The sequence below is a fragment of the Lissotriton vulgaris genome, chromosome 6 (assembly GCF_964263255.1).
Source record: "Lissotriton vulgaris chromosome 6, aLisVul1.2, whole genome shotgun sequence".
In the NCBI taxonomy this organism is placed as follows: domain Eukaryota; kingdom Metazoa; phylum Chordata; class Amphibia; order Caudata; family Salamandridae; genus Lissotriton; species Lissotriton vulgaris.
The window spans coordinates 553,755,889-553,827,977 of record NC_141694.1 but is presented as its reverse complement, the minus strand read 5'-3'; the positions used below and the strand labels follow the sequence as shown (position 1 = coordinate 553,827,977).

Here is a 72,089-nt window from a genome sequence, read left to right as displayed (position 1 = left end):
TTCTAACTAAGCCTACCCCGGTGTACCTGACCTAAGCCTAATACATGGGAAGGGATGAGTTAGTAGCAGTTTAAGTTAAGTTGGTTAGGATAGTTTTGCCAAGAATCTGCATCAAGAATTCTCCTAAGGGTTTAGTCAGCTCCGTACCTTGGTGATAGAATGTGGGAGGTCTGGTATCTCTTTCCTCAGGACTCGATATCCCAGCAACCCGCAAGGGTAGGCTGGAAACACCGGAGCTGGATTTTCTCGGCTGGAGAAAAAGACAGCGTCTCTCTCAGTGCGTCAAACAGGAGGGGCGGCTTCCGTGGGCTTCTCGCATCAGCTGGGCTCTCGGGCAAGTAGATGGCCGCTCTGCTCCAAACCACCGTGTGTTTGCTTAAGGCAACTGTTGGTATGTTATACCTGGAAGGTGCCGGGTTTGACGTAAGGTTGGACATAAGACGTCACTAAGAACTAACAGTTCTTTCTGGACTTCAGGAGTTCTTGTTCAAATCAAAACAAAAGCAGGGGGGATTTCCCGGGCTGCTGGAGGCTTGGTTTGTTTAAAGAACGCGTTGTGCTTTCTAGGAGTCGATGGGAGTAGCCGTGCTGTGCTTTGGACTGCATGGGCTATTACTGAATATGGATCTGATTCTTATGCCTTTATCAGGATATTATTGATTATAACCTCACAAGGGCATAAATCGGGAATATCGAATTAGGGTCCTAGATATAAACACGACAAAAGAACATCATTAGTGTAAGTTTCAGCCCTCTTCTGAAATGGAAATGTTTTGACACTCTACCCCTAATTTATTATGGAGGGTCGATGGGCAGGAATGGAAGAATCCGGAACTTAAACTCTCAGCCCAGATCATTACAAAAATCTGCACAACAAGGGGTTTCCAGTTCTCAGTATCTCTAGTTTTATGCAAATAATAGTGTCATTATAGAAAGCAAAAGTCATTAGTATTAAGGAATTAGCACAAAACCATAATCAAATTAATGCAAAATGTTGTGTTCTTTCAAGAAATTAAGTAGCCACAACACACATGGTAAATATTCAAATTAATGCTATGTAGACCTCAATTGAAAAAGGACCATGAGCAATTAGACCTCTCAGAGCAAGAAGCAGGAAAGTCTGAAAGTTTAAGAAGATGTTGTCTCATCTTCTAATAAAACATAATTTATAATGTTCTGGACGAAGCAAACACAAAAAATCACAAATTCATATCATGATATTATGTACAAAAGAAGCACTACAAATATTATTTGTGCAACAAACCAATCATCTATTAAATTCAAAACAACATACTTGCACAGTATTTTCATAGGCTATACATTGCATTTATATAGCTTGATTTACAAATGTAATAAAAAATCTAAGAGCTTTGCTGTTCGCTCAAAGCAAACACGTCCTGCCTCACCAGAAGACTGCCCAGAACGTTACGAAAAGAATTGGCTGTGGGGTTTTTAATGGATGCATCCCTTTAGTCCACTTTCCTGAAGGTGAAAATGAAGGGCCTTTCGATTCAATGTAATTTTATGAATGCTTCCTCCTTCCATGGCGAGTTTCACTGGAGCTGGCCGTCAGTTGTCCTAAAGAGTGAACAAAATGAAACGAATTACGGACACGCCTTTGTTAGGTTATGTTAATACATTTTATAAAGCGCACAGCTGCCCCAGCGAAGGGGCGTCCCGGAGATGGCCGCGGAGAGGGCAAAAACAACACATAACAATCTGAAAGGTAAGATCTTATATTTCATCATCACCACAGAAAGCTCCTTTTCAGAGTCTGCAGTTCTATTCCTGGAATGTCAGAAGCTTGCAGTATATAGTAAGGGGATTATTTATGAAAAAGCCACGCAGCCAGCAAGTCAACTTGATGCGCTGCACTGTGTGACAGGGAAATGGCAGGAATGCGCTGTCTTTAAGGTAATTCCTGCCTTTTCTTCTGTGTGGTGGCAGCACCCTTTTGGCAGCCTAGTGCCAAAGCAGGCACATGTGCAAGGGTTCCTGCCTACATGCTGGATTGTTTTTTTGCAGGAAGGGAAACCTTCCTACACAAAAACAATCCTGAGAGGCAGAGTTCTCTTTCTATGTATGAAGCGCACATAGAAAGAGGAAGTAACGAGGAGAAATAAAGATATTTTTTTTAGTTACAGCTCTCCTGGGATGGAGTATTTTTTTGGCGCATTACCAAATCTAGGAATGTGTCTAAAACCATGGGAGTTGTGTGGGAACACCCTCGCAATGCCCATGCAACGCTTTCCAAGGGCAGAGCAAGGCAACACAGTGATTTGCACTGCGTTGCCTTACTCCAATTTTATGGGGCCACTCACAGCCATGCAAGGTAGTCTTGCATATGTTCATAAATCACATGTAAGGTTTGTGTCACTCTTACGCCACACTGCGTGGTGCAAGACCAAAGCAAACCAGAATGTAAATAGGCCCCTAAATGATTTGGATAAGCACACACTTTTATTTTTATCTACAAAATAATGTGTTTGCTTGATTTTTTTTAAATTACCTCCTATTAAATCTAGTAACAAAAATGCATTTTAGGATACAGGGTCACTATTTTTATGGCTCTCAGAACAGGCGTCTTCATTCAAAATTCTAAATAATAAACATGTATATGCACCCAGTACCTACCAGAAAAAGTCTATCTATCATCTCATGCAACATCTTTATGCACTAAAATTGGGCATTACTAAAATCTATTTATTGTTACAGAACATTATGATGTTAATCTCCCATATAGTTCCCTTGAGAATGATAAACTATTGCAATAGAATAGTAACAGGACTATTCCAGAATATTCTGTCCTGATTCAAAGTAGGGAGTTGCTGCTATAGATGCCTGACGTACTTTTTCTATTTTTGCAGATTTAGATAGCAAAGCTTTTGGAGCGTTTTACATGAGTACCAGTTACGTTGCACATGGACATATATATTTTTTTTTTTTTTGGTAGTTATGGGGAGATCAAGTGATTGGCCCAGAATCACCAGATGTAGAATCGGCCCAGAGGCACGAACCTTGGTTTCCCAGCTTTAAAGTCGGCAGCGATAGCAGTGAGACCACATGCTCTCACCAAAAGTTCCACCTTTGAACTCCAAGCAGCAAAGGGGCGATTCACAAGAGGAGTCCATATTAACTCTATTGGTTACTTAAAATATAACTCTATTGGTTACTTAAAATATAACTCTATTTGTTACTTCAAATATCACGAAGCAGCAGCAGATTAATCGTTTGTTTCATAAGCCTTTTCTCTCACATTAATGACATTACATTTTAGATTTCTTGACAGCGAACTAATGTCTCAGGTCAAGGGTACAACAACAGAAATTACAAAAGGCCAGATCTTGGCATTTGGCGTCTTAGCGGGGAAACCAAAATAAAAAGGATTTGATGGGTCAGTCCGCTGTGGAGGATGTAATTAGTGGTAGTACCTCAACTGACTGACCTCTTTGCTAACTTATTCTTTGGGGATAGCTCAGATACTGAGCTCTGTGAATGTATTACTTCCTATTTATTAAAATGCCAGAGGCAAAATCAATTCTATTGAATTATTTTTCTGCTTAAGCTTGGTTCTTTCGAATTTTAAATTGCTCTTTACGATTTATAACTGTGCAAAACTGGAAGCAACAGTTTAAACCAGGCCGCAGTGCATTGAGAATCAGAATGCGAGTTTAAATCATATTTGCAAGGGGAAGTCCTCTAGAAAGCTCCGGACTTGTAAATAGGCTGCACAGTAGGGCTCTAGGGATGAAAGACATTCTGTTCCAGTTGCAGTCTGCTACAGTATGTGAAAGGATTATATATTTCCTCTATGTCTTCCTTGCAATTACGAAAAGAGAGGTAAGGAGGATAAGGGGGCACTATGTAATACATTCATCCGTTCTTCCACAGATACAAAACGGATTAGTTATACAGTCATACCCGTCCATGAAAGGGCATTAATTGTGAAAAAGCTGACTTCTCTTACATTGAACGAGATTTGATTGCATATGTGTGAATGAAGAACACGCCCTCAATCTTTCCAGCGCAAGAGGATAATATGGAGCTCCAATGCGCAACTGTGTACCTATAGCTCTTGTCAAGGTTGATCCCCTGTTCTGGGTTTCATGTTTGCATCCTTTAACAAATGCTGTTTTGCAGCTAATGACCCTAAATCTTAGCAGGGCTCTGTATTACACAGTTACATTACACTCTAAAACTGTCTGTGGTAGTTACTGGCTTATAACTTTGTTAGGTACAGGGGCCAAATGTTAAGCTCCCCTACTTGAGATTTTCAAACATGGAATATGGAGACAAATTACCCCCCATCATTTCAAACAGGTTTCCATCCAGCAAGTGCCATAGTAAACAATAGAGCTGCTCTGTCTATTCTGGTTCATCACTTCATACCTCCCAAATACAGAGCTCTATGTGTGTTGTGTAGGTTTCAAAATTACCAAAGACAAAGCTAATGACAAATTAGAGATTTGAGGCCTACCAACGTTGCAGCTTAAAGCATCAAATTCAAGGCAATGGAAACAGAACTTAAGAGATATCAATCCCATCTCCTTGGTAAACCATTGTGATTCCGCTCTGAACCTTATGACAGACATAACTGATGTACATCACCTAACAACCTTCTACAATGACACGTTACTCGAAATTCTTGGCGCCACAGCACCCATACAGGAAAAGAATGTCTCCTTTAAGATTTCCAAGCCTTGGTTCAATGATGGCCTGAACTTGGAGCGTAGACAACTAAGAGATGCTGAACGTCTTTGGAAATCGGCTCCTAACACTGTCGACCTTGAGCAATTTAGAAGATTAAGGAATTCTTACAATAGTAAGATTCTTAAGGCAAAGGCAGACCTTTTCAGAACTCAGCTGAATCAAGCTGTCAACCGGCCAAAAATACTCTTTGAAATCGTCAAGCAACAATCATGTAATACAACTAACTTTATTAAGTTAAAATGACCAGGCAACTCCTACATGTGACGTGCTTGCCAATTTCTTCAAGGAAAGGACTTGGACCATTGAGCTAGACATCCAAGCTAGGATGGCACTCCCTCGACCTACGTTCCAAGACCATAAATCAGGCGCTTTATTCGAAGTACAAACTAATATTCCAAGAGAAGTCTAAAAAAAAACAACACCTCTTGGCACTCCTTCCCGACAATCTCGCTACAAGCTATTGACAACACTCTTCAAGCAACCAACCCCTTCAATCATTTCGCGGACCCCATGCCTCCTGACCTGTTCAAGATTTTAAAAACATCTATCCTACCATTATGGGCACAAATTGTAAACGCCTCTCTGAGTCAAGGTCTCATTCCGGACTGTCTAAAAATAGGGCAGGTCACCCCTATTCTCAAGAAAGCTGTTGCCTCTCTATCTGATCTTAACAACTACCGTCCTATAACCAACATCCCCACGTTGGCAAAACTATTGAAGAAATGTGTACGAATTCAATTATGCAACCACATTGCAACCACATTGAGAACTATAACCATTTAGACTGTCACCAATCGGGCTACCGCCGAGGACACAGCACAGAATCTGCACTCACACACATTATGGATGATATACTAAAAATGCTTGACCGCAATAAATCATGCCTATTGATACTTCTTGATCTGCCCTCCGCATTTGATACGGTCAAGCATGACAACCTTCTGTCCCTACTGAAAAGAAGAATGGGCCTCTCGGGCAAGGCTGCAATGGTTCTCCGCCTTCTTGAATAACAGATCACAAAGAATTAAGATGAAGAATTTACTCTCTCAACCCTCCATGGTTAAACATGGTGTGCCTCAGGTTTCTGCCCTTTCACCCATCTCTTCAACCTCCTAATGGAGCCTTTGGCGAATGCACTGAAATCAGAGAACATTCTAAAACACCTGTACGCTGATGACACCCAGTTGTATCTAAAAATCACCTCGCCTGATGACTTAATTGCCCGCAACACTATTTTACTGAACACTCAAAGTTGGCTCACTAACAACCATCTGATGTTGAATACCAAAAAAAAGGAATTCATTCTCTTCTCACCTCCAAACCACACTCCAAAGCTAGACCTCTGGTTAAAACACTTAACCTCCTTTGACTGTGTCCCCCTCATCATTGACTCAGCAAAATCCCTAGGTATCTCCATTTACAAACATTTGAATATGCAGTCGCACATCTCTATGGCCACCAAGGCAGCTAATCACAAGATGAGCATATTAAGGAAACTCAAACCCTTCCTTCCTCAGGCAGATCTAAAAATTGCAGTTCAAGCCATAGTACTGCCAAGATAAGACCATGGAAGCACCACCCTCTGTGGTCTCCCTAAATACAAGTTGGCCCCACTGAGAGCAGCATTGAATGCGGCAGCTAGATTGGTATCTGGAACCAAAAGAAACAGACACATATCATTAACCTTGAAAGCACGGAATTGGTTACCTTACGAGGCAAGAAAACACCTTAAAGTAGCCTGCATGACACACAAAGCAATTCACAACAATACACCCAGTTACTTGGCGCTAAAGCTTGAAAAGTCTGGAGGATGCAGACAACTACGAAGTGTGAGAACTTTCCTTCTGAAACCTCAATCCTTCCTAAGAAGAGAACAGGCTGTAGAGCTTTCTCAGGGATTGCACCAAAGATCTGGAACTCTTTACCTCCTCTAGTGTGTGGTATCACTTCCTTTACTGCATTCAAAAAGGAATTAAAAACACTATTAATGAACAAATTCATCCCTCATTTAAGTTTTAATTATAGGAGGTCGCTGAGGCATCTTTAAGATCCTTTTACCACTATCTAAGTCTACCGTATGTACGAATTATATCACAGCCCTTTCCGCTCTATAACTGTATGTTAACTAATGCTTAGTTGGGTTTGGGTCCGCCTGGTCATCTATACATTTTGCACTTCAACTTTGAATTGTTTGAAGTTATAATATGTATGTTTGTTAACACAACCGCCTAACGTTCATTAACTGTCTATTGTACAACGTCCTACAGAATCTGGGTCCTCTATGTTTGTTTTGTATATATTCTATATTGCTATTGCATAATTTGACAAATTTGATTGTTTGTATACCACCTCAACCATGTATGTTATTTTATTGTAAAGGGCTCTGATACCCCCGTGTGCCATGTTTGTGGTGTATAAAACTTTTATAAATAACAAAAGCAAATGAAGTCATTAGACAGTGACACTTGATACAAGGTCAAATTAGGTGATAGCTATAATCTGACATTAGGAATTACACCTATGGTTTGCCCCATTGCTCTTGAACTAATATCTGCTAAACATAGTATCTACCTTAAAAAACCTGTTGGATGGAATGGTTGATGAAATCTCAGCCACGGGCAAATGCTCAGGCTGCATCCCAATACATTGTGTCCGCCCATTAAGCAATCTCAGTTCAGACCAAGCTATATAATAATAATAATAATAATAATAATAATAATAATAATAATAAAAATAAAAATAAAAATAATAATAATAATAATAATAATAATAATAATAATAATATCACTTATAAAGCGTCTGGTTACAATAACTGGTGTGTCCCCACGCTGGGACCACTTTTCCAGACCAAATAAAAGAGAGAAAAAAGATAAATGCCATTCAGTCTTGACCTTGCTCCATATGGGAACAATACAGCCCGGTCTGGCAGGCCAGGTCCTCCCTCAACTAGAAAACATGCAACCCAAGCCTGGCCTTGCCCCTTTAGGGTTATTCAGACAGGTATAGCTTTGGTCCAGTGGCACAGTAAGCCCAGGAACCGCATCAGGGCATGCCCGGTGCACTTAGGCCATCAAAGGCAAACACAACAAGGTGATGGATGGAATGCTGAATTAATCTCAGCCACTGGCAATTGTTCAGGCTGCTTCCAAATCCATTGATTTTCACCCACCATGCCACCTCAGTTTGGACCCAGCCATATACAAATCAGTCTTGACCCTGCTCCTTATGAGAACAGGACAACCCAAAAGGCCAGGCCAAGTCCTCCCTGAAGTAGAACACATGCAACCCGGGACTGTTTTCGCCCTAATTAGGGTTCTTCAGCCAGGCATAGCTTGGTTCCTTGAAAAATTGAAGACATGTCCACTAAAGCTTCAGGATATATAGGAAACAATGTCCCACTGGGTATCAATGTCAAGGACAGTTTGAAAATTGCATACAATACGTATTACAAGGAAGGAAACACAAGGAGTCTCAGTACATTTGTGAAAAGGTTATTAATCACCAATTTGTTGGAAATGGGAAGCACAGTTAAAAAGCAGCACTGTACATGAAAGACATTCATGGAGCAACCCAAATAACACTTGGTGACAAGGTGATGACAAAGTGAAAGTGACGACGCAAGTGAACGTGGTGAACAGCGTGATCGGCGCAAAGTGATTAGGAACAATCAGAAACAGGCTTCACATTGAATATACATGATTAAAATGTTGCAATTTGGCACAGTTATGAGCCTATAGATAGTGCGCCAAGAAATCGCGCTTTGTTTGTCGACGGCGTTTCGATCCTCTGCGATTTGGGATCCTCTTTAGGACAGGGTTGACGATGATTTGGAGTGCTGCATGGGGAAACAGTTAAATTAGGAGATCGGGCATGGAAAAGCGTCTCCACCTTTGAACCAGACAGCAACAAAATAAGTGCCATCATCAAAAAGAACTGGGCAGTGCTAAGATCTAAAAAGAAATTCCAGGATCCACCTCTCTTTTCGTACCAACGAGGCAAAAACATTGCTAATCATTTGGTACACGCCATTACGTGGCCAGAAACCACCAAAGACAAAAATACCATCACATCTGCTTGGGGCCTGGCACCAATTCGTGGACACTTCAAATGCCAAGGATGCAGTGTATGTGAACTCACTAACAACACCAAAGAGTTTATATATAATGGGAGAAGACATGAACTAACTTGTCATACCAATTGCAAAACTACCAACGTGATTTATGCCATTCGCTGCCCTTGCGATCTACTCTACATTGGCCAGACTACCCAAATGGTGAAACAGTGCATCATTCAGCACAAAAGCCGAATCAATTGCCAGGTTCTTTCAGCTCCCCTCGTAACGCACTTTATTGAAAAAGGCCATCGAGACATTGACCTACAGTGGAAGGTAATTGAACATCTCAGACTCCCGACCAGACAACATAAGCTTACGGCAACATAAGCTTACGCCTAAACCGAGCTGAATGTAAATGGATCTCACTTGCAGACTCTGTAAATAGGGGCCTCAACACCTTTGATGAATGGAGTAGCACGGTCATCACTTGAATCACCATTCAGACTTCCTGATCCTGACCTATGCCCATTCATCAGTTTATCTGTAACTACCAGTTTAATTTTTTGGCCTTATTAAGACACCAACTGACCCCCTGTGCGGTTTTTCTTGCAATTACTCATGCCTCACTGCGCCTTCAACCCTTGATGTGAATGTCTATGCATTGTTAACTAACTGTGACCTTGATTGCTCAAAATACGTGTACTTGTTACTTCTCCTTTAATCATGAGTCCACAGCGCAGCGTTCCGTCCCCTTCCCCCACCCACCCTACGTCCCCTTCCACTCCTTCACGTTAATAGAATCAGCCCATGGGCGTTGCCCGCACTACCGTTCCCCTCCCCTTCCCCGTTCTCACGCCCTCCCGTACCCCGTGGCCCCGCCCCTCCCAATGGTTACTTCCTGGTTTACTTTGACAACCTCATTCAACCCGTGTTCCTTCGCGGGAACCCATCGCCACGGATTTATTCGGCTCCAGCGCCAGATTAACTCAGGTATACTACCTACTCCCCAACGATTCACCGACATATCGGAGGCACCTCACCAGTCCTCTTATGCCCGATATCTCTCTCCACGTCCTAATCTTGACTTTATTTCTAGGCGCCCGACCGGCTCAACACATTGAGACCTGGAACCCCCGGCCAAGATCACTGCTTCACCTCTGATCGCCTGGGCTTACAATCATTGGACGACTGACCCCCCCGCACTGTCAGCGCTCATTTACTTCAGGTACGCTACTGCTAGCCCTTACCTCCCTTGTCCTCATCCTCCACCTTAGCCCAACCTCCCTTCCGCACCAAGAGTAATTGCATGCGCCCTACCACCGCCAACACTGATAGGCCTTTTATTAATCTGGCTCTTTCATTCTCCGTGAATTGCCCTACCACCCGGCTCACACCCGTGCCCCTTAATTAGGCCACCGCTTTTCCATGCCCGATCTCCTAATTTAACTGTTTCCCCATGCAGCACTCCAAATCATCGTCAACCCTGTCCTGAAGAGGATCCCAAATCGCAGAGGATCGAAACGCCGTCGACAAACACAGCGCGATTTCTTGGCGCACTACTATAGGCTCATAACTGTGCCAAATTGGAACATTTTAATTATGTATATTCAATGTGAAGCCTGTTTCTGATTGTTCCTAATCACTTTGCGCCGACCACGCTGTTCACCACGTTCACTTGCGTCGTCACTTTCACTTTGTCATCACCTTGTCACCAAGTGTTATTTGGGTTGCTCCATGAATGTCTTTCATGTACAGTGCTGCTTTTTAACTGTGCTTCCCATTTCCAACAAATTGGTGATTAATAACCTTTTCACAAATGTACTGAGACTCCTTGTGTTTCCTTCCTTGTAATACGTATTGTATGCAATTTTCAAACTGTCCTTGACATTGATACCCAGTGGGACATTGTTTCCTATATATCCTCTATACCCAGTCCCAGTTTGGTTTATGGGTTTCACTCCTGTTCTCTTTCACTCACTAAAGCTTCAGGGCGCACTTACTTTTATTCTATACTATGCCAAATATAATGTCTGTCTTGAATTTAGAAAAATTGGATTATAGCACACTTTGACTGCTTTGGCTAAATACTACAAGAAGAATCATCTGAATAACAATATTGCAAAGTCGAGCCAGGTGGTTTTCCTCAGGAGTTATTGCAAGTTATTATGTCTGGGTGTCGGAAGATGCCAAAATAGTACATGAGGCTGGGTAGAAATATTAGGTGTAACGTTTTGAGAAAGCAGTAATCATCTGAGTTATTTATCACCCTAAATTATAATGCATCAGCTTAACCATCGCATTAGCTCAATTATCTACTTATCTCACAGGTCAATTTCCTTTTTTTAAAGTTTTACAAAGCTTTATAGAAGAAAATTGAACAAAAGGCAATTACATCAGATAAAAGTAGACATCTGAAGATCAATCCAAACAAATAATGAATATGCAATATGTAATAATAAAACATTCTAATAACAGAAGGAAGATAATCAACTAATAACATTTTTATAAAATAAACATATCTTATAATAATAGATTATGAACATAATAAACTTGAATTGAAATACATAACTGTGATGCTAAAACAAGTGCATTTTAATTATTTTATTAGACTGAAGGAGAAGAACAGTAGAGAAAGAAATGGGAATAAAGAGACAAAGCAGAGACGGGGAAGAAAGAAGGAGAAGAGAAGTTATAATGTAATGTTAAGGTTAAACAGCTGAGCAATTAACAACTATGTGGTACTATAAATGGATAATAAATAAACAATACTAAACATTAAGGAGGGTCATAGTTACGAACCATAGATACAGTTCAAGTTGTACATCTAGATAAAAATGAAGTAAGGGGTGATCATATTAAATCTTTTTTAATCTTGATGGAAGAGAAGTAGCATGGGCTTGATCCAAACAATGATGATGACACAACAGATTCCACCATGCCATATAAGAAATTGTAGATGTATCTTTCCAATTAGTGGTGATTATTTGAAATGCTGAAGCAAACATCAAGTCAACAAATTTCCTAACCATGCGCTGAGAAATCTAAAGGGAGGAAGCAACCTCCCAAAAATGTGTATGACATCAAAACGGAAACATTTAGATAAAATTGTATTCAATTTATCCCATATATGTGAGCAAAGCTTTCTAACAAGAGGGCATTCAAAAAACCTGTAGAAGTTCACCATTATCATGAGCACAGGACCAACAATTAGTAGTAGGGAAGAGTTTAAATTTATATAAGCTCATGGGGGTGATATATAATCTGTTGTAAAAATAATATAATGTTTTTTTGTGCTTGCTGAACAAGACGAGGTATGAATCTTGGCCCATATTGATTTCCAAGTGTGTGCTGAAAATTCCTGATGTAGTTCTGATTCCCATAAGAGCTCTGTTTTAGACTTTGTAGTTAATTTAGAGGAACTGAGCAATAATTTGTATAGGTTGGAGGCCATCGATTGTGAGGAAAAGTCTATCAGGAAAGGAGGAGGCTGCAAGTCTGGAGCTATATCAGGTTGTTGAGATATGCAGAGGAGAAGAAGAGGTTTAAGGTGCTGAAAATAAGAAGCATATTTGGTAGATATGCAATATTTTTCCTGGATCTCAGAGAAATCTAGTGGAGAACCCTTAGAGATTAACGGTCCGATGACTATAATACCCTTGTTAATCCACTCTTTCAACCCAGGAACTCTGGGGCATATTATCAAGGGGGTTTATCTCCGCTTTTTTGGCTTTAAAAGCCAAGAAAGCGGAGATAAAATTATCTCCCTATTACCAAGCTGTCGCTAACACCAGTTAGCGACAGCTAATAGGAGATAGCGACCATCTTGGGCCCCGCTTTGCATTTCAGTGATATTTATCACTAATGACATGCAAAGTGGGCGTGCCAAGATGTTAGCGACTGGAAACAGTCTCTAACATCGCTATCTCCTATTACCAACGTTTGGAGATATTTGCGCTAAGTGTGAATATCTCCAAAAGCTAACACCTGCCCTGAGCAGTTCTTAGCCATGTTATCCAATGGGAGGTGGATAACATGGCTAAGAGCATTTGCTCGTTAATGCATGAATATCGCTGACTTTTCAGCGATATTCATGCATTGCGGCCGTTTTTTATCGCATTTGCGATAAACCTTGATAATAGCAAGGTTTATCTGCGATAAAAATCGCCGATGTGCGGCGATAATTTTTGTCTCTAAACAAGTTAGAGACAAAAATTATCGCTTCTATTATTTAAGTTAATGTTTGTGTTATATCAAATGGGGGTTTATAAAATATTTTCAGAGATGGAATTGGAAGAGGTGACTAAAGGTTTGATAATAGCTATAGAATGGGCAAGTATTGGGGAAATAAAACCTTTTGGGGGTTGGGTGATATGGATTGCATCCCTGAAAGCAAAGGGTAAACATTGTGCATGTTCTGTTTCCCCCCAAACTGTTGATGAGTCTGCATGAGCTTCAGAAAGGGAAACTCAAATATCTTTCAATGTGAAGGCTGAATGATATGTTCTAAGGTTAGGAAAATTAACCCCAACAGAATCTTTAGGTTGCCGAAGGCGGGCAAAGCAATTCGAGATTTACGTTTGTTCCATAAAAATTGGGTCAAAAAAGATTAATGGTTTTAAAGAAAGTATGAAGAAGAGATATTGGAAGCATTGACAAATAGAAATTAACAATAGGGAACAACATCATTTTAATTATAGCCAGCCTACCTCACCAGGAAAAAAATAGAGGGGACCAACATTCTATTAGTGCATTACCTTTCATCATAATCTCATTAAGGTTAATCTTAATTATTTCCTTAATATTATTAGAGTAGAGGATACCTAGACATTTAGGGCCAGATGTAGGTGGCCAAATGCCGAGCGATAACGCAGAAATTAGCACTTACATTTAAGGAATTGGAAATACCGATTCCTTAAATGCAATGTAAGTAGCACTAAAAAAGTGCACTTCAGCCTTAAGGAATCGCTTATCACCACCAACTTCAAGTTGGTGGTAAGTAGCGATTTCCTTTAAAAAAGCACTTTTTTGCCATGTGGCACACATCCATGACCTTAGGGCATGAATGTGTACCACATGTGCTCACATGTACATTTCAGAGGTGCAAAAGGGTGTCCTTTGGACACCCTGGCACCCTTGAAATAGCTCCCGCTATTTGCGATTCTGTAATACCAAATAGTGAATGGCCTCCTAACCCATAGGAATGAATGGCTAGGTATTCCTTAATAACAAATCTCAATTACCGATTCGTTATTAAGCAATATTAAGGAATCGCTAATATTTTCCTACCTACATTCAATTTAGCGAGTCCTTAATAGCGATTCGGTAAAAATCTCTATTAAGGACTCGCGAAATAGAATTTACCTACATCTGGCCCCCAATTCCTTTTGAGTTCCATTTGTAACCAGAGTCTTTGAACATATCAGGAAGACAGTATTTATTTAGTGGCAAGACTTCTGACTTATCTATATTCAGTTTATAACCTGAAACAACAGGGTATGTGTTTAATAGTGAAAACTCTGTTAGGGATGTAGTGGGATTTGATATATATAGTCAAATATCATCCACATATGCTGTGTATTTATATATTCAGATTTTTTAAATTAAAACCTGGAAATGTAGGAGATCGGCGAATTGTTTCCAGTGATAAAATGAATAAAAGGGGAGACAAAGGGCAGCCCTGCCTAGTACCTCTATGAAGGGGGAAGTAGTAGGATTGTTTATCATTGACTCAAATAGAGGTAGAAGGTTCAGTGTATAATAGCTTAATGTATTGGATAAAATGAGGACTAAAACTGTGCGGTTTCAGTGCACCAAACATACATTTCCAATTCACTCGATCTAAAGCCTTCTTGGCATTGAGCGTTATGGCGGCTTAGAGAGAGTTAAGTTTAGCGGCTAACTGAATGATAATAAGGAAAGTTCTAGAGTTGTCTGAAATAGATCTTCCCTTTACAAAACCTGACTGATGCATATCAACTAAATCAGGGATAACAGAATTAATACGGAGAACTAGTAATTTAGCACAAATCTTATAATCCGAATTAATCAATTAGATAGGCCTATAATTGCTACATTGAGACAGATCTTTATCTTTCTCAGGGAGTAAGCAGAGCATGGCTGAGTAAAAAGAGCCTTCGGTCCATCCTGTGTTAAGAAAATGATTAACAAGAAGTAATAACTTGGGAATTAAAATCTGTGTAAAATGTAAAAAAAAGCATACAGTAAAGCCATCAGGCCCAGGAGTTTTATCTTTGGGGAGTTCATTTATGGCATTTAATAGTGCTTGTTCAGACTGAGGAGTTTCCAGGGAAGATAAGTCTACATTACTATCTGGGTTTTTAGGGATTGATTGAAAAAAGTATCTAATTGTTCAGTAGAGGGGACTAATTTAGGGGTATATAAATTGGAATAATATTCATAAAAGCATTCAATAATTTTAGAGTCACTAACATGCCGGACCCGAGTTGAAATTGTTATGGCCACGATCTTAGATTTCTGTTTTTACATTTTAAGGTAATTTGTAAGAATTTCCCAGCTCTGTTCCGACCCCTATACATTTGTGCATTTAAACGAAGTAGGGTATCACAAGCATTGTCCCAGGATTGTTTTCTGTATTGCAACTTGGCCTTAATGAGTTTGGATAACATATCATTACCATAGGAAGAGAAGTATTTATGCTCTAAAATCTTAATCAGCTTTAACAGTTCCATAGAATCCCTAAGAACTCTTTTCTTTTTTCTAGATACAAAACCCATTATAAAACCTCTTGCGATTGTTTAAAGGCATCCCAGAAAATATTCATTTGTGTATCTGAGGGAAGATTGATTATAAGAAATTCTTGTAGGAAAACTGAATTGTTGATCCAATAGAAGGGAGTTCTTAAATCTCCATCTACAAATGCGGGAAATGGGTCTGGGATAGTGAAGATCTACAATAACGGGAGCGTGATCCAAGATGAGAATTGAACCTATTTCTGCATGAGTTAAAAATTGAAGTGTATGCTGGGTAAAAAATACATAATCTATTCTGGAATGGGAACTATGGACGAGAGAGAAAAAAGTGAAATCCAAAACAGCAGGGTGTGATGCTCTCCAAACATCATCCAACCCTCTAACAGATATGGCTTTCTGAAAGACTCTTTGCATTTTGGTGGACACAAATTTGGTTTGAGTTCTGCGGTCTAAAAAGGGGTCCATAAGTTGATTTCAATCTCTACCAACTATAAGGTTTTCTGGTACATGGGAGGATAACATAGAAGAAAAATCATTCCAAAAGAATAGATCCACTCCATTTGGACCATATACATTACAAATCATAAATTGTGTATTATTTTCCTTACTTCTAAAAAAGCCACCTTCCACCATCATCTTTAAATTTGTTTAACAATTGAATATTTAATGACTTATGAAACAATATAAGGACACCATTTATTTTATGTACAGAGGGAGAGCTAAAAACTCTCCTTACCCATTGTCTTTTAATATATGTTAAGTCTTGTTCTTTATGATGAGTTTCTTGTAATAAAACAATTTGACTGTTCAATTTTGATAAGTGAAAGAAATTTTGCTTTTTAACTGGGTTACGAAGACCTTTGACATTCCATGACACAATACGTAAGTTAGTCATGAAGAAAAACCTAAAAGAATTTCCAGGTCAAAAATGTAAAACATTTTAACAAGACATAAATGAAACCTAAAATAAGTAAAGGACTTATTGTACCAAAACAAAAATGGTAGAAAGTAATGCAAATCCAAAAATACATAAATGCTGATTAACAAGGAAGTGATATAAAATTAGAGGAGTTCAGAAAACGTGAGGTAAAAGCAAACAAAATAGTCAAAATGTTTTCCAAAACCGAGCAGGCCAGGTAGAAAATAGTAGAGAACCTCAAGAACAAATTTGTAAATAGAAAAGGTTGCTGTAATATACTGAAGAAAAAAGAGGAAAGAAAATAGAAGAAGAAATAAGGTAAAAAGTGGGAAAGGGACAGGAGGAAAAAAGGAGTACATAATCTCCTCTGCTGAAATTTATATGCAAAGACGTGACAAAAAGCCAGAAGGCTTTAGCCATATCAATCACAAACAGAAAAGACAATAATGTTGAAAGGGGGGAATGAGAAGGACAGACACCACTCCATCGAGGAACACCGAGAAAAAATAGTTGTAATATCAACAATTAATGGAACAACAATATTAAAGAAAAGGGAACAGAACCAATACAGCGCAAAGTGACTTGCCATACATTGGGGAGACAATGCAACTGAGCGGACCACAGACAACGAAACAGATAAACGATAGGAACAAAAACAGCAATGTCAAACAAGATACGAATAGGAACCTGTGAAATAAAAGAGAGAGAGCAATTAGGTTTTACTAAGTTCCATATCTTCTACTTTGTGCATATGTATAAACTTCTTGAGCCCTACAAGATCTTCGAAGGTTCTGTCTTTATATGCTACTTTGAATAAATACAGATGGATAAGGCCGCAACGAACATTCATAGATAGAAGTGCAGATCTGAGGTCTAGAAACTCTTTTCAGCAAATTGCTGTGGGTTTTGAAACTTCTTGGCTGAAGAAAATGTTGTGACCAGACCAAAGCATCTGTTTCCAATGTATCGCTGCTGTAAGGGTCGCCATTACATCAGAGTACAAAAGCACGTAGGCAATGATTCCTTGTGGACTGTTTGAAGCAGCTGCATTGAGAGGACCTATCCTGTGGGCTCTCTGGATATTAAGATCAACAGATTTTGATAGTCCAAGTATTTGTGTAATATGAGCCTTCAGAAAAGAAATCATGTCAGTGCCTTCAGAACCTTCCGGAATACTATACATTTTCAGGTTGTTATGTATGTTTCAATTTTCCAAATCCTCAGAAGATTTTTTCAGTTGAGTGACCTCTTTAGATAAAATATCCACTCTATTGACAACATCCTGCGCATCACTAATACTTTGTTCAACGTCTGTAAGTCTTAAGTCCAGTCTAGACCATTTCTCTTCAATTCTCTGAAGCGTCGACGTGGTATCCATCATGAATGGATGAATGTTTCTTAGTTCATCCATAATATACTCCTAGATCAAAGGTAGGGGTGAGTTTTTTGGGGACGTAGGATCTTTTTTAACCCTTTTATTAGTGTTGCCGACAGATTATTTGCGTCCATTAGCATTAGAACGGGAAGACCCTTGGGATTTATTTGAATGCACCGAATCCATGTTCAATGCAGACAGAGGTGATTCTATGTATTATTTAAGGATCACTTAGATAAAAATGCGACTGTATGATCCACAAAGGACAAAACAATCCAGAGAAAACTATTGGGAGGAGGAGTTGCCACCAAAGTGAACCAATATTCTCTCACAAAACTGAATAGACTTATCTGAATGCATATGAAAAATGCCCTAAAATGTAAGACGAGTTAGGGCTAAGTAGCTAATCTTCTAATTCAGCAGTAATGAGCCCTATTACTGAGGAGGCACTATGGCGCATTGATTCCTGAGGTAATAGCAAGTACCAGGCTCACAAAATGGCAGCCGGAAAATAAAACATTCCGAGAGCGGAAGAATAAAAGCAACAAGCTGGCAGTTAGACTTAATAAGGGCCTAATAAATGCCTCTCTACTCCCGGGGCCCTCCAACAACCTTATAATGTGACAATATTTATAGAAGTACTGCACACTCCTTGTAGAGACATTTACTACATGTTCTTGCTTAACCCCTTCCATGCGGCCGCGATTCCCCTGGTGTGCTGTAAACAACACGAACAGGGGCGGGCCGTGACGAACCCCAGCCGTCATCAGCACACGAGCACCGTAGTGCATGACGGCTGGGGTTCGTCATCAGCATGGAAGGGGTTAAAAAACATCCAATAAGCAAAAGTCTCTCAATAAAGGGTAAGTTCTGTAAATAATCCCATCATTTTTCAAATTTGATTTCCTGGCTGCCAAGAAGGTATTGCAGGCGTGCTGCCACCTGAAGTAATTGTGATCGCCGAACTCACTAAATGGCGTTTTTGACACGGAGCACCCTGGGAACAGGGGGAGAAAACCCTCCAAGACCAGCAGTCCCTTAGTGCAGCAGAGGGCTCTAAGGAGCTGCTATCTTGTCTTGCCACATTCTGCAATCCCCCCTCACAGGTACATTTCATTTCTGAAACCTTTTTTCGTGAAGTTGCTCTATTAATCTTTCTTCTTGCTTTAGATTAAAGAATGGAAACTTGTTCTGGGGCTTTTAAAATATGGCTCATTACTATCTGTTTTGGAATGTGCCTCGCTCTGGGCTGGTGTCCACAGTGGTTTGCTTTAGAAGACAAGGGTCCTTAGCTTATCAAAATTTAAAAACGTGAATGAAATATAGGCCATGATAGGAAGATATTTGTCCTCTGTCCAGACGGACAGGGTATTTATTAAACAAATTAAATTTACAATTGTTTAAATGGTTTTATGGCACAGTCCCGTACCTTTCTCATGAAGGACACACGACACGTAAGGGAGAATGAGAAGAAAGATTAGAAAATTCACAGGCAAAGAAAGAGCAGTGCTGGCCACTTTTGATTTTTAAATTAGAATGTATGCCAGACAGCGCTAGACACAACGAAAGTAAAACACAATGGTAAGGTTGTGAAAGCACTATATCAGTCACAATGGTAAGGTTGTGAAAGCACTATATCAGTCGACGTTTCAATCCTTATGCTCTAATTATACAGGATCATCATCAGGACTAAAATTGACAACATTTGCCTGCCTGAAATTGTAATACAACCGCCTTGCTCCGGTTGGTTGATACGCCCGCCTTTTAATGTGGCAGCACGAGAGAGGGACTATACCTTGGTACAAAGTCTAAAGTTAAACGGTGTGGAACTGCGGGGTCAGATCAGATCAGATTTCAAGCGGGTTTCAGCGCCTTGTCAGTATGGGTACTGCTTAACAGTTGGAGTTCTGGTGATTAGGGGAGCGGTGTCCCGCGTATTAAGATCAGATTTCGAGCGGGTTTCAGCGCCTTGTCAGTATGGGTACTGCTTTACAGTTGGAGTTCTGGTGATTAGGGGAGCAGTGTCCAGCGTATTAAAACCATTAGCAGTCGATGGAAGAATGATGCTACCTTGTTACTATGAGAACTGCTTTTCAGTTGGACTTCTGGTAATAACATGAGCGATGTCCCACGTGTTGAAACCAATGGCAGTCAATCGAATATTGCTGTCCCTTAATAGTACAATGACTACGTTGCAGTTGGTGTTCTGGTGGCCGGGGGAACGATCTCCTATATGACCATTGCTCCGGTTGCCACAGTGGTTTGCTGGCATTCAGAGTTAGTGTGCCCACTTTTTTAGAAGGGATTCACGGTTTCTGGCATTGACTTGTACTCATGGGTTGTTCCTGAGTTTTGAAGCATGGAAGTCTCCTCCTCTAACATGTTCTCAATTTTCTCTGGCAGGGATGAGGCATCTGGTCTCCAAGGCCTCTGGTTTCCCCAATCTTCCATGGTTTTAGATTTAGAAGCACCAGTCCGCGGCATTTAAAGAAAAACAATGAAGAACGTGTGGAGGTTACTGGTAAGCTTGTGTTATGAAATCACATTTTTTAACTATACCCTTCAGCACAATCCATGATGACTGCTTGCATAAACTTGTGTGTTTGATTTTCCAATTCAACATGGTGTATTTACCTACTGTGATGTTTATTCTTGTTCCTGTTTTTCCCATGTCCTATCTCTCACAATTTAAGGCTCTGATGTCTTCCTATCTCTGTATTGCAATGCAGTCAGAAGTATTTTCCAAAGGTAAAGTCACCTACTTGCTATTCATTTTTTGGCCATTCCTTTTTTCTCTAGTTCCATGCTGTAAATTGCTCTGTGGTTCTCCTGTTTCCTGGTCTTGCTCAACTCTGTATTCAGTACTATTTATTGCCAGGAATGAATCTGGAAAGCCCATCATCAACCTAACACCTCACCTTTTCCTGGAGGGTTTTTTATGCTGAAAGTATTTTCTTTCAGGTGAACCGTCTTAGAACACATCACCTGCTCGTACACACTTATTCATCCACGTGAGAACTCACAGTAGCTGTAGTATGATACCACAGCACAGAGCGGGGACTGGAACAGGTAATGAGGATGGGTGCTCCTTTTGATGAATGTGGGACTATAGAGGACCCCACCTCCTCTGTGACCATGATGCTAGTATCCCCTATATTCTGGGTTGCTAATTTCAAATTATTCACTAGCAGGTAGGATAGTGCAATGGGATCAAAGTTAGGAATCCTCTGTGACTAAAAAACCTAATTAGTCTGAATAGAAGAGTATTTAGGAGTATTTCACCCATAGGGATCCACACACCCTGATGAATGCCCCAGACCGTACAGGCTATTAATGATGGACAGAAACATGTTGGCAAGTAGTTGGGTGTGAGTCATTGTACTCTATTACCCAACCTATTTTTAGTTTCAACAATATCTAGTGACCCACTTAATAAAGGTATATTTTCCCCAGGCACACTAAGGTATTTTTAAATATTCCGCTGGATCCCCGGTTATCTGGGGTTGTCCAGTAGGATTTATGCAAGAACTCCCTCCTATCTTGTCAGTCTTTGAGGAGGTTGAGTCCACCCTGGTGGTATAGTACTGCCAGGTTGGAGAGACAACTCCTATGATAAAGCATGACACTAAAAAGTGTGTGTGAGGTTTCCTCTTCCATTAATGATGACTTTCTATAGATAGGGATCTAGGGTCTTAGTCTCGCTCAGTCCACATACATGTCAGAGCCAATAAATCTTGGGTACTGAGTACACAGTTTTTTTACTCAGTGTCACGCTGTTTTAGAAGTCACAGTAGCTATAAGAGGGCATTGCCCATTTTTTGAGCAACTAAAGAACTGGAAAACTGAGTTATCATTGAGTAGACACTTGACATCTTCACCTCAAGCCCAAATTCACCTTACATTTTCTCTACAAAATCAGTTTTCCCCTCAGGAAGTGGATCTTTTCCCCTTCTGGGCATGGGACGAGGTTGCTAAACTAAAATAACTGTCAGTAAAGTTATGGCAGGAGTGAAATTCATCATCTGGCACCCAGGGATGATCTTGGCATTTAGCATTAGAAAAGACCATAGATGATATAGATTTAGGGGAACTTTGGAGAGTGGGTAAATTAAGCAACTTATGCCTTTGGACTGAAGTCAATGTATAGGGACCAACTTAGTTAAGAATTGTAGAAGCCTGGTTTTTAACTCCTTTAGTCAGGTCAGTTTCAGGATTGTATGTTTAGTTCGATTTCACTAAGAATGAAGATCAAATATTTACGTTTATGCTTTGGCCCATGTGATTTGGCGGAAATTCGACAGGTGTGGAACATAAAGTGGCCCAACAGCAGATGGAGTTGAGGTGATTATGTTAAGGAAAGCGTCAGCCATATTATTTGATCCTGCCCAGATTTGGTTTGGAACAAAAGCATTATCTGTTATGAACTTTATGCAAACTTGGTATTCACAAAGTTAGCAATTTTGTTTTGTAACTGATAACCTGCTTATAGGTGGGTTTGCAAAGTTCATGAATTTCTTTGTGTCAAAATTAAGGGGCATATGGACAAGAGGATTGTGCCACCGGGATGTCATATTTACCGATATTCTTGTGGAGGAATGCCCTGCTCCATATTTACAAAGGGGCATTAACGCCTTAACCGCAGCGTTTTTTCCGCCTCGGTGCAGGCGTTCTAAAGGGTGGACGGGCTTTGTCGGCCGTTGGCCGATGGCAGCACTGGGTAGAGAGTGCTCCGGTCGGCCAACGGCCGACGGGAGCACGGAAGGGGTTAAGCCACTTTGCGTAGCTTAACCCCGCTTTGTAAATATCATCCCCTTTCACACAGATATCTTCATGAAAGGGGCTTGCAATGTGTTTTGCTTTGGGCGTTCCACTGCAACACCCATTGCTTTTTGACGCTGCTCCAGATTTGCAAGGATGTGTAAATCCGAGGCAACGCCAAAAACTAACGCCACTTAAAAGCAGGTGTTAGATTGGTGCAAGGAGAAAAAATACTTTTATTTTTCCTTGTTTTTACTGTTTCTATGTGTGTTGCATTCTTCAGCACACATAGAAAGAGCAACACGACTTGAAAGAGTATCTATGTGCATGAAGGTGTCCCTTTCTTCATTTAAACAATAATTCCCTGAAACACAGACACCCTTACACTGTAGTGCAAGGGTGCCTGCATTGTACGGATGATTTCCTGCAACAGAGGCACCCTTGCAGTGAGGTGTAAGGGTATCTGTGTTGCGTTTGGCAGCTTCTTTTTAGCACCAGTGCAAGGTAAAGCACCGCGGGGCACCATATATTTGTGAATATGGCACATCCCTGCATCTTCTAAATGACACAGCGCTGCAAAATTGCTCACAGCGCCATGCTGCAACATTTCCTGTGCTAGTATACTGAAGGGAAATGCATGATTGGTGTATGCCATGTGTTTTTCAACTTTGAACTGTAGTAATAAATGTGTGAAAACATATTTAATGTGCATTCTTGTAAATAGCAAGTTTTATTGAACCCCATGCTTTTTCAGTGGTGTGGATAAACATTGTACCTCAGCTACGGGAAGCATGTTGGGAGATGGCTGTGACAATAGGTCAGTATATGCTGATTAGTGTCACAGAAGGAAAAGACGGCTTATCAATTAGTGCATTTATAAAACGGTTCTGCTGTCTGGGTCTACCTGATAACTGAAAAAACGCCAAAAAGGTAATTAATGGATTTTTATCTTTGTTATGCACTCCATCAATTTGACAGACACTTGAAAGTCACTTGACCCTATAAATAGACGGTTATTTTTACATGAGATAGTCGTATCAGTTAGAAAGTTAAGTACCAGTTGTTGGCTCTTGCCGAACATTTCCCTATGAAAATCTTTTCTCGCGGAGATAAAAAGTCATATACACTGTGTGCATAAGCAGTTCTCATATCGCAATTTTAAAATGGAAATTCTCTTTTGTTGCTCCACCGTTGAATTTGCTACCTCAAGAACAAGGACTTAAGAAGTACAAGACAACTAAAAGTTTTCACCATTTTTTAAGTCATTGCTCTACAGAAAAGAGTTTATTTCATTTCATATAATGTTACTCACACGCCCCAAAATTTAATAGCAAAATGTAAGCTGCTTCATGAAAAATTGGTCTCCCTTCAGCAATACAATTCTCTTGTTGCATTTTTTTGTAATCGGGGGAGTTACTTTAAAATGTGTTGGGGGGCTATTGGCATGAGTCCAGAATGATCCACCATCTTATCCACATATCTCTGCCAAGATCTCTCCTTTTATGGGTGTTGATATTGATAAAAACTATGATTATGATGGTACACTTACATAAACTAACAAAAACGCATCAGTATTGTGAAATTCGCCCATCATGAACTAACCATCAACCCGACTCGAAAATACACGGATGGACAACACATACTGTGTATGGACTTTTGCCATGCCCACTGAGTTGCTTGTGCCTAACACACTACAAAATGTTGTCTATGCACTTCCTCTGCATATGCACGGCAGGGTTTGCTGTTGACCACCTGTACAGGGTTAAGTGCAAGACCTGGCAAAAGGCCAGGTCCTATGGCGAAACCTTGCTATGTACGGTCAAAAGTCAAAGGGCAGATTTATGTTAACTGGCGCATCCCCAGGGATGCGCCAGTTAACGTGCGCCACAGTGCGCCACAGCTCCGCCACCCATGGTGCGCCGCATTTAGAATGCGGCGCACCATGGTGCAAAAACGGCACAGATGCGTGACGCATCTGTGCTGGAAATGTGGCGCATTGCTGGAGTTGCGTCGCAAGCGCGACGCAGCTCCAGCAAGGCTCGGGGGTGCCCCATCTACACAATGCTGCATCAAGACCTACGTCTGCTTCAAGCAGGTGCAGGGTTTTGACGCAGCATTGGCCTGAAAGTGACTGAGTGAAATCTCATAGATTTCACTCAGCCACTTTCAAGAGGCGTTCCTGCGCAGGAAGTCCCCCCCCCCCTGTGCAGGAACGCCTCCTTATGGCGCAGGGCTTTACAACGTGACGCATCTCCTAGATGCGTCACGTTGTAAATAGGGCGCATTGTTTGCACCGCAGTTGCGTCAAATAAAGTGACGCAATTGCGGCGCAAGGGCATCATAAATCTGCCCCTTAGTATCTGCAATTGGTTACTTTCAGGGCCTGCAGCCAACCTCCATGGTGAGAGGCCATGTGCAGACGTGGTTGTCTGCCGGTACTGGGTTGGGCAGAGGGCCTGCCCAAAGGCCAGGCACTGCAGACCACCTCTGCAGCGCATTCTCCAAAAGCCATGTGCTGCAAATGTCAGCTGCCAGCGAAAGGTTGCGGTATGTGGAGCTAAACATATTCGATGAGTTATGTTTTTTTAGTTTTCATTTCCAACATAACTGTACATTGACTATGATTTTTTTATTGAATGTGAGAGATATTTTTAAACATATGTTAAGGTCTTGTCACCAATCCTAACCATACTTTCACTTCAAATGTATTTCTTCAGTGATGGTAAATTTTGATGTAACAGCATTCAACTTAGAACTCGTAACTTCAGCCCAGACCAGCCAACATTGCACGAAGGTTGATCAACCCTTCCTGTTCATGGCCAGCGGCCTTGTCTGCCAGGATTGGAAGTAGGGCTTGGTGCCTAACCTACTACAGGTGGTCAGGCCTCACTGTGCATGGCCTCCGGTCATGTGCAGCAGGGGAAGCCACAGTATCTGGCCTAGGCCCATTGTCCCACTCACTTCAGGTGACCTTTTGTTGTGCACATGGCTTACATTTGGTGATTTAAAATGGCTATCTTTCCTTGGCTGCCTATTGACACAGGGAGCATGGTTAAGGGACCACAGGCCTTTCCCTAGTTCAACATCATGGAGAAGTATCATGAATGCTGCTAGGATAAAAATGTAAAACATTATAGTGTTAAAAATGTGGTTTCTGGTTGGCTAGGGTGTGCACCTAAGCCAGGCAGAACCCATCACTCTACTCAGGGTAAGGGAGTTATACACCCAAGATAACCCCTGTTCACCCCCTTTGTAGCTTGGCAGACCAGTCAGGCTTATCCCAGAGACAATGTGTAAAGCATTTGCACAACACACACAAACACCGTGACACAATAAAAACACCACAAAAGAGACCCCACACAGTATTATTAAAAATATCTCATATATTGTATATAACACATAGACCAAACAACATAAATCATAAATCACGTTGCCAACTAGGTAATTGTCATAACATCACAGTTAATGCAATAAAGTTTGTTGCACTTGTCACAAAAACCATAATTACAGTACATAAAATGCAGATCCTAAAACAATATTTGTTAATCTGTCATTGCAAGGCATCAAACGACATTAACAATGACATGAGAGCACAATGTGCAGGTTTCAACACACATCATAACTGGTAGGCATCCTATGCCAGTCCTGGTAATGTGAAAAAACAACATATACAAATCATCTGAGCATGAATCTGAAACAGTTAGGTAATGTGCACACCCATTTGAATCACCATACATCACCAATGAAATAAGTGTCCACAAGACCCAAAATTACATGTATCATCCAGATGATTTTGGGAGAGATACCAGTACATGAATCACACTTTGCTGAGCAGTGCCTTTGTTGAGGATTTCTTCTCACCTGACTAGTGAGGTTAACAATGTCCCCAAAGGTATGTGGAAATACACACACTTCACCACGATTTGATGGGGAGAACTCACTGGATCCCCTGCATCCCCAACAGTGAGGGGCAACTGCCCACAGACACATGGCGCAGCTGCTGAAACAAATGAGGCGGGGCCTGGCCACTCCGCTCAGGTCAATGGGGCCAGCAGGACTGCCATGCTCCCTGAAGGCTCACCAACTCACCGGGAGCGCTTCTGGTCCACTCAGTGCAAATGCATCTGTCTCTAGAGTTGTGCTGATGGGCTGGGCGGGAGGTGCTGCCATATAGTCCGTAGAGGATACACTTTGGCGGTGGCCAGCAACGGCACAGTGGCTTCCTCAGGAGGGGGGCTCACCAGAGGGGTTCTCAGCAGCAAAAAGTCAACAGATGAACACAGGGGAATGCTACCTCAGTCAGTCCCACTAATGCTGTATGTCACAGTCTCCCTTGTGGAAGGAGAACGTGTTTTAGATAAAGACGCATGCTGATTTCAGGGAAGGGCGATTTGCTATCACAGCACTTAGTGAAGGACTCCTCACATATCCTTGGAGGAGGGGGCAAAGGGATGCATTTCAGGTTGTGCACAACATGCAGCACTTCACGCAGATTCCTGTAACTGAGGGCACCAGGGAGCACTCAACACATGCCACACGGTACCTAAGAAAAAGAGCCTTCATCAGCGCTCACCACACTTCTATTGTGGTCCAGAACAAAAGGAATAAAGCGCTTACTAGGCGGTAAGTTTTCAAAAACATAGGGCAAGTCATGAAGCCCTGGGAGGTCACTGGGGCCACCAAGCAGGAATAGGTGCAGCAGTCCAGATCACAGATTACTTGTAGAGAAGCAGACAGTCCTTCCTGCAGCCCAGCAGGCCACAGGTCAGCACAACAAACAAGGGAGTACAATGGCAGTTCCTCCTGGCAGCATAACAGTTCTTTTTGGCAAGGTGCAGTCTGTAGAGCCAGCAACATCTAGTTACAAGGCTCAAGCATTGTCTAAAATCAGGGTTCAGAGCCTGTGCTCATACTCAAAATCTCTGATGTGGAGGTAACTTCAATACAAACTTTAAAAGTGCACAACACCTCCACTCAATCCCCAGCCCTGACTCCAGACACACTACAGGATGGTGGAAACAGCAATGTGAATGGCAGGCACAGCCCTATTCAGGTGCAGGTGACAACTCCTACCATCACTCTAGCTCAGGACAACCCATCAGGATCTGCAAGGCACAACTCAGCTCCCTTTGTGACTGTCTAGAGTGATTGCACAAAATAATCACCTGTTAGTTTAAACCAGTCAATGATTGGAGTCAGGTTGCAAAGCGCAAAGTGTCATGAGCACATAGAAATGCCCACTTCTAAAAGTCCACTTACACCAATAGGCAGGATTTCTCATTAGTATTCCAAAAATACCAAATATGGCCAAACTACTCTTTTCAAATTACCACTGAAACACATATCATGGAATTCCCAATGCAAATATGAGAGGAGCAGCCTTACAGCAGTGAGAAACCAAATAGGCTGTTTGTCACTACCTGGACAGGCCACACAACTAATGCACATGCCCTACCGTTTACCTACACAGCATCCTGTCTACAGGGTAATTTAGGACCAAGTTTGGGATTGACCTATATGTAGTAAAAGGGGAGTTTCAGGCTTGGTAAGCAACTTTAAATGCCAAGCAACTGTGGCAGTAAAACTGCCCACGCAGGCCCTGCAGTAACAGAGGTCTGAGACAGGGTTGAAAGGCTACTTCTGTGCTGCACAAGCAAAGGTACTTATATGTAAATTAAATATGCCAAACCAGTGTAGACGAATCATACCAAGTTTACAGAAGAGAGCACATGCACGTTAGCACTGATCAGCAGTGGTAAAGTGCCCAGAGTCCTAAAGCCAACAAACACAGGTGAGAAAAATAGAGGAGGAAGAAAAAAAGTTTGAGAACAGCCCTGCAAAAAGAGCCAGGTCCAACATGTAGGCATGCATGCTATAAGTATACAGTTTTGACCTTCTGCAGGATACTTTTTCTGTAATGTGGCCTTCACTGGAACTTTGATCATACACAGGAGGGGGGCAGGGCCTAGCCAAAGGCACAACCTTTACTCAATGCGCCAAAGATGGCCAACCCCTGCTGTTCATGGTGTTTGCCTCAGCATTAAGAGGCCAACTGATCCTAACATGCCATGGTCGGCCAACACTGGATAAATACTGCCTTTTGCTCTTCTGAGAGGATGTTGGTGAAAGGGCCTGCCACCAACCCCTGGTGGACTAAAGAGTTAATAGAAACTAACAATGTTATTGAAATGTATTTGTGGCCAAACCCCACCGTGAGCAGCCTTTGGCCATACTCTACTTGGATGGTCAAAGAGATTGGCATTCCTCCAGCCTCTGTGCTCAGCCCACTAGGGTTGGCACACCCACGATGCACCATCTTTGGCTTTGTGCAGCGAGGTTGACTGCAGGATCCAACCAACCACTCAACTATCCACAGGTGACTTTTCAGGGTCGAACAGTTAATAGAGACACATTTCTTCATTGGGTTTTGTGGGTGATCCTAAAAAGAACCATGTTTTGGGGGGATTTCTCTTATTACCATTTGCTTTTTTGTATTTGTTTTGTATTTTGGTACAACTCTGGCAGCAAATGGCCCCTTATAAAATGTGACCTTTTTATATTGTTGATGACATTATTTGAACGATCGTCCATGTTCTAATTTACAATCCTGGGATTCTTCTCTCTACTTCAGATCTTGGTTTTGCATTAGATTCAATAAATTGCAAAGAGGTAAGTGATTGTTCTCATTCACTTCCTGCTGCACCTTTTTCGCTAAATGTTGTGCTCTCTCTGCATTCGAGCTTGCTGGTGTTTCTTTTTTTCTTCTGTTTTCCAGGATCTTGACATATTCCTTCTTATGCTAGACGTGAAGTATCATATCATGGTGAAAGTGCCAAGGAATGCACTTGGGGTGGAGTTTTTAGCAAAAGAACGATGGATTAAGCCCAGATCTTTATGTACCCGTGGTGAATGTTTGCCTTCTTCAGCATTCTGTCCATCATTTGATATTTTTGCTTTTTTCACCCTAAGTGGGAAGGGTATGCCCAGACGTGGGTCCAATGCTCACTGCACCACTGGATTCAAGCTAGTCTGGCTGACGAAGGGTGATGCCCCGAAACCGGTCCCAGGATGCCTGCTTCCGGTCCAGGGAGGACCTGGCTTGGCAGTTCGGCCTGGACTGTTCCCATGAGGAACAGGGTCAAGACTAATTTGCATATGGCTGAGTCCAAACTGGGGTGGTGTGGTGAGCAAAAGAACTTTGGATTAAACTGAGATCTTTGTGACCAGAGTTTAATGTTTGCATTGTTCAGCATTCCATCCATCATTTGTTCCTTTTGCTTAAGGAATGCACTTTGGCAACTCTCTACCCTCACTCAGTTTTTGATCACAGAGTTTACAGAGACCTCTCCTCACTTTCAGTTTCTTCTCTCTTGGGTGATATGTGAACAGTTCCATACCAATGGAGTCCTTGCTGTGCTTCTTCAGTTCCACACCATTAATTCCTCTTCCTGTGGAGAAGCTGATGACGTTTCAACCAGATGCTTATCAGCAGTCTCAGCCATTGTTCATGTTCTAAAATACAACTGACTGTTATTATAGGTATCACAGGAGTCCTGCTCATCACATACATGTGGATACACCTTCTCTTGGTAATAAACAGGCACATTTGAATTCAATGGAAGGATATGCCACTTTCAACCAAGGAAATCCTCAGAAGAATTCTGTTGATTTTTTCCAAAAGTCTGTGGACTTTAATCAACTCAATGGGCTTTCGAGAAAGTCGGCCATCACTGCTAAGAGCCATTAATAATAATGGAGTGAACAATGGTATATATTATTATAGAGCTACAGTGTGTTCTGCTGGGAGACACAATTGCTGTGTGTGATATTGGTGCTTTATTAATACACCTATATATAGGGACCAACAATGGGTCCAGAAGAGGTTTACTAGTCTGGGCTCGTGTCAATCAACATCGGGCACTCTTAGAATCTGAAAATGAATTAGACACAGCACACCAAAGACTGTGATAACTTGGTATATTCTCAGTCATACATCTAGGATGTACAAGTATTTGGGAAATGAAGTCTCATAAATGGCTGTTACCCCCAGAATTTACAAAAGTACATAAAAGCGTGACTTAGTGACAAAGTGACAAAGTGTGGACATATGAGTCTAACAACAAAAAATCATTATTGAAATAAAGATAATATAAAACAAAGAAAGAATTCAGTGGAAAATTTCAGTTTTTCTCGATTGTAAACAACTCAACGCCATATAGCCTATATAATTGCTGGCACATTCTCTAGGCTTGTTGGCCGTGAATATGAATTATACATGTTATCCCCAACATTTTTTATCCTGTGGGCATGTGTTAAACATCACTGCGATTCTTCCTCAGGTCTAAACAAACATGAACAGACTGCGTGAAGAAATAAATCTACGTCAGACTGTGCTTGTTGTGGTGCTAAGAGATCAAACCCCCAGGAGGGAGTGATTGTGACTTACTGCGACAAAAGCAGTCTGTAATTGGTCGTAGCAGAAAGGGAGACTCCTCCATGCTACGATGGAGTTTAAACATGGATCAAACAATGCAAGTAATATGTACCAATAGGTTCTCCCAGGGGGATTGCCTGTAGAAAAAATAATTGAATAATTTAAATGGGCACTTGATAGCTGATGGTATAAAAATTAAAAACAGAGGATTGCTGCTCACCGACGGCAGCTGCCAAAGATCCTGGGGCCTTATTTATGAAGGCCTTGCATCAGTTTTGCGCCGCCGGTGCGTCACTTTTTGTGACGCACCAGCGGTGTAAAAATGCGCCTTGTTGCGCCATATTTAAAAAATGACGCATCTAGGTAGATGCGTCACTTTTTAAACCCCTGCGCCACATTTTACCTGCGTCAGGTATAATGTATGCAGAGGGGGCATTCCCCCGCAAAAAGCCTCGTAATAGTGACGCAGTGAAATCTATGAGATTTCACTGCGTCACTTTTAGGATGCTGTTGCGTCAAAATCTTGCGCCTGCCTCACAGCAGGTGTAAGACTGACGCAAGCCCTTTCACATGGGGCTTTCCCCATGTGAAAGGACGCATTGGTGGAGTTGCGTCACTTTTGTGACACACTCCAGCAATGCGTCACTTTTGCGCTTACAGATACGTCAGAAATACTGACGTATCTGTAACTCCTTGCGACATGATGCGTCATACATTAAATATGACGCATCAGGAATGTCGCAAGGAGTGCGCAGTGAAAAGTGACGCATCGCTGTTTTCACGCAGCGATGCATCACTTTTCATAAATGAGGCCCCTGGTTAAAAGTGATGTCTGCAGTAAGCGAAACGATTCTATGAAACAAAAACAAATAAGTGTATTTAAGAAAAAACAATACTGTTAAGTCACTTCAAACTACATACCTGCATCCTGGAGAGGCAGTATCCTTCATCCAATTTTCAAAGCAGACATCAGATCAGATACAACGAACTACAGACTGATTGCGCTTATAGATGTTGAAGCCAAACTGTATGCCTCAAACCTTCTCTTGGACCTCGAGGCTTGGGTCACCAACAGCAAGATCCTTCCAGTCACAAAAACAGGGTTTAGACCGTGTAGAAGTACTATGAGTAACCTTTGGCCCTGAGCCTCCTCGAAGGAAAAGCCTTACAAAATTCCACCAAATTTTACACCTGCTTCATAGATCTAAAAGCAGCTTTCAATTTGGTCCCAACAGATCACTTACGGCCAAATACGGCTAAATGGGGTCGCCTGGCAAAGTTACACAGTGCCATAGTCAATCTGTACTCACAAACATGAGTCTGAGAAAAAATTAGCCAAGGACTAGAGGGCAACTGGAATGATACCGATGTACAGAGGCCTAAAGCAAGGATGTGTACTTGCTCCCAGTTTATTCAAAATCCTTATGGCAGATTTAGATGCAAGTCTGTCGGAAGTCCAAAGCGACCCACCTAAGTTAGCAAATCGCCCAGTCAGAAGCCTACAATATGCAGATGACATTGTCCTATGCAGCCAGACTCCAATTGGCCTTTAGCGTCTGAAAACCAAATTGTTGGAATACAAAGAGATGCTTGGAGTTAAATTATAATAAAAACAAACTGGATTTTGCAGTCAACACATTACGAACAAAACTGGGTTTGCCCGATCATTTTCCACCATTTACAAGTAATTGCTGCTAAGTTTCTTCCAAAGCTCAACTATGGCTCCGAACTTTTAAAGGGAAAAGACGCAAACTTCTTGAACCTATAGCAGTCCACCTTGTTCAAACACATTTTTTGAATCCCCTATTTCACTTCTCAGGGGCAGGTCCGACTAGACTTCAGGCTATTCCATCAACCTCTGGTCAGGTCTGCGGAAATTATCAAACCCTGCTGGAGATTGAGAGCGGAACACCCAGAATCCCTGGCAGCACTTTGTTGGACAGAAATAAAGAACCAGCCCAGAACCGGGAATGACTGGCCAAAGGTGCTCCAGCAAGCATTAACTGCACTCAAGATGACTGAAATATGGGGTAAAAACATCAGCTTTCCAGCAATCCCAAAAATTCCCAACAATGCAGCCAAACAGCAAGCTTGCTCAATTGATAAAGCAGAGACAATGAGGAAAAAACATGTGTGGACGGTCCTACGATCATATGGGAACTGGGATACGCAGCCTTACCTCGTAAGTCACATATCTCCAACAACACAGCACTCCCTCCTTCTTATCCGACTGGGAGTTTTTTCCACAAAGTATCAGGTACCATTATGGAAACAAACCTGGCAAAACGATCTTTGTTGACTATGCAGCAGTGCCAAAGAGACAGTTCAACATCAATTGAGACAATAACTTTTACTTCCAGCTCTGTGGTTACCCCACACAAGATCTTGTCGACCCGCCGTGATAAACACTTTTGAATAGTCAGTCTCTGCAGCTCTCCTGTAGGACAACAACGTTTCACCAAGTAAGCAAATAGTCACAAATGCAGCAGGGGCAGAGAGGAAGAGTGTGAGGACCGAGAGTGGCAGCCAAACGCATAAAACAAAACAACTCAGAATCACATTCAACAAAGAGTCGACTCAGAGCCTTATTGAGTTTCAAGGAATCAATCTCCTGAGCTTTTCTCACCATCAAGCGTCCCTGCAAGCTCAGTTACAGATGGACGCCAAGGTGGAAATCCTTCAAATTTCGTGAGATCATTTTACTGATGTAAAGAACAGTCGGCACTCAGTATTCCCTGTGTTTTCTGCCACAGTGGCAAACGCCAATTATGTTTGCACAGAGAACAGTTTTTAGTCTAAAGTTTCATCAGACTAATTCAAAAGTTATATATAGCCCTCGGATGGTACTTTTCATTGCTTCAATCTCTTAACTATAAGGCTTTTTTAAAAGATATATCACAGAGCTAAGGGTCTTGTTGCAGGTTCGCTAACTGAGCAGACATTTTACAACTTCACTGGTAACCAACATTTTTGTATGGTCAAATTTAATGTAATGGTTTTAACCAAGCAATAAAGGTATATATGTATAGTTTTTAAAATAATTCTTAGCCTGTCGGCTCTCTGGGTTGCTATTTATTTGCTATTTGCACCTTTTTTGTAAACAGAATGGTTAATCATGGAAGACAAAAAGCTATCACACAAAAAACATGAATATTGCACCTTTCTAACCTTGTGCCAAACTCATTAAAAGCACCAATTCAGTCAAATTATAATACCTACACAAACTAGTATACACCCATTGACCAAGACAACACAACAGAGTAACTTAACTTCCATCTTGATCGTAACTTGCCTCGTGCAGGCTTTCTTCCCCGAATTTCGGTCATACATGAGACAAAGTCTTCAGCCAACTAGTGATTATCGACTTTCTCCATCGAGCCAGGGCACCCACTCTACCTCTGACTCGTTCTGTCTGGTGCAGGGCCGCCCTGTGAACCAAAACCAGCCCCGCAAAAGAGCTTGGCTGGCCCCGGGGGCGAGGGAGGGGCTGCTAGCGGAACGCTTTGTGCTGCTTTTGTTGCTGGAGGCCGATATTGCAGCTATGCTGCAAAACTGGCCCCCGGTAGCAAAAACAGCTCCCAGGGATCTAAAACCGGCCACTGCCTTGGCGGCCTACCGGGAAATGCCCGGTGTCCGCTACGGCCAGTACGGCCCTAGTCTGGTGTCTGGTCCACCACCAATGCAAACATAATCAATCCTGCAGTTGTTCCCATGCTGTTTTCAGCATGAGAGAAGATTCATGAATGGACAAAGCAGGTTAACCTAGCACTTTTGCGACTGGGTGCCTAAGTCTGCAATCTCAAGGATATTAACACAGCTACTGGATTGGCGCGGGCAGAAGTGCAAATGTCGGGCTTGCTGTTGAAAGACAGCCGGCCAATCCGACATGTGCACCCTGCATTTTTCATGTCATCCAGGCTGCTGCCAATCAAGGACTTGACCCCAACCTCACACTCGCTGGTGCCGTGCCAAGGTATTGAGAACATTAACACCATTTTATTAATTTACTTGTTGTTTTATTGCTTCACTCACAGCAGGCAGAGCAAAGCTCCTCCACCTAACAGGAGGAACTTCCGCTGCTTAAGAGCTTGAAAGAAGCCACTCACTTCAGAAGGATTGGAGAGGGAAAGAAGATGGCTACCACAAATTTATTCGGAACACTCAAAGGTTTGGGGCAATAAGCTTTTCTGATTTATCTCGCTAAGTCAACATACAGTAAGTTAGTTGTGGCTGAAAATATCTCTGATATCCCCTCTTAGGTTGTTATCTTTGTTAGCTGCTTGGTATTATTGCATTCTGGACATAGCATCGTTGTAGCAGCTAAAACAGCTTGATTATTTGCTTCTGTGTTTTAGTTAAGAGAGAAAGGAAGATATTAATGGACATGTACAGCAAAACATGTCACTGTGACATCCGTAGAACTTAGGTGCATATTATAAAGAACAGCGTTAAAAATTATCGCCGCTTTAGCGTAAAAAAACTGCAGCTAAAGCGGCGATAATGGGCTTGATAATATGATCTGGAGAATTCCAATAGAAATCTATGTTCTGGTGTGAACATAGGCTTCTAGTGCAGGGGCGGCTGGTGACATTTGAAAGTGGTGAGGCATAAACTAATTTGCATATTGCACCGCAGCGAGAGAGCCTGAACCACCTTGCATCCATCCATACATCATTCATGCATCCACCCATCCATCCACCCACCCACCCATCCTGCATCCATACATCATTCATTCATGCATCCACCCATCCATCGATCATGCATCCACCCATCATGCATGCATCCATCCATACATCATTCATGCATCCACCCATCCATCCACCCAACCACCCATCCTGCATCCATACATCATTCATTCATGCATCCACCCATCCATCCATCATGCATCCACCCATCATGCATGCATCCATGCATCCATCCATACATCATTCATGCATCCACCCATCCATCCACCCACCCACCCATCCTGCATCCATACATCATTCATTCATGCATCCACCCATCCATCCATCATGCATCCACCCATCATACATGCATCCATGCATCCATCCATACATCATTCATGCATCCACCCATCCATCCACCCACCCATCCTGCATCCATACATCATTCATTCATGCATCCACCCATCATGCATGCATCCATGCATCCATCAATACATCATTCATGCATCCACCCATCTAACCTGCATCCATCATTCATACATCCATCCACCCATCATGCATGCATCCATCCATGCACCCATCCACCCACCCATCCACACAGTGACAGCATTAATGGCCGACAGCAAAGTTAAGGCATCAATTAGATCTCAAATAATCCCTGCGTCCTGTTGTCCAAACACCTCCACGTGTCAATTCTTACCCACCAAGGGTTTAATCTAGCGTTGGAACTGTTTTATTTTCAAAAGCTATTCCTATAGTTTTAGTAAAATGAGCATCAACAAAATTACCAGAAGCCCCAGATTCAATCATTGGCTGAATCTTAATATTTGCCCTTTCTGCAAACTAACTCTATAAGCAAAAACAAATGCTGCTGTGCTTTTTGCACTATTTGGGTCAAGAAGATCCGGGACACTACATATAGAGAACTTGAAAGTGTGGCCTCAATCATTAATAGGCCTTCTCTTTTTCCACGTACTGACTTTCACTTGTATAACTTTTTAATTTGGATTTCAGGTTTCATGGGACAGTCTTTTAAAAAGTGGATGATTTTACTACAATACATGTAAAGTTTCGTTTTTCATCTTTTTGCCCTATCGTCTTTATCAACAGCACCCCGTGTACATTGGCTCTGGAAATGAAGGAGTCTTAACAAACAGAGGCCGCAGTACGAGGTAGGGAGAGAGCTCCACCCCCCCAGTCGCCCTGTGCAACCCCGGGGGCTGTGGCCCGCCCCCTGGTCCTCTCTCTATGGGCAAATTCACAGGGAAACAATCTGCGCATGCGCCGGCATGTTTGTGCCCAAAACCCACTTGCGCAGCTGCAGCAGGCTCATCCTCTCCCCCCCCCCGTCCCCTCTCCCCAGCACTCCGGAAAAGTCGGGTGTCTCCTGGATTCCCGGCCGGCAGGTAGCGCGATTTTATTAAATATTTGTATTTGGTTCTTAGTGAGGACGCGGTGGGTCCATGGGGCTTAGTGGGGCTACGCCCCGCGCCTGTTCTATTGGAATTCTCTTGGGCATAGTATCAAGCCCATTATCGCCGCTTTAGCAGCAGTTTTCTGCCGCTAAAGCGGCGATAATTGTATCGCCGTTCTTGGTAATATGCTCCTTGGCATTTTAATTTCTGGGGCCTCTCGTGTAACCCAGTGCGTTGAAGGGTGCACAATATACATTCAAGACTCAAGAATGGAAATAGAAACATAAATGTCTTTCTATGTTAAGCTCCTAAAGTTCAACATAAAGCCTCAGAAAATTACTATTCAAAGATATGAACTTTCCACTTAGGGTGCTTAAACGACTGAAGTTAAAGCCGAAGAACAGGTTCGTGCACATTCATAACGAATTTATGGATATGTCATGAATGCATATTTATGAAGTAAGTCACAGTTGCTTTTTATTTATTTACTGGAGAGCTGCAGTTGTGACTCTATAGTTATGGTTATACCAAACTCCCTACTGGAATGGCAATTTTATGTTTTAAACTAACTTTAGAGCCATTTGACAAAACTTTGCAAAAGTATATTTCGACTACATTAGGTGGATCATGGAGAGTTTGGTAAACACCTTCAAAGTGGGCAAAAGCAATAGGAGAAGGCTGGCCCTGTGTTCATTTCTGTCTCTTGAAAGGAGCTGCTGTCACAGTGGTTCCTTTAATATACAGAGGGACATTTTTGTGTTTTGATGGTCGCTCAACAAACTTTAAACTTTTTGGGGTTTTCAGAAAGAAGATCCCAAGGAAGGAGTGTGTTTGTGAGAAAGAACAAATACCAACTGACTCCACACTTGGGAAGTTTTTACCAAAAGTGTAGATGTTAATATCCTTTTTTTTATATTCCTCACTGGCAGGTTTTTCCTGGCAGTGATGGAGAGGAAAAAAAGGCATTTTACCGTCCACCTCAAATAGGGCGACCCCTGTAATATCCTTCCTCTGATGGCACCTACTCCATTAGAGAGAGTTTTCCATCAATGGAGCCAGTGGGGGCACTGTTGACAAAAAACCTAAGGTCCGCCCATCTCTAAATAACATGGTCAGAAAACAGGTTTGCCAGACAAGTTACTCCATAATTTTTTGGATTAATCTGTCCACCATATTCTACATTGAACCCTAAGGGCAGCACATGCCCATCAGCTACAATTTTGTACTGATTTAAATTACAACATAGTCCACAGATGTCACTAAAGTCAAAATTCCAATGGGTGGCATTTAAACCCATGAAAATGTCAATATTGTTTTGTGAAGGTTTCTAATATACTTTCTTTGTAATATTCGAATTTCTATTAGAGATCTTTTTGAATCTTGTTTTAAGTATGAACTTGCCAGCTAAACATGCAAGTAGTCAGAGAAAGTGGAGACCCATGGCACAGTGATGCAGAGCCCTCCTCTCCTCCTCCCCATCCCCCAATCAGTGCCAACTGAGAAACAATCTGTAGTCACGATGCACCATCTTGCCTGCTCCCAGTCACTGAGGAGAAGCTGACAAATCTGTGCACAGGCCATGGAGAGCGTGCAGGAAGGACAATACTGAATCAAAGAATATGATGATAGCTGAAGACTCTTATGTATATGTAATGCTGCTTGTAATGTGGTAAAATGACATCAGCAGTAGAAGGGTTCTACTTTTCAAATAGTGAGACTAAAATACTAAAAAAGACAGCACAAACACAAGCATAGAGAATAAAGACATTCAACCAATGGCAGGGATCTGAGATTGAAAAGAAAGCGATTGAACCATCTAAGTGTGTGTTGGATTGTAGTATGGTCTGATCCGACCTCAAAAAAATTTCAAAACACTTAGACACTTTCAGCAGCACCTGCACGTTGGCTGCTTTCCATCTGAAACAAGCAACAACGTCCAGGTGGGGACTAGGGCTGTTTTATTTAAGACTCCTGCTGGGCCCATAACTAAGGCCAAATTTGAGGAGTCATCAGACCTCCTTTTGTTCAGTCTCTTGGATGGGACAGTCAAGAGCCTCACACCTGATGCAGATGAAGGGGAGGGGAAACAAAGGCTCACAATAATTTAAGTACTACTATTTTTTCTTGTATAGCCCTACTCATTCCAATGCAGGGTGTCAGAACACTTTACATCAACATGTGCATATTACATGTACAATAAACTAAATGTTTGTAAATTAATGTATAGGATGTGTTGCAGAAAACTGGGGGTTTGCAATTTGTAAAAGTCACATATCATCTTCCATGGCTCACTGTCCTATTATCCAAACAATGCGCTCAAACATAGACATGATAGCCCTGCTACACATATATATGAGGGCTTTAGATCTGATGCCACTTCCTTTAAAGTCATCGCTTGTGATGCCACTTTGCACTAAACTGCGCATGAAGGCCCTGCAGTAGCAGGCCAGAGACAGGTTTGAAAGGCTACTTCGTAGGTGGCTCAAGCAGTGTTGCACGCCCACTAGTATAATTTAATTTACATGCCCTGGGTATATGGGATACCAATTTACAAGGGACTTATATGTAAATTAAATATAGAAAACTGGTCGGAACCAATCATACCATGTTTAAAGAAAGAGAGCACATACACTTTAGCACTAATTAGCAGTGGTAAAGCTTAAGCCAACAAAAAGAGCATAATACAAATACGAGAAATAACGCAAAAAGTTTGGGATAAGTCTGCAAAAAGGGCCAGGTCCAGCAAGGCTGTAGTAACAGCAATGAGTGTACCCTGCTCCCCATTCAATAACATATGGGACCCCACAATGGCCAGTCCACAGCCAAATCATTGCCAGCACCTATGCAAAACCTTCACATAACTTTGTGTATACGCCTGCCTAACTCCGAGGAGAAAATATCACGAAAATTCTGTGCATAAGAAACACAAGACAAGGGGGCGTGGCTTGATGCCTGAGGGAGATGGTGGCGCATCTGCAGCTCTGCTGGGTCTGCATGGACCTCGAGCAACAGACCCTGTTCTTGACACTCCAGACGAGTCGAAATGGGCTGGTGAAGGTACGGAGAGTGGCACGTAGTCCTAGGAGGGTGGTGATACCCTCAAAATAACGTCTATGAGCATCCTGATGAGCGCGCTCTCTCTTCTCTCAGAAGCGGTCGCCATTTTGTATTGCAGCTGCTTCCACTTCCCCGACAGCTCTGAAGACCGTCAGAGGTACCGACGGATAGAGAGGTGCCTCCTTTGCCCTGAGCTGCTGCCAGGTGGGGTGAGGCTTTTTCCTCCATACTCACGAGACCACTTGTGAGCCAACGAGTAATTCTGGACTGTGAGAAATTTGACTCACATTGTATCCTTTTTTTGCTTGCAAAAAACTTTTGTTTAGCTTACACTTACAGCAGTAGCTTTATTGTATATAGAGGTCCTGATGTAAGCACATGGTTTATTTTTTTCCGCTGAGTGCTGAAACATGTGGACCACTTCTGTAAAGGACGGCTATTTGTTAAAACCAGTCCTTAACACTGTTTTTAACTTTTGATCGTAGCAGACATCAATAAAATGTACAGTCTGTCTACACATCAATTTTATTTTTCACTTCACTTTTTTCACACTGCACTTTTATTTCTGTCCCATACACTCTACAATCTACATTCTGCTCATCTTGGCAACTATACCTTTCGACATCCTAGAGCTCCGATATCTATGGAGCAAGAATGTCAGTCTTTACAAAAGGGTACCTAAATGATGAAGCTAATTACCAGGTATGGCGAGTGATGGGAATCCATACATATAAACCATATGTCTTCTTTATGAATCTTGGGCTCTGTTGAGTTTTTCCCTATCTTTCACATTGGGATATATTCTGTATTTATATGTTAATTTGGGGCTGCATATCCTGGTTAGTCTTTAAATTTTGGCCTCTGACCCTATTTAAACTCTTTGTGTGCTTTGCAGCTGCTTCCTCCTAATGTACTTCACTGAGGAGATTACGTGAAACTGAATTTTTTTTCACAATTGCAACATACCGCAGATGCCAAGGTATGTCTTTCCTCAACGCTTTCTGGTAAATTGAACTCTTGACACTCTTGGCTTGGCTATGATATTTTGTTCAAATAAATAAGCTGAGTGGCATTCCCTATATAAGGCACCAAATGCTTATTTTACTTAAGTGACTTCATGAAGATTTTGATACTCTACTAATTTGATATCATATGGGGAGCCTCATCTGACATGAGTTCTGGCTCGACGGCATCAGGGAAGGCCTCCACAAAATGCCCCAAAAAAACCCACCTTCCCCTGAAAAATCTCCTCCTATGATATCACTAGATGAATGAATGAATGAATGAATGAATGAATGAATGAATAAAATATTTAATAAAGCGCACGATGGCCGAGCGGCTTCCTGGCGCTGGGGACCTGATCAGAACTCAACAGAGGGGACCCAGGGAGATTTAAGAGGGGAATGCCTGAGAGAAAAGAAAGGTTTTAAGGGCTTTGCGGAAGTGAGTGTAGATGGGAATGGAACGGATGGAAAGAGGAAGGCTGTTCCAGAACTGGGGGGCCAAGACTGAGAATCGAGTGCCCCCTGTTCTGGATTTACGGAAGCGAGGGATATGAAGAAGAGACAGAGAAGAAGAGCGAAGAGTGCGGACAGGGACATGAGAAGAAACAAGACAGGTGATGAACAGGGGCGCAGAGCGGGAATGAGCCTGAAAAGCTAGACAGGCCAGTTTGAAAAAGGATCTGAAGCGAACAGGGAGCCAGCGAAGTGATTTGAGAACCGGGGTGATGTGAGAAGATTTAGGGAAGGAAAGGATGAGACGAGCAGCTTGATTTTGGATGGCCTGTAGACGGCGGGATTCGTAAGCAGGTATGCCCACATACAGGCTATTCCCATAGTCAAGGCGGGAGATGACAAGGGCCATGACTATGGATTTAAGTGCATCGGTAGAAAAAAAACGTGAAATTTTCCGAATTAAACGAAGAGAAAGGAAACAAGAAGACACCACGGAACTGATCTGACTGTACATTGATAGGTCATGACTGACCTTAATCCCAAGAGTGCGGACAGAGGAAGCAGGCACCGGGGGGGGGACCAAAAGAAAGGGGCCAGTGTGCAGGGGACCAAGGGTTGGAGGGACCACCAGTGAGAACAAGTTCTGTCTTGTCTGGATTGAGCTTCAGATGGTTGGCGCTCATCCAGTCAGAAATGAAAATTAAGGTGGAACAGAACTTGGAAAGGGAATCAGGAGTAGAAGAAAGATCAAAGACGAGCTGGAGGTCATCTGCGTAGTTGTACACAGAGACCCCCAGCTCAAGAAGAGAGGTGATGAGGGGATGAATATAGAGATTGAAAAGAAGAGGGGAAAGAGAAGAGCCTTGGGGAACGCCACAAGTGACTGAGCGGGGTGGAGCAGAAAAGCCGGGGAGATGGACTGCCTGGGACCTGTCCCGAAGGAAGGACGCCAGCCAGGAAAAGGCTGCACCCCGAATGCCCGCTGCGCTGACACGGTCGAGAAGGATAGAATGATCAACCGTGTCAAACGCAGCGGACAGATCGAGGAGGACCAAGGCTTGGGGGAGATTAGAGTCGGCTTTCCCCTTGAGCTCGTCCAAGACTGCGAGGACCACCTTCTCCGTGGAGTGGCCCGGGCGGAATCCTGCTTGATGGGATGCAAGAAGGCCACTCTCCTCTATATAAGTGGAGAGGCAGGAAGTAACATGGGCTTCAAGGATCTTGCCGAGGTAGGGAAGAAGAGAAATGGGTCGGAAATTGGAAGGAAGGGAAGGGTCTAGACCGTTTTTTTTTTAGAATAGGGAGGACTACAGCGGATTTGAAAGAAGAGGGAACAGATCCAAGAGCCAAAGAGGAATTGAGGAGAGCGAGAGGGGGGGCAGGACAGTTGGTGAAAAGAGTTTTGAGAATGCGTGCTGGCGTGCAATCCACGGGAGAGCCAGACTTGATTTTGACCAGAAGTTTTAAAAATGAATCGGTAGAAATAGGAGGGAAAAGAGCGAAGGAGGAAGAGGGACCGATGGAGGGACAAGTAGGACGAGGTTGAGGTACTGTGGGAATGTTGGCTTTGATCTTCACGATCTTGTCGATAAAAAAGTCATTAAGAGAAGAGCAGAGGGACTGTGAGGGAACCAGGCTAGGAGTGGAGCGATCAGAGGTGGCAAGATTATGGACCAGAGAGAAAATTTCATGGGGTTTATTGGCCGCGAGAGCTACTCTCTCAGTAAAGTAAGCGGTTTTGGCCGCTAGGATCGCTTTTTTATATTCAGTAAGGAGTGATTTGTATTTGGCGCGCAAGGAAGAGCAATAGTTCCGTCTCCAGTGGCGTTCCGACCGCCTAAGGTCGAGTTTAAGTGTTTTAAGTTCTGGAGAGAACCATTTGTGCGCGTCGTGAGAACGAACCGCCTTGATCTTTCGGAGCGGAGCGACTAGATCGCACGAAGAGGAAAGCCATGTGCCAATGGCGTTGACCTGGGAGTCAAGGGGAAGATCAGTGAGGTTAGGAACAGAGGAAGCCAAAGTGAGCGAGAGGGAATCAAGATCGGTCCGATTCCAATTGCGGGCTAAGATGTTTTTCGGAAGGGGGGGCTTGTCGACCGCTCCCAGATGGATGGAGAAGGAAATGAAAAAATGACCCGACCAAACGCATGGGGATGTGAGAAGAGATGAGACAATGGGGCGTGAGGACCAGATTTGATCCAAAGTATGACCGTGGACGTGAGTAGGGACTGAGACGTGAGGTGTGAAGTTTAAACATTGGAGAGTACCAGAAAAATCTTTCGAGGGGAGGTCTTCCCTAGGGTCGCCCGGCCAATAATTAAAATCGCCGAGCAGAAGGACGGAAGAATTGTTGACCACAAGAGTGGCCATAAGGTCCTGAAGGGAGGCTACAAAGGAAGGCATAGATTGAGGGGGACGATACACAAGGACGACAGTGAGGGGGGCAGAGAGATTGAGAGAGCGGGCAAGGTAGTCTACATTGGATATGAGGGGGTGATTAAGAAGTTGAAATTTGAGGGTCGACCGAATGATCATCGCCACCCCTCCCCCTGCCCCGCCGTCCGGACAGTCAGCCCGGAGGGCATAATGGGTGTCAGGAAGAATGGCTAAGAGGTCGGGAAGGGAGTCGGCAGAAAACCAAGTTTCAGTCAGAAAGAGGAAATCAGGGGAATCAGTAGTGAGAAGGTTGAAGAGAGCTGTCTGGTGTTTGACAGCAGAGCGGGTGTTAAGCAGTAAAGCAGAGGCTATGGTAGGGGCAGGGATGGGAAGGGAACGAGGAACAAGGAAAGGATCAGCAGCGGGTGGAGTGGGACTAGAAAGAGCCAGAGGCAGGTGAGGAGGGGGAGAGACAAGAATACCAAGTGTGTCAAGGTGTCGCAGGAGGGAGGGCGGAGGGGGGGAATCAGCGGTAAGAGCCATAAGTTGAGCTGGGGTGTACGCCAAGGAAGGGGCAGAGTGCATGGCCCCTGGTCCCGGCCCGTCGCGGACGGGCGCAGACGGGCTTAACTTAGGCGCAACTTCGGCGCGCCTTCGTCACGTCCGCTGCGCTTGTCCGCTGCGCGGCCCGGACTGGGCAACCATGATATGGGGACACATGGGGAGGAGGATCAGGGGGCGTGGCAAGGGGGGAGGGGCCAAAGAACAGCTGCGCCGAGCCCAGACCCGCCCAAGATGGTGGAGCCGCCCGTCCCACTCCAAGAGTCAGGCGAGGAGGGGGCGATCAGCGGAGGCGGTCTGGGTCGCGTGCAGGGGCAGCCAGGAAGGACTGGAGCGCTAGGTCCAAAGCGCTGAAGAGCTGAGCAGGTAGGCGGGTAAAAACTATCCCAAAGAAATGTCACAGTGATTTAAAAGCAGCGTTGCTCCCGGAGACGCCTCGGGAGTTCTGGGGTGAAGCAGGATCTAGATCTGTTACTAGTTGAAATGTACGCTCGGCGGCCCTTAATGGAGGACACAAATAATAAATTACAATACCTTACTGAAAAGTGGTCTCAAATGGACGAACGTTTGGTGGCAGTGGAACGCAGCACCTCTCTTATTCAATGAAACTGAGAATAATGTTATTTCTCTTCAGTCTCAAGTTGCAACTCTACAAAAACAATTCAAAAAGTTAGAAAACAGAAAGAGAAGAAATAATATACAATTTTTTTGATTTGCCGGTGGACCCTCTCAACTTCTTCAACAATTGTCTCCCAGAGCTCTTAAAACGTCCGGAAAACACCTCTCTAAACATCCAACATGCTCATCAACTAGGTCACCTGTTTGCTGCAGCTTCTTCTCCAAGACACCCTTGAGGTGTTATTTTGAATTTTATTTTTTGGAGTATACAGACCTTCTCAAGGTTCTCTCAGCTGCAAAGTCAAATATTCGTATTTCCTCATCTGGCCACGCCTTGTTTTTTCCGCAAGATTACGGCTGATAGACATAAGGAATTTTTAAGCATGAGGCCGGATCTTCGTTCTTTGGGAGCCCACTTTGGAATCTTCCACCCTTGCCTTTTTAAAGTTACTTTTAGAAACTACGTGTCTACCTACGAACATCCTGATAAACTGAGAAGCTTTATCAACTCTTGCAAAATAGAGAACATGGACACTTCAAGATCTTCGACCTCCTATTCAAATTAATATTTCAGGATTTCACTGAACCTCAAAAATGTTCCTTTCATTAGTGCCATAGAATATGTTGTTGCATTGTTTATATAGTATCCTAATGTCTTGTCTTGTTACTGTTGTTGGCATTCAAAGTTGATATACCATCTTTGTTTCTCTCCCTTTAGGCATCCCAATTCTTTACTCTTCATTGTTTTACATCTCTTTGACTATGGTGGTTCGTGTGTCACATCTACAGAGTCTGGATGTGCCGTCCTTCCAGGTGGTTTCTCCCTCCCTCCCTTTTTGGAATTCTTTTAGGTATATGTATCCCTCTGTCTGTATCTATTTTTGTTTTTATTTTTGCATCTTTATCTTCTCCTCTTCTACCTTTTTCTTCCTGTCACTTCTATATATCCTTCATCAAGGTTTTTTCTTTTCTTTCTATTCTCTTCATTATGAAACTATTTACTTTCAATTAGTTTTTACAACTCTTATGTTCCTATTTGGAATCATAAGGTATGCACTGTGCTATCCTCATCAGATACATACTGTAATTTATTTTTTTTTAGTACTGAAATTCTCATGTCATTGAAAATAATTTCATGGAACGTACAAGGCTTAAATTCCCCCATCAAAACGCAACATGTCTTATCGCATCTAATTAAGCTTGGTGCAGACAAAGCTCTATTACAGGAAACCCACCTCACTGAATAGGAATCTTTGTGCCATAAGTCTTTAAATGTTAAACTACTTTAGCAAGAATTTGGTGATATAGGCCGATGGTTGTTTACTGAAATAATGATTGGAAAGACTCCTATCTCTTTATTTACTTTCTACGCTCTTACCACAGGCAATTATTTATTCTGGTCTAATCTCACAAAAAATCTTATACAACATCCCCATGATAATTTCATTTAGGCTGGAGATTGTAATCAAATTATAGATCCCTTTATTGACAGTAGTTCCCAAGTCTCCGTCACACAGAGCAAAGCTAGCAAACTTATTGTGCAAACCGTTAAGCAACAGAAACTATTACATGCCTGGAGACTTTGCTATCCCACTATAAGAGAATATACCTATTTTTCACTGGTGCATTAGACCCATTCACAACTTAATTATTTTTTCATCTACCATAATATTTCACAGTCCTTACAATCCGCTGACATTGTTTCCATTTAAAATTTCATATAACTCCCCAATTTCCATCCTATTAGATATTCTTAACAAACCCAATGCATCGAATCGTTGGCACTTTAACAACTCCCTACTTCTTGATCCCAACTTTACTTCTTTCTTTGCCTCCTTTGTTAATGAATACTATACCTTCAATGAATCAGGTGTCTGACCTTTTCATACTATTTGGGACACCTTTAAGGCAACAGCAAGAGACGAAGGGCCAGATGTAGGAAGCCTAATACCGGTCGGTAGCGGCCTAAATTACCGAAGCAGTATTAGGCTTTTCAGATGCAGCGGCATAATTTAAGGATTCGATAATTTACCGAATCGGTAATTTAGGGAATCGGTAAATCACTGAATTCTTAAATACCGATTCGGTAAATTACTGAATCCTTAATGTAGGGAGCACTCAAATGAGTGCTTTTCCCATTTTAGGATTCGGTATTTACCACCAACTACAAGTTGGTGGTAAATATCGAAAACCCCAAAAGAAGCAAATTATTACAGTGGCATGTGGCAGACATACATGCCCTTAGGGCATGTATGTCTGCCACATGTGCACCCAAACACAATTCAGGGGTGCAACAGGGTGTCAAAGTGACACCCTGCCACCCTTCAATGTGTTCCCCCTTTTACCGAATCAGTATTTACCAATTCGGTAATTCCAATTCATTCCTATGGGCCTCCAGGTCCATAGGAATGAATGGGAATTACCTAATCGGTAAATACAAATTCGGTATATACCGAATGTTACCGATTTGGTAATACTTACCGAATGAATACCTACATCCCATTTACCGATTCTAAAATACAGAATCGGTAAAATTCGGTATTTTAGAATCGGTAAATCTGGATTACCTACATCTGGCCCTAAATCATTAATTATGTCTCCAAGAATAGGCATGCTGCCCAGAAAAAATCTACTGACCTCTTCGCAAAAATAAAGGAATTGGAACACTCCTACTTCACTTCTAAATCAAAAGACTGTTTAGCTGAACTCATTGACTCCAAGTTTAAATTCAATAAAGAATCTACAAAAAATGCCTAATTATACCTTTTAAAATCCAGTGCACAATTTTATGGGGGGTAGAATAAATCAGTCAAACTTCTAGCAAATTACCTTAGGTCAAACACAATAGACTTAACATTGAATCAATTCTAGACTCCCAACAGATTCTTAAATATAAAGATTTCAAGATCATGGAGGAATATAATCATTTTTACAAATCATTATACACACCAGATACCTCTGCCTTAGGCACTCAAATCACAGAATATTTCTCCACTATTCCAAAATCTTTTGACACACATCTAAACTTTGATTCATTAGAAGTGGACATTTCACAAGACGAATTGCATAAAGCATTACATACACGTAAGAAAGACAAAGCTCAGGGTCCAGATGGATTCACTGTAGAATTTTTTATACACTTCTCTCAGTTACTCCTCCCTAAAATGTCAAGCATTATATCTTCTTTTTTACGAACTGGAGAAGCCTCTGGATTTTTCTTGAATCCTTGATTTGCCTCATTCCCAAGGATGGTAAAGATTTGCGCTATTTTTTAATTATAGACCTTTCGCCCTGTAAACATAGACTACAACATTTTCTCCAAGGCCTTGGCCTTGAGATTGGACTTCTACCTACCAGAACGTCTGGGTAAGGAACAATCAGGCATTGTTAAGGGTCGCTACATTACAGATAATACCAGGGCATTCTTTGCCATTCTATTTAAGTCTTCCCATACCTGAGAGTCTTTAGCGGCAATTGCATTGGATGCAGAGAAAGCATTCAATAGAGTCTATTGGCCTTTCCTTTTTCAGTCTCTCAGATGGTTTGGATTCGGTCTAAAAATTATGGGGCATATTACCAACAACTAGCGATAATTTTTGTCTCTAACTTGTTTAGAGACAAAAATTATCGCCGCACATCGGCGATGTTTATCGCAGATAAACCTTGCTATTAACAAGGTTTATCGCAAATGCGATAAAAAACGGCCGAAATGCATGAATATCGCTGAAGAGTCAGCGATATTCATGCATTATCGAGCAAATGCTCTTAGCCATGTTATCCACCTCCCATTGGATAACATGGCTAAGAACTGCTCAGGGCAGGTGTTGGCTTTTGGAGATATTCCCGCTTAGCGCGAATATCTCCAAAAGTTGGTAATAGGAGATACCGATGTTAGCGACTGTTTTCAGTCTCTAACATCTTGGCACGCCCACTTTGCATCTCATTAGTGATAAATATCACTGACATGCAAAGTGGGGCCCAAGATGGTCGCTATCTCCTATTAGCTGTCGCTAACTGGTGTTAGCGACAGCTTGGTAATAGGGAGATAATTTTATCTCCGCATTCTTGGCTTATAAAGCCAAAAAAGCGGAGATAAACCCCCTTGATAATATGCCCCAATGTCTTTGATTTCTCTCCTGTATTCAAATCCTAAAGCAGAGTTTTTTGTCAACAGTACTACTTCTTCTTATTTCACCTTGGGCAGAGGGGTGAGGCAAGGTTTCTCCTTGCCCCCTTTTCTTTTCAAACTAGCCTCAGAACCCTTCCTTTCCAAAATACATTAAAATCAGGGAATACACAGTTTTAATTCTAATACATTACAAGTGAAACCTGCTGCATACGCTGACAATATCTTATTATTTATTTCAAACACTCAATCTTCCATCCCAGCCTTTCTACAATAAGTGAATTCAAATTCTTTTGTCTCTGGATATAAAGTAAATGGCAATAAATGCATGCTCCTGCCCCTGACCAAGTTTACGTTCAAAGAAGATTTGATCAATTCTAATTTTACTAGGAATCCCAATCATATAAATTATTTAGGTTTACATTTTACTCCGTCAATTAATTGACTTCCGAATCCGACAAGTACTCTTTTGCCTTATTAGCAATTTAAATCATTGTGTATTGTGTACCAAGCCATTCATGGACTCGGTCCATCTTTTCTCCAACGGCACTTCCAACTGTATACGCCAGGCAGACAGCTGAGGTCGGCCAACAAAGGGCTAGTGAAGACAACTCAGATTAGGAAAGCACGATGGGGAGGCAGAAGCTTCATTTCTGGAACTTCCACCGCCTGGAATTACCAACCTGATGGCCTTCAGGAAAAATATCAAAACCTGTCTTTTTGGCCTTTAGAACCGGACTGTCACCTTGGGGAGATACCATTCCAGCGCCAGGGCACCGCTCGGTAACAGCGCGCTTTACAAATGGTATAAATAAATAAATAAATAAATAAAAAATAAATAAATAAATAAATAAATAAATTGTGTGATTTCTGCTTTATAATCTGTTGTAAAGCGCTCTGATACCCCCGGGACTGGCTAGCGGTATATAAAACTTCTTAAATAAAATAAAAATAAATAAATAAAAAAATAATACCTTCAGCTCCATGAATAAAGAGAAATGTTTGTCAAACCTGTCTGATTTGATGGGCAAGTGGCACTCTATTTGTCATGTTGGGGACGTTTAGATACCATTAAAATGATGCTCTCTCCTGTTATTCTTTACATTATTTCTAACATCCCAATGGCTTTACCCTCTGAATCTTTTAAGAAAATGAATTCCATACTCTGTTTTTTTTCATTGGGGCAATAAAAGAGTTTGCATGTCTTTATTAAAATGGATGCATCCCAAAGCAGAGGGAGGAGTTAATTTTCCAGATTTTTCCAAATATCACGAAGCGTTTTTGTTGTGCCAGCTTCCAGTTGGATATTAGATTCCCTGCAGGTTCCACCTCTTTGGATATCACTTGAACAATCTTATTTGTCCCCCTTTTCTGTTCAGGAATACTTGTTGTTCACAGGCAAATCTCAGCATACATCGACTCCCATTCTTAAACACTCAAGCCGATTATTAGAATCGGTTCTATCATTTATTTTTAATAATCTCAACACATTTCTAAAGTCAATTTTATGGCATAATACATTTATTTTGATCAAGCGTAAGCCTTACTACTGGAAAACTTGGAGACAAAAGGGCTTAATCTGGGTAAATCAATTATTTGAAAATATCAAAGTAATGTCTTTCCCTCAAGCCAGCCTTCGATTTAACTTTCCTCCGTCATTCCAAAATAAATACTAATCCTTATATGTTGCCTTATGCCATGCCTCTAACCAGGATCCATCCTCTCCCCCTCATATATCCCAGAATATTCATCATTTTTGTAATCGTCTTCACGCAAATCCTAGAGCTTTCACCATTTACTCTTATCTACGCAAGTCCAATAACTCTAGAGATAAGACTAATATAGAATTAGCTTGGGAACAAGACTTTGAAAAAGATTGGTCAGTTCTCACTTGGACTAAAATCTGGTTTAAGTTCTGGAAAACCTCCAGAGCATCCAACACTAGTCAAACACTTTTTTATATATATAATAGGCTCTTCCTCACTCCTAAAACCCTTCATAAATTAAACAATGATTTTTCAGATGCTTGTTGGCCCTGCTCGTTAGCACATGCCAACTTAAAACACTTACACTTCACTTGTCACTACGTTCATGATTTTTGGGAGAAAGTTTGGAAACAAATAGTCGTAATTTTGGATTACAAAGCTCCTTTTTCATACGTTGACATCTTCTTGGGTTCCGTGTCAGATGATTGGGAAAATTGCTCCTCAAGCATACAAATTCTTGACTTGCTCATAGCAGTTGCATTTCAACAAATCACCAAAATTTGGAAGGATCTATCCAAATTGTCTTTCCAAGCTTGGTGGTTTGCTGTCTGCTATAATAGATTAGATACAGTCTATGTGTACCCTGCTTCTGTCCCTATGAAGCAATTATTATTATGGTCCCCAGTCACACATAGATAGCAATGCAAAACGTCACAAAATGCAAACTCCTGCAGAACAAGAAGTTTTGAAGCCTCCTTGACATTCCATATTACATGACTGTTAGTATTCTTATTTGTCTAACAAACATATATAGTTATAGATCATTACAGCTTACCAAATTTTAAATATTTTCTTTTGTAAGCCTCGCCTTCTTCTCAGTTGTTATAATTGCTTGCTATCTATGACATTCATTGTACTTTGCACTTTACACTTTAATAACAAGCATTTACAATGCAATGGTCAGAAATAAATGGTATCATTTACAATGGCAATAAGTGAGCATTAGAGAGTAGTAGAGAGTATTAGCGGACACAGAGCCACACACAAACACACACAGCGCCACACACAGACAGCGCCACACACAGACAGCGCCACACACAGACAGCGCCACACACAGACAGCACCACACACAGACAGCACCACACACAGACAGCACCACACACAGCTCTCTGTCCAGTAATGCCCTAGGGAACAGAGGCACGAAAAACCGGATCACATGCAGGGAACAGAGGCATAAACCTAGCGTCCATCACTATTGTCCATTGTTTTATCAACAATTCATTTACGAAAGACAAACAAAACCTGAATATTCCAATTCTAAACAGTGCCCATTGTTAGCTGCACCTTGAAGACGATCACTTGTTCGGTTTCACTACCCAAAAGAAAGCAAAATAAAATATACAAATAATGGGTAAAGTGTAATGTTGTCCTGGGCTACCATCTCTAGGCCTGGTGATATTTACAAACTACTCGACCTTTGGCCTTGTGGTTTATGATGTCACCATAAGCCCTGGGTGGCAATAGTGGACAAGATCACACGGTTGCCCTTTATCTGGTCTCTCCCATACGCAGACTTACTTAAGGAAAGACCTTGCATGCAGGTGTCAATGGTCAACGTCTCCTCTACCCCAGCGGCGATTGTGCTCTAAGCTTTAAAGAGGGCCGATTCGTGACTTCCTCCGACTTTGCAACGTTGCCTTCACGCTGCCCTCCCGCCCCTGGCAAACCTGTTAATTACCCTTTACACATACAAATCTCACCCCCTGGCCAACCAAACGTCTTTGTGCTCAGTAATGAATCGCCCCAGCCCCCTCCTTGGAATTCGCGCCCTTCCCTGTGCAGGCACATGTAAATGCTTTTTTGTCTGTGGAGCTCTCGCCCATGAATGAATCCCCCCCCCAAAGTAAAAGTCTTGTCTCCCTCGGGCTTGAGAGGTGCATCTTCTCCCTGGTGAAGAACTGCAGTCCGAAATCACATCCGAGTACACAATGAAAGTGAGATTAAACACAGATAACACTGGCCATTGCTGTAGCGCCCGCCGCCCTCTTGGCGCTTGAATAGTGCTCATCCACTGGCCTTACAGTGATCTCAGAAGGATGAAAGTCGAGGTCGGTTCTGAGGGGGTCGAACCCACAGCACCTCTGCAGCAGGCGCTTTAACCCACCGAACTATCTCCAAGCTCCACAGGTTGCCAATATGGCTCCCGTGAGACCATGGGGCGGGCTTCTGAAAACCAGGGGCTCCCGGCTGCAAGCCACCACTTCGAGGCGCGTTCCCCTGTGTGAAACCAATCCGCAGCTTGAATGTCTGACAAAATATCGATAACACAAATATCGATATACAAAAATATCGGAACAAAAATATCGAAGTCCAAAATATAGGAATCCTATCCCTAACAAGGTAAGTACAAATATATCGAAAATAAAATATAGAATGACAAAAATATCGTTTTTTGTAAAATATCGTTTTTTTTAATATAATAAAAATGTAATATTAACAAAATAATACTTATAAATGTGATAAACATATTTAAAAATGTACTATAATATTTAAAATTAATACATATTGTAATACAAATTAATATCAATAAATATATAATACATAATATATTTTTCATTAATAATAACTCTAAATTAATTATTGTCATAACTTACAAACAAATACAAATGTAATAAATTACTAATACATTTATTTACATAAAATATTCACATAAATAACAATTAATAACAACATAATACTAATAAAAAAGCTAAATACATTTTAGATAGCGTATGAGTAAAAATTACTATTCCCACTCCAGAGAGTGCGACAGTAGGGAAAGTGTTGGATAGTGTAGCGGTAACAATTACTATTCCCACTCCAGAGAGTGCAACAGTAGGGAAAGTGTTGGATAGCGTAGGGTTAAAAATTACTATTCCAACTCCAGAGAGTGCAACAGTAGGGAAAGTGTTGGATAGCGTAGGGGTAACAATTACTATTCCAACTCCAGAGAGTGCAACAGTAGGGAAAGTTTTGGATAGCGTAGGGGTAAAAATTACTATTCCCACTCCAGAGAGTGCAACAGTAGGGAAGGTTTTGGATAGCGTAGGGGTAAAAATTACTATTCCAACTACAGAGAGTGCAACAGTAGGGAAAGTGTTGGATAGCGTAGGGTTAAAAATTACTATTCCAACTCCAGAGAGTGCAACAGTAGGGAAAGTGTTGGATAGCGTAGGGGTAACAATTACTATTCCAACTCCAGAGAGTGCAACAGTAGGGAAAGTATTGGATAGCGTAGGGGTAACAATTACTATTCCAACTCCAGAGAGTGCAACAGTAGGGAAAGTGTTGGATAGCGTAGGATTAAAAATTACTATTCCAACTCCAGAGAGTGCAACAGTAGGGAAAGTGTTGGATAGCGTAGGGGTAACAATTACTAATCCAATTCCAGAGAGTGCAACAGTAGGGAAAGTGTTGGATAGCGTAGGGGTAACAAATACTATTCCCACTCCAGAGAGTGCAACAGTAGGGAAAGTGTTGGATAGCGTAGGGGTAACAATTACTATTCCAACTCCAGAGAGTGCAACAGTAGGGAAAGTGTTGGATAGCGTAGGGTTAAAAATTACTATTCCCACTCCAGAGAGTGCAACAGTAGGGAAAGTGTTGGATAGCGTAGGGGTAACAATTACTATTCCAACTCCAGAGAGTGCAACAGTAGGGAAAGTGTTGGATAGCGTAGGGGTAACAATTACTATTCCAACTCCAGAGAGTGCAACAGTAGGGAAAGTGTTGGATAGCGTAGGGGTAACAATTACTATTCCAACTCCAGAGAGTGCAACAGTCGGGAAAGTGTTGGATAGCGTAGGGGCTTAAATTACAAACTTATAAATTACATCTATCAATTAATTAATTATTTAAAATTAATTACCAATTAATTAAATTTATTTACCAATTAATAAAAATAAATGTATGCTTCCTAATAATTAATAATTAATTCTACATAATGAAATTACTTCCCACCCTATTCCCCTATAAACCCATAACGCGCTACAGAACATATTTATCAATTAATTAAAAATATTTACCAAAATAATTAAATATAATTACCAATTATTTTTAATTAATGCATGATTCCTACTAATTACTAATTATTTAAACATTATTACATTACTACCCACCCTATTCCCCTATAAACCCATAACCCGCTACAGAACATATTTATCAATTAATCAATTAATTAAAATTATTTACAAATAATTCTCAATTAATTAATTAATAATTCCTACTAATTAATAATTAATTTAACATAATTAAATTACTTCCCATCCTATTCCCCTATAAACCCATAACCCGCTACAGAACATATTTATCAATTAATCAATTAATTAAAATTAATTAAAAATTAATTCTCAATTAATTAATTATTAATTCCTACTAATAATAATTAATTTAACATAATTAAATTACTTCCCACCCTATTCCCCTATAAACCCACAACCCGCTACGGTACTAAAAGACAATATTTAATTAAATTACATTAAAAAGAAATAATAAAACATAATAAATACAATATGATATACAAAAAAATTATTTAAAAATCGATATTAGTAACATCGAAATTATTTACTTCGATATTATTGACATCGATATTTAAAACTTCGATATTACTAATATCGATATTAAGACTGTCGATATTACTTACCTTCTATATTATGTCCCATCGATATTTAAACTTCGATATAATTGTATATCGAAATTTAAAACTCGATATTTTGTCTGTGTACCCCGCAGCTTTCAGGACGCGAATAACAATAAATACTGTTTTCACTTTGTGTAATCACCATGGGCGCCTGCATTTGTAAACGTGATCTAGATTGAGACATGTTGTCTAGAACGCGCAAGTTTGTTCAGCTTTTTGTTTACGTTTACCTACATTCAATGTCATTGGACCGGTTAGTTAACAGACAGAATGCTGGTTAAATCACGTCTGTCCGTATCCAGCACTAGTTCATTCTAGCACTTCGATGACCGTTGTAAACAGCGCCACGGTGCCTAGCAAGGTGGAGGACACCACTGAGAGAGGGGGCGTCCTGCACGGATCCAGGACAGACAGAGGGGTGGCTCCGGCCCTTCCAATGAAGCAATCGCGGGGAAGGTGTTTGGCATCAAAAACTTACATTCTGGGATTGTGTGTTTACTAACGATAAATCCATAACCCGCTACAGAACATATTTATCAATTAATCAATTCAATAAAATTAATTAAAAATTAATTCTCAATTAATTAATTATTAATTCCTACTAATTAATAATTAATTTAACATAATTAAATTACTTCCCACCCTATTCCCCTATAAACCCACAACCCGCTACAGTACTAAAAGACAATATTTAATTAAATTACATTAAAAATAAATAATAAAACATAATAAATACAATATAATATACACAAAATGTATTTAAAAATCGATATTAGTAACATCGAAATTATTTACTTCGATATTATTGACATCGATATTTGAAACTTCGATATTACTAATATCGATATTAAGACTGTCGATAATACTTACCTTCTATATTATGTCCCATCGATATTTAAACTTCGATATAATTGTATATCGAAATTTAAAACTCGATATTTTGTCTGTGTACCCCGCAGCTTTCAGGATGCGAATAACAATAAATACTGTTTTCAGCTGTTCGTCCCCGTCATTTGCCTTTGGTACACACAGCGTCTGATCACTTTCTTTCACTTTGTGTAATCACCATGGGCGCCTGCATTTGTAAACGTGATCTAGATTGAGACATGTTGTCTAGAACGCGCAAGTTTGTTCAGCTTTTTGTTTACGTTTACCTACATTCAATGTCATTGGACCGGTTAGTTAACAGACAGACTGCTGCTTAAATCGCATCTGTCCGTATCCAGCACTAGTTCATTCTAGCGCTTCGATGACCGATGTAAACAGCGCCACGGTGCCTAGCAAGGTGGAGGACACCACTGAGAGAGAGGGCACCCTGCACGGATCCAGGACAGACAGAGGGGTGGCTCCAGCCCTTCCAATGAAGCAATCGCGAGGAAGGTGTTTGGCATCGAAAACTTTCATTCTGGGATTGTGTGTTTAATAACGATTTGAGCGAATGTTGTTTTGTATGGCTAAACTTTTTTTTTGCTTTTTTTGCTGTGTGTAGTGTTTTTGGGAAAACCACTTAAACGAACACCTTTTTCTTTACACTGCACGTCCCCCCTTCCTCCTTAACAATCAACATGATAGAAGCAATTTACGTGGTGAATGGGGTTCAAGGTGGGAAGATTTGCACATCAAAAAAAAGTCGAGGCTTGTGTGAAACCATACAATGCGATGGACCCAAGAGTGAGGCAGAATAGCCCATGGGGTCAAGGCGCCTGTTGCTGCTGTGTGCAACATTCAGCTTAGTCGGACATTCTTACTGGGCTGGCTTTGTCCCCGAGTTTGAATTGGGCACTGTGTGAATTCCAGATGCCCCAGTGCTGTATGGCCGTCCCCTGAGAATGAGTTACGATGCGAAACAATGTCTGACGCTTGCTTAAATCCATCTAGACTGCACTCAAGCCAACATCCATCAAAAGGGGCATTTTAATTTAAAATAAACACAAGCCTTACTGCACCACTGTCCCTTATGGGTACAATTAAACGTACAAAAGATATACATAAAAAACAATTACTTTTTATCTTTTACAAAGTCATGCAATTGATAGCACACAAAAAACATCTATTGGTGCTTTTTACTCAGGTACTTTTAGTCCAGGTCTATCTACCCGGTGCTTTCCGTGGCAAGTCACTTTTCACCCTTCACAACCAATGGCAGGCAGCACGCTGCTGTGGAAACGTGGGGCAAGCAAGCGTTAGGGAAAGCATTGTTCATTCATTGCTTGGCCTCTGTGCTGGAAGCCTGCACAGTGGGTGTGTTTTTATTTGCTCGCTGGGAACGAGTGGAGGGCGGGGTCAGTCTGAGGGACGGCCAGAAATTCACCCTGCAGAAATGTTTATTTTCTTTTATATAGTGCGCGTGTAGTCAGAGCTGACGTCAGAGCGCTTTGATAAAAGGCACAGTAGACACTGTAAACTATGTGCATTCAGAGTCGAAACAATCGAACCAGGGCGCCTCGTCAGGGGTACTAAGCGCTAAATAAATAAATAACCTTGTACTCCTGTGTTCATCACAGAAGTGCTCTCTGGATGAAGGAAAGTTGCGAGTGAAGTTTTTGGTGACCCGTGGGGCAGGGGGCGGCACGGCCGGGAGAGAAGCGAGATTTTTTTATTAAAAAACCAGGATATGCGAGACCCTTTACCTTGGCCGTAAGTCCGGGTGGCATCGGAAAGAGGCGGGCAGAGACTGGGCCTTCTCTGCACACACACAGGCCCTTCTCTGTAGAGTCCCGCCCCCTTGCACCAGGTAATTCTGGGCAGGCTTGGCACTGCAGGGTGCTGTGAACGGGTAATAGGAGTTCGCCCTCCCACCTCTCCACCCCTCTTTGAGAGGAGTATGTAAAAGCCCAGGAGGTGTTTGTGCCCTAAAGCAAGGGAGGGCAGGCAGATCTCAAAACTGGCCCTACTTGTTCAGGATGGCCTCGTCAGACATCCCCCCCCCACAGAAGCATCTGGTGACCTCCTCCCCCCACCTCCATCTTTGCGGATTTACGCAATTTTAAATAGTGCGCATCCTGCCCATCGGCGTCGAAGCGCTTGACAATATAAAGTGTTGCATCACGCATGTTAAATATATGCACGATATTACACAAGAGTTACTTAATCGGCAGGTTGAGAACAAGCAAAACATTACACAATGTTACACAAGTTTCATACACGTACAGAGACTTACACAAACTTTACAAATTATAGAATGCAGGATGAGCAAAATAGCAAGGCATCAAAATGTACTCCCCGTGTTTATTCGCATACTACCGCTTTCTACTTAAAACTGTGGCTGCAGTTCCTGATCAGTGTGCCAAAAAAGCAATGTGCTCCATATGAAGCCAGTTTTAACAGGCGTGTGACTTAATAGCTGCAAGTACCTGTATTACAGTTACCGAAATAACTTCCGACACCGCTACGTTTGGAAAAACCTTAAGGCCACAACTCCCCATCAAGGATTCCGTATTCCATTCTCATTCTAATAACCTCCAAAATTTGCAGTTCCCTACCCAGGATTGTACACGTCTTTCACATTAAAAGAAAAATAAAGAAACTCCAGGCACACGGACAGCGGGGAAAAAAAAACCCAAGCACTCACCTGAACTTGTTCCGGCGGCGGTCGGCCTGAAATGGCTGCCACAAAGCTCCGGCATTTTTCTAGATTCGGGGGCGTGTTCTTGCAGTGACGTCAAGATTAAATACCAAGATAAAAAAAAAGCAAGAAACTCCCCCGAATCGCGTCGGGAGCCTCGCAGAAGTTTGTACTGAGCCCGCATCTGTGTTGGGAGGGCGGAAGGAAAGACGGGAGCAAAGCAACAATGACCAGGTGTTTTTTTTTTAAGTTTGCACTCGCTGTATAGATCGCATGTAAAACAAATACTCACCCGAGGACGATCTCTGGACGATCGGGGGAAATGAGTAAACGCCTACCTCCGAGTGACGGAGAGAAAGGGGGCGGGACTTTAAAAAAGAGCCAGAAACGCCCTTGAATCGCGTCAAGGCGGGGAAAAGAGTAACAGATACCCATCTCTTCCAATGGCTAGCCTCCATTTATGGAGCTAGCCAATGGAAGAGAGAGGCGGAATAAAGCCCCACATTGAAGTCATAAAATCTCGGGCTCCGCCCACACTGCTTACGCAGTGTGACGCTAGGCCCAAGACCTAAAAAACTACCATATTAAAACTTTTTTTTTTTAAAGAAACACAAGACAGATTTTAGATTGAAATGTTTGCAGTAGAAATATTGCCATATTATTTTAGCAAACCCCACTTCTTAAGTTTAAAGTGTTTCCCCATTGAACAGAATTATCAGTAGACCTCTCAAGGGCTGTGAGTTAGGTGCCTCGCAATCACACTGGAAGTGCTGAAGGTTAAAATATTCCTACACTAATCCGAAGCGTGGCCTTATTTCTCTTGAAAATACCCTAAGTAGTCAGTATTGTAATGCCAAATCATCTTGTGCTCCAGTGCACCGCTCCCATGATTCTGAGTGAGTGGTTGTTTTAACGTAATCAGCTGTCCCGTTGCAATGGACCCATATACATTGTATTTTCTGCAGTGGTTTCAAGAACACATCAAGAGACTGGCTGCTTTTGCAAGGCTTTAAAACGGGGGCTAAAACAAATACATTTGCCCTTTGAAAAGCACAATTTTACCTTTCAAAAAGAAACACTGAGTTTTCCGCCACTAGATAATTGGGCAGCAGAGCCACGGTAAAATGGTCTATAGGTTTACTGCCTGGCAAATTCCTTGCATGAATTTAGGACTTCTAAATTAACTTAGATGTAATTAATTGGAGCCCTTCATCCTATAACTACGCTGGTGGGATCAGAACCCACAACCTTTGCATGCCTTCACAGCCACTCTAGAAGTCCAACCCCTTACCATTGCGCTCAGAGCCGCCCGTGACAACTCTGAGCTGCACTGAAGAAGGCTGAACAGTGAAATTATACATTCCTGAAAACAGACATGAACCCCTGAGGATCATATTAAAAGTCTTATGCTCTCTAGAATATTACTAGCACAGGAATAGACTCAGCTCAGTGTGGAGCAGAAATAATAGAGGACTTTAGGCTCCCCACTACCCTATCCGTGGTGGTGGGAGCCTTCCTGATTCAGACTTGTGCTCACCTCAACATAACCGACGCAACTGTCTGAGGCTTCTCCTCCATGATGTCATCCACGGGAAGTGGGGCACTGCCACCTGCATCAACCCTCTGAGCGGTGCGATGCCTGACAAAGCCAGCCATCCAAGCAAGAGACAGCCTCTGCAGGTCATGTAATCCTGCACCCTGGCTGGCTGCTCCCCGTAAGCACTGTAGTATTGGCTTCCGGTGCCTAAGGGAAACCGGTACTTCTAGCCCTGTTGTACTCTTTGCCAATGAAGGTCCCAGGAATCCGCTGCCTTCTCCTGGGATAAACTTATATCACTGCTCTGTGGTTTTCACAGAGCCTACTTATGAGGGACTCATTCTACAAACACCCTGTATCCCGGTCTATTGCAAAATTATCTGAAATGGCAAACACAAAGGATTGATCGACCATAATGAAGTCCTCTTCAGAATGAAACGCGTTGACTGGACTGGGTTGAGATCTCTAAAAAATAACAATAAAACTATTTTGGATACTACATTATGGCTCCCATCTCATGATGGACTGAAAAGAAGAAACAATTATGTGTTTGTTCAATGAGGATGAACATTTGATTTGTTAAACTCTCAGAAAACTTTGATCCCATACGCCGTTCCCTTTTGTATATAGATTTGTACTTGCTGGCTTGTGTCTTGGGTACTCTCTTACGATGATTTGTGCTGGCAGTCTGCCCTTTTTGCCTTTAGTAAAATATTTTTGGTTGATATAAATTTGTATCAGTTATAACCTCAAACATTGCAGGCAGGCATTCACAGAATTGTTTTGTGACCTACCATGAAACAATATCTTGTACCTTGCTTGTTGTCCACACTTTGCCCTATCCACAGTATTTGTTCTCCTGACTGTATCATCCCCGTTGAGACTTTTCATCTATGTTTTGTTTTTTCCCCTGTGTCTACCCCTCTGTTTTTTCCCTTTGCATCTTTCCTATTGACTTTCCCTTAATGCTTATTTCCGGGTGTTTCCTCTGTGTTTATTTTCCCATTGTTTTCTCCATTGGCCTCTATCCATTGTTTTTCCAAAGTTATGTTTTCATATTAAAAAAAACTTTGGGCTTTAGTCCGATAGCAAGCACAAATACAGGCGTTCATAAATGCTGTTTCCTTGTGTTAGCACATTAAAGCTACACCTGTTGACTTTGCCAATGCACAATTGCTATCTGTTTCACTAGTGGAGGATACTTTTATTTTGGAGCCTGTGCCTATTTTCTGTCCAAATCCGACCCTGTCTGTGTCCTCTCAGGAACGATGTACATTACCTCAGGCAGTGACCATGATAAGAATATTGCATCTTCACAAGATAAAGGTGCTCACAGAATCAGTGACTTCACAGTGTTCAATCCAAAGTACATTATCCACATTCTGCTGCGGAAAAGACCATGGATGGCAGAAAAGGAAGCATAGCACCTGACAGCCTGTATAACCTTTCAAACATACAAAACCTATGCAGTAATACCCAGGAATCCATTAATAGTTGCCAGCATTCCTAATTCCACGTGAATAAAGCAAGATCATACAAGGCACTGTTGTAGTGATTACACCAGACAAGGCAAGTGTAAGAGCACGTACTTTATTGACTGTTCATCTATCTCCACAAGTTCCAGGAACTGATCACCTCCTAGATTCAAACAGTAACATTCTATTGCCATGGTAATGACATCATAGGACTATGAGAATGAAAAAACAACATGCGTATAAGAAACTACTACAACTGTGTTTTGCTGTTTAGTGAAGGCATTACCGATTTAGGCCGATGGGGGTGCATAGAATCGAGCTGCAGATTCATTGTCGTTTGAGTCCATCTCTTGCCAGTCACTGCTTACTATATGCACACTTTCCACTTCTATTAGTTTACATTTATATGGAATAAACTCTGTTGGCGAAAGAAAAAGTATCATCCTCAATAGAAAGCTCCTTCAGTTTTCAACATGAAATGGCATCCTGCCTGCTTTCCATTATTATAATTCAGATTATGAGTGCAAACAAGTGCTGGCGCTTGGATACGGCCACTTCCTGTTCCTGGACTGTCTGACAGGCAAAAACAGGATACACTGCTTCAGAGGATTTCATTTTCTGTTGACACAGAAAGTTCATTGTAAATACACTGCAAAATCAACTGTGTGTTGTTGTCGACAAAGATGGTTCCTCCATTTTAAAGGTGAACACTGCGGATGAATTGATAACATTATGGATTGTGTGTAACCAAGAAACCAAAGACCTCTGTATTCTGGAGCTTCACAAAACTAAATACCAAAATTACCTGGATATCATATCTTAAATGCAATTAATGATGTACTAGAAGTCAAAATATATCTATGTGTTTTATTGAGATGTGGTTGCACGTTTGTAGTTAAGGATGAAGAGGAAAATAGGAAATAATATCCCCTGCCCCGTGGCCTCACAGTACGGCAGATACCTTCCCTGGTTTACCTCAAAATATAAAGAACAACTTTTATGAGGAACCAACACTTATATAAATTATATTTTATTAGTTTGTTGGCTATAACAAGCCTTTGATTTTATTTTCTTAAAAAGAGTTCATCACATATAAAATCCAATGCATCATCCTGTGTTACATAACATCATGGATATTTGAACAGCCAGCATTGGCGTACAACCAGCATGTGTGTTACAGCACAATGCAGCCTTCTCCAGGCTGAAAAACAAACAAACCAAACAGAATTAAGTGGACGAAAACCTCATTATATTTAATAAGCTAATAGTTGCAAGGCAAATTACTAAATTCTAAGGGGCAGATTTATGATGCCCTTGCGCCACGTTTACACCGCTGTTGCGTAACGCAAGGCGGCGTAAACGTGGCGCATCCCTACGAAGGATTTACAACGTGACGCATCTAGGCAGATGCGTCACGTTGTAAAGCCCTGCGCCGCTTGTGGGCGTTCCGGCGCAGGGTGGGCGTTCCGGGGCAGGTGCGCCTCGCAAAAGTGGCTGAGTGAAATCTATGAGATTTCACTCAGTCACTTTTAAGCCAATGCTGCGTCAAAAGCCTGCGCCTGCTTGAAGCAGGCGTAGGTCTTGACGCAGCATTGTTAAAATGGGGCACCCCCGAGCCTTGCTGGAGCTGCGTCGCGCTTGCGACGTAACTCCAGCAATGCGCCACATTTCCGGCACAGATGCGTCACGCATCTGTGCCGTTTTTGCACCATGGTGCGCCGCATTATAAATGCGGCGCACCATGGCTGGCGGAGCTGTGGCGCATGTTAACTGGCGCATCCCTGGGGATGCGCCAGTTAACATAAATCTACCCCTAAAATTTAACAGTACACTTATCTGGAACTAGCAATAGAGATTACTCAGTCAAGCCTCATATCTAATTTGGTTGAAGCGTGGAGCATTGAGCAGTGGTAAACACTCATAATTAGGATCACTTTCATCTTAGACCATGCATCCTAGGACATGCAACCTAGGACAAAACAGAACTGAGTGATTTTTCTGTGTTTCTGGGCAACCTCCTCCAAGTTACCCTTTCCCCCTGCTACACCACAGCAATGCTTCAGTCATTACTGCATACCCAACAAACGCACAGCAGGACCAGCCACTGAATGAAAAAATATCCTTCCCTGCTTTTGACTGAAACGAAATGATAGGAAATGTGCTGACTTCCATAGTGATCCGGCAGAACTGTTTTTCAATTTATACATACCATTTGGTTGTGTTTGGTAATTATTCTACACTCATTTACTCCACCAATCATACTGGACCATTTACGATTAGATGCTCAATCTGAATGTATTAACCATAGAAGCAATGATCCTCAAATTAATCTTACTCCTCTGATAGGATGGGTGGAAATTAGGATGTCTAATCTCACTGTTAGCTGTCAAATGAGGACCATTAATTGACAGCCAACTCACAAATTAGAAATCAGATCTAGATACACGACTCTCAAGACCTTACACTAAATATAAAGGATAGCAACTGGAAATACCAACCTCCTGAAGAAGTTAAGACAAGTAAGAATTATGCATACTAATAACTAGCAGTCACTACACAGAATAAGAGAAGCAACACCTGATGTTCCATCAGGGCTTGCTGATTCTTTCTACAATGCATTTAAAAGATAAGTAAAATCAAATGACTAATCAAAAAGACTCAATAATAGACTCAGGCAGATTTTGAATGAATTGATGATTACATAAGAGATGCTAAATTAATCTTAATCACCAATTGCTTAAGCAGCTCAGTTAGCAATATAACAATTTAAATACCTTTGCCGAGCATTTAAGCAGGCGTTTTCAAAACAGTAATAGCCACAGAATTACAGAGTCTGACTACAATATACGCAGAAGATTAACTCATAGACTAGCTTAATCTGTTACGGTATGGAAGGGATTCCATTAGAATCAATTAAGGGTGAGTCCATAACAAAGTATAAATGAGATCTAAGAAAGGTTCGGCAAAAAACTCAGCCCATATTCCACCGACTGTAGCATAGACTAGGCAGTCCAAAGTTAGCAAAAGTTAAAAAAGCAAATAGCATCATTCTAAATCTGTAATGCAATGTAGCATGTATTTGCAAGCATCTCGAAAGAAAAGTCTGTAAGCTGTGTGCATAAAAAGGCCAATGGTGCCTGCATGCGTCTGCACATACGCCTCGGAGTATGTGTTGCGTTGCCCCTCCTTTGGGGTTTCTTCTTTTATACGTTTTAGAAGTTCTTTGGTAAAGTCCTAGTGGCGTAGTATCACACCAACAGCAAAAGACCATCATATGGCTTATGGTAATGTCATGTCATCTAAAATGATTGAAACACCCAGCTAATTTCCCCTGATTGCTATGAGAAATGAAACTTTGTGGGTCCACATAGGCCCAACTTTGCTAAACAAGAAATATGCAGTTCACGTTCATAGCTGAAATTCTATTCCCACAGCAACATTTTGTTCTGAACATTTGAAAAAGAAATGAAATATATATGTCAAGTGACTGTAGTGTACAGAACAAACAAGGCACATTTTATTTAGCAAACAACGACCTTTTGTATTCAATCAGAGGAAAGGTCAATACCGTTGTTAAAGGAGGACGAAAAAAAGGCATTGAAGTTAATTAACATCGCATAGTTAAACAAAATAAACTTTAACTCTACCTTAATTGGAATGAATTTAAATCAATTCACATATACTGTATAAACTTTCACAATTATTATAACACGAAAATGTCTAATATTAGGAATGGGGTTTCTTCTTTTATTAGTTCTGTGGTAAAGTCCTACAGGTGTAGTATCACACCACCAGTGATAGACCGACACATGGCTTATAGTCACATCATGTCACCTAAAATGATTGAAACATCGAGCCATGCTTGCCGTGAGAAATGAAGCTTTGAGAGGCCACAGAGGCCTAACATTGCTAAAAAGAAATATAAAGTTGCAGTTTATGGTCATTGCTAGAATTTTATTTCAACAGGAATATTTTGATGTGAACATTTGAAAAAGAAATTAAATATGACAAGTTACTGTAGTGTACATAACAAATAAGTTAATTTACAATTTGCAAAAAACGATCAATTGTAATGAAGCAGGGGAAAGGTAAATACCAGTGAAAAGCATCTCAAAAGAAGGCTTTGTGTTAGCATTGCATACTTAAATCAAATAAACCTTATCTCCACCTTAATTCCTTAATTGGTATGGATTTAAATCAGTTCACATATAATACATAAACTTTCACAAATATTATTACAAGAAAATGTCTAATGTTAGGAATATCCTACTACCACAAAAGTTTTGCATTAATATAAATTAGGGGGGCGTGGCCAGTCAGCTATCATGGCGGACGCGAGCTGTTAGTGCTCTGTCTATTCACCCCTGTATATCCTGCTATTTCCCTGCTGAGGTGTCCTTGGAGTCCGTACTGAGCGGGACCGGGCGGGGGCTGCAGTGGGGAGCCAATGCAACCCAGCAGTTTCCCGTGCATGCAGCTTTGAGTGGAGATCTGCAGCCCGGAGGAGCAGAACGGCGCAGGGGGCGAAAGCGCGTGAACTGCAATGGGAGGTAACAGCCGCTGCCGGGGCCTCAGACGGAGTGGTGAGGCTGCCGGGGATTAGTTGCGGACCCGCCCCTACGCTCTACAATGTAGAACGGAGCCTTGACGTGACCGCATCAGAGGTGAGCCACCGTGATCTGCTGCTCAAAGGAGACCCCTGTCCACCGCTGCTAGTAGGTCCCATGATGAGACATGGAGGTGGTTCAAGAGCAGAAGGAACCTGCTGAAGGGATATTATGGAGGGCCTAGAAGAGGTCCAAAATGTATGTATCACTCTGAGCCCAAGGGGATATTTCAAAGACACATAGTAGAAGGAATTATATAAAAATATATTTTATTATACGTTATGACAATTCATTCTTTTTTTCTCATTTTCTTAGACAATTTAAGGTTATAAAAACACAGTAAAACACATTCCTAACATGAATACTAGACAGGGCCCATACTCACGTAGTTACTCTCACCAACACTCACACAAACATTCATAAACAATCATACTTCACTTCACACAGTAGCCACCGATGTATAAGATGAACAAGAGACAAGGTGGTATACAGTCACAAAAAAGGTTTTTTATAGGTTCCAGAAATGGAACAAGCGCTTGTGTGCCGCAGAGGTGGCGTCCAACGTGCAAGCGCTTAAGGACTGGCTCTCACACTGGGCGCTGCAGGACCTGTGGCACATATTACATCCAGAATTTATTCCTACTATTCTGCGGTTTATGACTTGCATGTCCGGATGGACAGGATAGTGGGTTCCCAGTCTTTGCACCCGCTACTTGTGCAATCAGAATACCTAGGGAGGAAGCACTCCGATCATACCCCTCTGTGGTTGTAGATTGGTTGGGAGGCGGGTCATGCGCCTGTGCCCAAGTGGCGCCTCCAGCCTAGTGCGGTAGAGGACTCAGAGTTTCGCTCGTCCCTGGCCACGGCTGTTCTCCTGTTTTCGACATCAATGAAAGGATGGCGAGCAGTGCAAAGGTAGAGTGAGACGCCCACAAAGCGGCTGTCCGGGGGCATTGCTTGGGAGCCAAGTGGAACATAGGCAGGACGCTCTCAGTCTCCCTTGCGCACCTCGAAGCTGAATTATTGCGCTATGAGCGGGAAGGGGAGGGAGCGGGCAGGCATTCACACAAGCTAGGAGACCTTTGCACCCAACATGCAGAGCTTTTGGAGCGGTTGAGATGCCACAACTATGCGGCACACACGGCCAGAACGCATGCCAAAGCAGATAGAGCGTGCTGCCTCCTGGCTTGGTTGAACAAACAGGAGGGGCGCTGTGCCCAGTTAGGAGCGCTCCGCACAGAGGGCGGAAAACTGGTGTATACGCAACGCGAAATCCATTGTGCCCTAACAGACCACTACAAACAGCTATATAGGGCCAAGTGAATTGACCCCCGTTACCTCCTAGAGGAGTTCCTGGACTCTATCTAGCTGCCCACAGCCTCTGAGGAGCAGAAGGAGTTGCTTAATACGCCTCTTTCATTAGAGGAAATTGGGGAGGCGATCCAGTCAATGGCCTCTGGGAAAACTCCGGGGCGGATGGCTTGCCCGCTGAGTTTTATAAGGCTTACCGTGAATCCCTGGTGCCATTATTACATAGGTCGTACAATGCAGTGGTGGAAGAAGGATCATTGCCCCCTTCCATGTTGGAGGCATTCCAGGTCTCCCTGCTCAAGCCTGATAGGCACCCCACGACACTAGGCTCATATAGACCCCTGGCAATGCTCAACGTGGATTATAATATCTTCGCAAAGGTGCTGGCGGAGCGGTTAGCGCCGGTGGTCCCCCACTTAGTCCATGCTGATCAGAATGGGTTTGTCCCTGCGAGGTCCACTTCATTTAAACTCAGGAGGTATTTCAGGGTGGCAGCTGAGGCCGCACAGTAGTGGCCCAGAGTGGGGTGCCTCTTCCTAGACCTGGAGAAGGCGTTTGATTGCCTAGCGTGGGGCTACCTGTCCGCAGTGCGCTGCGCTATGGGCTGGACATGGGGTTCCTCCACATGGTCGACCTGCTATACAAAAATACCACAAGGTGCGTCTGGGCCCCTACATTTCCAAAGAGGTGGTAGTGGGCCTAGGCACCCAACAGGGGTGCCCGCTCTCCCCATTGCTGTTCACACTGGCAATTGAGCCCTTAGCCGTAGCCATACGAGCAATTCTCAGTGACGGTATACCAATGGGAGACGCAGTCCATCAGGTGTCACTCTATGCTGATGATTTGCTGGAGTTTGTGAGGGACGTGGAACACATCCCTGAGCAACTGACCCAGCTGCTACACACTTTTGCCTTTACCTCAGGGCTCTGAGTAAATGTGAGTAAATCCTGCCTTTACGCTTGCAGTGCTGGGAATGCGGATCCGGGATACTGCCTCGGGGGTACACGGGTCCAGTGGAAAGAAGATACCTTCCGCTACCTGGGGATACAGATTTACCACCACCCGACTGATTATTTGATGGGAATCTTGGGAGGGCGGTCGCGGCGCTCAGGTCACAGGTATGCTTCTGGAACACGCTCCCACTGACGACCACGGGTAAAGTGGCGTTAGCCAAAATGGTCATGCTTCCCCGCCTCCTGTACTACTTTGTCATTTTGCCAGTATTTATTCCGGCACCCTTATTTAACATGCTTAATAAGATGCTGCAGGACTTTATCTGGGGCACCTCTAGACACAGGCTGGCGCTGGCGAAGCTATATCTGCCGACAGTTCGGAGAGGCCTGGCTGCTCCTTGTTTTGAGCACTACTACCTAGCCGTTCAGCTGCAGTGGGTTGCTCGTTGGCTGGCGGATAGAGGTAGAGACGATACGGCCACAGCACTGCAGCCGTACTCATTAGAGCGCATAACCAGACTCTTCCACCTCATTGCTGTGATTGCACGTCCAACTCTGCTCCTCCTAGCAGTGGCATACAAGTGCATCCGAAGGGCTCTATATCTCACCCGCAACATTATCCGTTATGCGCCGGCTAAACCCATGGAGGGCTCGCCTGGTGGCGAAGGGGTGCTCACAGCTTCTATGCTCACAGAATGGTGGGAGGCTGACATTCATACACTCAGTAACTTATATCAGGATGGGGAGCTCTCGACATATGTGTCCTTAGTAACAGAGGAGGGGATTCCACCAGGAGGGTTTTTAGTACACCGCTCTCTAATAGCAAAATTGACCCCCTGGTGGGGAGATGTGAGCGCGGAGCCTAGCGAGCATTTAACTATGCAGTATCTGCATGTAATGGTGAGAGGTAGGCTCCTGGTCCGCTGGTTTGCGGTAGCGCTGAGGGAACACACAGCTGTTAGCTTGGGCTCACTTAGGTGCAAATGGGAACTGGACCAGGGGCGACCACTAGTAGACAAGGAATGGGATTGATCCTTAAAGGCCCCGTGCACATCCCCACAAACATGTGATTCCGCCAAATCCAGCTCTTAATTGTTCACAGAGCTTACCTTACACCGGAGTTGATTAACAAGTACTTTCATCGTAATGACGCGCTCTGTCCTTGGTGCAGTTAATTGGGGTCAGGGTTCCTGCACATGCTGTGGAGCTGTCCGGGGTTGGACACTTACTGGCGCGCAATCAGTGTGCTGCTGCAGAGCTGCACAGGCTGAACTATACCTTTTGACTGGCCCGAGTACATACTGCATCATTTCAAAAGGTCCCCCAAAGATAAGGTGACGTCCCGGTTCTTGGATCTGGGGCTAGTGGTGGCAAAACGCCTTCTTACAAGGAGATGGAAGGCGCAGGACCCGCCTTGTAAGCAAGCATGGAGTAACCCATTCCAGGCATGGGCTACGGCAGAGTGGACTGCCAATTGCAGGGAGGAAACGCTGGGGTTACGGAAGGAACCTATAGCGGCCCATTGGGAGTGGATGCTTGATGCGCTACAGCGGTCGGACACTGAGGAACACACGAGCCATGCGGAGGGTGCGGGAGAAGATCACACGGGTGGATGCACACCACAGGCTGTTCTACTGACAGGATAACCTGGTGGCACCTTGCCTCTGCTCTCCTAGGGCATGGAGGCAATCACAGCGCAGCTATAGATGAGGGGGTGCCAGTTAGATCGGGGCGGAGGGTGGGAATACCAAGGAAAGTGTGAGGGAGTTCAAATGTACAAATAGTTTCTTCTGCTACCGTTATTGTTTCTTGTTTCAAATGTATACCATCTGTTTGTATGCCCAAAATGCAGGGTCAGCATTGGACTATGCAGACAGTTGAGAAGTTGACACATCAGCCCTCACTAGTGGCCTTAAAGACTTCACCAGGACAGGTGAAAAGTAGCATAGTTAGCTCCTGGGTGAGCACCCGTTGTTCGATTCACAGCAATCTTTATGCGCCTGTATAACACCATGGCCATGCGCTAACGTGTTGTTGAATACCTGTGCATAACTCTGAGCTACCACATGTGATAGTTGCGCTCTCAAGTGTAATCTTAAAACAATAAAAACAGATTTGACAAAAAAAAACTCATGGATTCGCTGCAAAAGACGGGCATTTCAAGGGCGTTATAGTTGGGAAATAGAATTGGAGGAGCCTTGGAGATTCACTGAGGAGGCCAGGGGTTGCAGAGAGGTTGTATTTGGGTTGATGTTTTGCTCGTGCTGGGATGGGGAGGTTCAGCGGTTGTGGTTGGCTGGGCTGGCTGTGATTTGCGCCCCTGCGGTGCGCTGCTTGTGGCCTCGCGTGTTGCATCGCTCATGCCATGGTCGGTGACATCGCTGATGGCTATACTGCCTTTCACATATACAGCAACACACCCATATACCCCTGACACATTTATTCACTAACCAACGCAGCCATAGACATAACCCGTCAATTATACAGCCCTTCACTTACACACTCACTAACCTATACAGCCACTGACTCAGCCACTCACTCATCGGTGCAGGCTTTCACACTAACCCTCACCCGCCCACACAGACAATCATTTACCTATAGAGGTATTCAAACCATTCAATTGCCCACACAGCCACACACGTACCTCCTCACCAACCCATACAGCCACTTAGACACCATCTGACAGACTAATACAGACATTCAGACAACAGAGTCAGTAACCCATACATTCACATAGACATCTAATCACTCACTTATACAGTCAGTCACACACCCACTGTATCATCGATACAGGCACTCATACATCCAATGATTCAACAACACAAATTGGTAAATATATTTTAACACTCATAAACATTTTAAAAACACTCAGTCACTGAATGATGTAATCAGTGGTGTAATCGGTGCTGTCATTTGGGATGTCATGAGTGATGCCATCGGTGGTGTCGCTGGCCGTGTCATGGGTGGTGTAGTGTGTAGGGTCGTGGGCGGTGCATTGCGGG

The 72,089-nt window shown here is 42.4% G+C and overlaps 1 pseudogene; it reads right to left on the bottom strand.

Annotated features, from left to right (window-relative positions):
- Positions 1 to 17,618: 17,618 nt before the first annotated feature.
- LOC147707543 (uncharacterized) lies at positions 17,619 to 44,670 on the bottom strand (annotated as a pseudogene).
- Between the last annotated feature and the right edge of the window lie 27,419 nt (positions 44,671 to 72,089).